This window comes from Ixodes scapularis, unplaced genomic scaffold (assembly GCF_016920785.2).
Source record: "Ixodes scapularis isolate PalLabHiFi unplaced genomic scaffold, ASM1692078v2 PGA_scaffold8__174_contigs__length_109621045, whole genome shotgun sequence".
NCBI lineage: Eukaryota > Metazoa > Arthropoda > Arachnida > Ixodida > Ixodidae > Ixodes > Ixodes scapularis.
In genome coordinates this window covers 59743882-59815970 of record NW_024609883.1, presented here as the reverse complement: position 1 = coordinate 59815970, position 72089 = coordinate 59743882, and the positions used below count along the sequence as shown (strand labels likewise).

The 72089-nt window shown below is 44.2% G+C and overlaps 1 protein-coding gene across 1 annotated transcript; it reads right to left on the bottom strand.

Moving 5' to 3' along the window:
• Window positions 1-28416: 28416 nt before the first annotated feature.
• Window positions 28417-29885, bottom strand: LOC115328891. The gene is given in 3 exon segments (XM_040210707.1): window positions 28417-28745; window positions 28748-29611; window positions 29696-29885. Coding segments are annotated over 3 exon segments (1383 nt in total).
• Window positions 29886-72089: the final 42204 nt, after the last annotated feature.

The window sequence follows — 72089 nt, the reverse complement described above, 5'->3', positions numbered from 1 at the left end:
AAAGTACAAAAACCGACACAACTCGAGGTCGAGGAGCGTTCTACCATACAAGTGGCGTCGGAAGAGGAAAAACGGGGGGAAAGAGGGTAGCGGCGGGGGGGAGGGGGGGGGGAGGCTTCAGCCTCCTTCTCCCCCTTGCAGGTATTTCGGACTGTTAAAGAAAACAATACGGGGAAAGAGGGCGTGATCGAGCTTATTTTAATCTGAAATTATTTATGCATATGTGTAGCAACTGTCGCTCTTCACTGCATGAAAGGTTGCGTAGATGGTGATTGTTAGAAACTCGTTGTCAGAAGGCACTGCTCGTCACATGCTTAGTGGTTCGGAAGTTCAAAGCTGTCTTTTCGACCTAAACACCTGTGCCGATAGTAAAAGAAAAATAAAAAAAATAAAAAAAATTAATGCGGGAATAAAGAGCAGGAGGAAAAAAAAAACTATCAAGAATTCGTCGGAAGTGTTCTATTCTTGCATATTCAGAGGTTCAGAACTTCGAAACAAGTTTCTTTTACCAAAATGTGTACAGGCCCAGAAACGTGAAAACACGTCCCAGAAACGTGAAGCGAAAAAAAAAAAAAAAGTTTTCTTTTAATGACGTGCTGAACTTGAACACTATTAGAAATCTTCTCCCATGAGTTAATTTATTCCTTAACGTGAAAAAGACAATAAATATATTATTTTGTATTCTGCAGATGGCAATTATATGTACTGTCTGTGGTGTTAATTTAAATGCAATACCTCAAACAACTTAGACGAAAATAAATATCAAGTTTAGGTCATAATTGCATGCAGATACATGTTTGGACATTTCTTCGAAACTCACGTTGAATAACAATAATCACATCTTAAGACGGCACTTACCTAGGCTATACATAGATCATTCTTAAAAAAAAAGTATAACATATCTACCATAAATAGCTCCGGCTGCAGCGTGCTTCAAATCTGGCACAAACGATAATCGTCAAAAACCCGTCGTCCTTCCTCGCCCCTTCGGGGATTTATTTCTTTAAACCTAAGCATGCCAGAACATTGAAATAAACGACATTGTCTTTCGTAAGGAACGCAGCACCGCGTGTAAAAGTTCGAGAAAAAAAATTACGAATGTACCCCACTACTTGAAATCAAATGAAACCGTCCGCCGGTCTTTCGAAGTTCGACGAACGTCGAACTTTTACCCTAAAAGTTCGAAATTCGTCGAACTTCTGACTTTTCAGAATTCGAAAGTTCGAAACTTTTCGGATTCTCTTGATAAATAAGTTCGAAAGTTCAAAATACATCGAATTTTTTGGTCAGTCAAGTTCGAAAGTTCGACAAGCATCGAACCTTGCAGCGCAATAAGGTCGAAAGTTCGAAAAAGATCGAATTTTTTAGCGTAATAAGTTCGACGGTTCGAAAAGCGTCGAACTTCTTAGCTTCACAAGTTCGAAAATTCGACCTCCGTCGAATTTTACGATATAGACAATTCGAAAAATCGAAATCTTTCGAACCTTTCGAACCGCTTGATTCGATCATCGAAACTTCGATTCGAAAAAAGTTCGCGGCATCCCTAGTATTTACTGATAAAGCTTGGCAGATCACCACGAGAAGCGGCTGCCGAAATGGAATAGGTCAAGCGGTAACCAATGGATGAGAGGAGAGCCACGTGACTGGCGGCCCGCTGCGGCTAGACGCCGAAACGCACTTCTTCCGAGCGAACAAGTGTGTTTCGGGTCCTCGCCACTGCAAAACCTGTGCGCCGACGTCGAGGTTTCCCGAGAAATGGCTCTTCGATGCTCTGTGCTACCATATCCTCGCGCTCCAAATTTGCGACCAGGCACCCTTGGCCTCCGTCGTCGAACTGCCACGCTTTGTGACGATAGAGGAGGCTATGGGATAACATAACTGATCCTGTGAAGTACTTTTGTACCCCACGACGAAGCAGCGATCGTCAGGCAACCGTAGATTTTCGCAAATTGCTACACGGTTAAAAGAAATATTCGGAACTAACTCGCGCACGGCGACCGTTTCTAAGCCCTTCCGCTCACACTCTTGACGGCTGCATACCTTTTGTCAGTTGGCAAACCAAAAATGCAGCGGGTCGAAGATGCCTCAATTTATTTATTTATATTACCCACAGGGCCAAAGGCATTCCAGAGGAGAGAAGCTTTTTTCTTTCTAAGTTATAAAAGTAGGAAACATACAAATGTTTTCAACAAAGTGAAAGCAAATGATCAATGGTCAACGAAAAGAAAACACAAGATTATTAAGTCATAAGAAAAAAAGAGGGGAATCGACATTTGATGGAAGGTATGCAGGCAGGTGATTCCAGTCATTTGATATTCTAGGAATGAATTATGTGTAAAATATTTTATAAGAAAAAATTTAATGCGAACCTTATGAATCATATAATGAACGATCAGGCTAGGATGAAACAAATGGTGGAGGACTGATTAAATGATTTCTGAGCGCAGAGTTATGGTGGAAGATTTTGTGAAAGTTCGACGATGTGCGAGACTGGGAAGGTGTAGGCTGTCTTGTATTGATGTTATACTAGCGGTGCGGCTATAGTTAGCCAACATGAAGAGTACGGATTTGTTCTGGACGGATTTAAGTGAATCAATAAGGTAAGTAGGACCGCGAATCCAGATGGAGGTGGCCTAGTCAAGTTTCGAACACACTGAAGTTTTTGAAAGAAGAAGCTTTAACGATGGCTTTAAATCAGAGTTACGTTTGATTTAACCAAGCACTCGATTGGCGTTATTATTTTGGTATATAACATGCTCTTCCCAGAAGAGATCAGAGGTCAGTGTCAGGCCCCAATCTTTGCAAGAGTCTACAAGATTAATACTGTGTTGCAAAGGTTATCGGCAGTAGCATAGCCAGGTTTACGAGTTACACGGATTAATTTACATTTACTGATATTTAGTTCCATTAACAACAGTTCACACAATTTAAATATTGAATTTAGATTATTCTGTAATTGGCTTTGAATCAGAATCATTAAAAATTATTCGGTAGACATCACAATCAGCAAATAATTTGATTGGGAAGGAAACAATACTTGTCAAGTCGGTAATATAAACAAGAAAAAATGTAATGGGCCTTAGGCAGACCCCTAAGGCGCTCCAGAAGAAACCGGTGACAAAGACGAGACAATACTGCTGCAGGTGACAAGCTGAGAACGATCCGTCAAAAATGCTGCCAGCAAGTTAATCACGTTATGATCAATTAATATTTAGTTTACTTAGTTTATAGAAAAGTCTGTCCCGATATACCTCGTCAAATGCTTTTGAAAAATCAAGGAATATGCTCTCCAAATTGAATACTTAATCATAAGCAGTATGAAAATTGTTAACAATACTCACCAATTGTGTCTGACGAATATTTTTTTTCTGAAACCATAATAAGCTCTGAAAACAAAATGAGTCGGATTGAAGAAAGCTTACAAGTTCGGAATAAATTATGTGTTCAAAAAGCTTACAAAAAATGCTAGTTAATGAGATTGGCCTGTTATTATTAAGGAAGTGCTTATCGGCAGCTTTGAACAGAAGTATTATGTTTCCAATTTTCCAGTAATGAGGTAAAGCTGCAGAGTCGAGTGATTGTTAAATATATGTGTTTATTAGGGAAGTGTACACAATTGTTGCTTTGGACATTTAGAGTTTATTTTGTCCGTACCAGTGTATGACGACCCCTTAAGTCCGTGTATTATGTTTGAAACACCATTAAGGCTGATCGCAATATGGTCCATTAATTAAAAAGCGTTATTATGATAAAGTAGAGCTGTATCACTGTGGGGATTTGAAAAACACGTGATTAAATCTTCATTAAAGATGAAAGAACGCAAATATTCTTCAATGCGAATTAAACTACAGTTTTGAGTGAAATTAGAGATGACTAATCGTGGCCAAATACAACATTCCAAAACTGACGAGGATTATTTAGCAACAATCGTTGCAAGTCTTGTTAAAGAAAGCTTAGCGTTTTAAATAGCATTTTTAAGCAACAGCAGAGTCGGCGTATTTCTGCCAGCTTACTGGGCAGAGCGTAGCTTCAGTGGCGTTAAATTAGAGCTTCTTATTTTAGAAAGCCTTAGGAGCATTTCGTTAAACCATGATGAAAAGTAATTTGCAATTATGGTATCAAAAAGAATGTACTGCTTAGAAAAATAATAAAGCTTTTCTTTAGAAAGGGTTCTATTTGTTTCTAGGGAGGGCTCCAGAAACTGTTCAGGATCTATGAAGTAACATAATTCAACCATAATATCATCATATTAGGCTCTGCTATAATCACTTACTTTCAGATCATTAGTACTACTCGAAGGTATAGCTAATATCCAATTTAGTAACGAATGATTCCTAAGACCTAGAAGATAGGTTATTTGTGCCACAAGCTTAGGACGGGTAGTCAGAATGAAGTCCGAAATATTCAATTTGGCCGCCGTCGTTCTAGTTGGCAGGCCTACAAGCTGATGCAAATGAAACTCAAAGAGCATATACCTAAACATATTCGGAATATAATGAAAAGGCCTAGTGCAAGGACTACCTGAGCTCCAAACAATGTTGGAGAAATTGAAGTTGCCCATTAAGAATTGAGGTGTATCTGGAAAATACGGTGCAAAAATGTATAACAAACCATGTAGTCTATTAGAGAAGTCAGCGGAGCATAAAGGCGGGTGGTAACAGCATCCTAGAATGAGCGTTTGATGCTGAATGGTGATGCACACAGGTTATTTCAAATGGAGCTGTCAATATTTACAATAAAAGATAGAATACAATCACCAACACCTATTAAACGCCACCGCCGTTAGGTTGATACATGTCCTTCTGAAATGTAGTAAAACATTAAAAAAAAAAAAAAAAAAAACGAATATTTTTCTTTTGCCGTTTTTGTTAACACAACAGTGCTATATACTTCGTTTCAACTTAAAGACCGACGATCAGTTCGCGCTTTCCACTTTTCCCCGCCTCCTCCTGAGGAGGATCTTTTGCCTTATAGAATCTAGAGTATGGCCGTCGGCCTTTAAGTCCAGACCAGACTTGTGAAGTAATCCGTTACTTTTTCAAGTAATTCTTTAATTGCCACGTTACTGTTTTTTCTTAAGTAGTTTGTAATGGTAATTTCCTTTTAAAATATTGGTAACGGATTACTTTAATTACTCGTTACTTCTTTTAAAACTATGAGCATAATACAGTAACTGGAGCAATACGGGCAGAACATTCAGCAGTATAAAAAGAACAAGATCAACAAAATAGAAAAACAACTGAAAGGAAAGAATAGCCTAAAGGAAAACATGTTTTTTTTTTTTTTTTGTATGACCGGTCATTAGAACCACTAGAAAAATCGGCAAGGCAAATACAAATATACGAAAGACAAAGATGAAGTAAGACAACGCCGAATAGGCTCTTCGTCGCCTTCCATCGTGTTTTTCTTCTTTTCCGGGCAGGAAAAGCTCTTCGTGTTTATTTATTTTTGTCTTCCACACCGTTCACGCTTTCCAATTTCTTCGACGTCTATCGCCGCCTGCAGGTACATCAAACGAGGGTCCGTACCCCCTCGATTCGCGGGTTCACAACTCGCATAACCGACGATGTAGCCTCGCGCGAGAGGGTCAAATTCGTTTTGTCTTTGATGTGCGCTACTGTGTTCTAGTATGCTCTTGAGGCACGGCTGAAAAGCGCCCCACGCGAGGCTAAGAGCACCGTTTTCGAGCGTACGGACGATACTTCTCTCGGTTTACTTGCCTAGGCATAGTGGTCGAGCCTACTCCTCACTTTACAGTAAACTGTCGACATAAAGTGTGTGTGTGTGTGTGGGGGGGGGGGGGGGGGTTAGTTAGGCCATCTAAGGAGTGCTGACAGAAAGATATTAAGTGATGGTCATGGAGTGTCCCTCGTCTCCATTGCCATCTCTTAATGAGATATTTAGCATTTAGGGCATTAAGGAGACCGGAAACCGAGAGTTCCACTGCATACTTTGCTTGCAAAAAAAAAAAAAAAACAGATTTTTTTTTTTTAAAAAGAAGAACAAACTCTAATCTACGGAAACACATCAAATTAAGCTGGGACACCTGCAGTCTGCATTGGGATATATATTGTAACGTAAAAACAAAGTTTTTAATTTCTCGTGAATAGCAGGCGAAACACCCCAGTCAAAAGGGAGCTTTCGTAGATGGCTTCTTTTGCTTTGAATCTCGTAGCGGACGTAGACGCTACTACTGAGCATGCGCACCGCTAGCTTTGTCTCCACGATTCGAGGGATCATTTCCGGAGGCCGTAAGGTAGCGGGATGGCGGGTGTTGCAGCAGCTTTCGGTGCCTGGTCAGCTTACAGGTGAACGGAGTGCACCTACACTCTTTGTCTTGAAAGCAATATTTTATTTTTACAAGGGCTGCCATAATACGGGCGTGTGAGACATGAAAAGTAGTGTTGCAGAACATTTTTGAAAAAAAAAGAATCAGAATTTTCTTTATTTTTTTTTTTGGACAAGTGAATGGAAAAAGTAACGAGAAAGTAATTTGTAACGTTACAACCAAAGTAATCCGTTACTTTCCAGTGAAAGTAATTTGCAGCGGTAATCCATTACATTTAAGGCTCGGTAATTTGTAATTGTAATCCATTACAGTTTTCAAGTACCGAGCACAAGTCTGTTTCAGACGCATGCCGATGTTACGATCTAATGGGACCGATCAAGCAGCCGTTAAAAGAGCGAGCAACTAAACATTTTCTTTTTTTGTGTGGTTCAGCGACGATAAAACATCTACAGAAATATGACTAACACCATAAGGGTTCGTTCTTGACGCTGTCTGATAAGTCCCACGTGCTCGTAGCGTCGGTTGCGTCTGGACTTGAAGTGAACCGAAGTATAGCATCGCAAGTATCGATAATGAAACATAACTCGTCACGTTCTTCTTTTTGTCAAACTCCTTATGTTAGTAAAAATAACTGATACAATAGATAAAGAAATACGATGTCCACTACCCCTAACTGACTTCTTATCAGACGCACTTATCGTCAATAAAGAATTCGCTATAATTAAGCTTAAATGTAGAACCGTAAGATTTACCAACTTCAATTTGGTTAGTCCACGCCAAACATGCCGCAGCAGAGAAATCCTCGCTAACACTGGCGTTAGTTAGCTTAAGATTATGCCTTAGCGCTTGTTTTAATTTGTTTTAAAAGATGAAAGTTTAACAACGGCTTGTGTGCATTTGTTGGGGACAAACTATCCTAACCTGTGTGTGCGCTCTGAATTTTAAATAACAGAGCGTTTAAAGCAGTATTCGCACCATTATCGACGTAATTCGACAGTGCCTTTTTAGTATTTATGTTGAATTGAGTCCCCAATTCCAAAGTACCATTAGGGATCCCGTAAAAAAAGATTCATATTACGTCGTGAGTAATCTTCCATTTCGTTGAGCTGAGACTGAAACATGACATTTGCTCTCTTCTGTTTCCCGTTTTCTCGATTTATTGCTTTCTATTCGTTCTCTAGAATCCCTGTCTTGCTCTCGCAGGAAGACAGGGATTCTAGAGAATCCCTGTCTTTCCTTCATTCTTTCATTAACGTAGTCTATCAAAGATGTCTGGAGGATTTCGAAAGGTTGTGACCTAAAATTAAGCTATTTTAAAAGCTGTAAGATTTGTGTGCATTGTGTCGACTGCTTCGTATACACTCGTAGCACCGGGATCTTATTCTATGTCACCGCGACAGAGTAATGAGCGGGAAAAAAAAACAAAAAAAAACAGGAGGTTCAACACAAGATAAAAAACACGTGGGCTTGGCAGCTGCAAAAAAAAAAAAACGATTGTTTGAGCGATTATTATAACTTTCGTCATCATTAAGGCATACCTAGATAGAGAAGAAAAGGAGCCCGTTAGGCATTGTCATTGTGCTGCTGCCGATCTGACCACTGAGGAAGTTCCGGGGACGACGTGCTTTTTATAGCCTCTGATGTGTATTTGCTGACGCCCCACATGCTAGCCCAGCGTGCCACAGCACCTGGTAGTTGAAGGTGGAACTGTCTATCCAGAGTTTCTGCACAAAGGAGATGACGGACACTCCGTCACTGCACCACTTTCTCGTGGTTTGCCGATGATGCATTCGAATTGAAGATCGGCCCCAAAAATGACTCATTACCTTTCATGGCGCAGCAACAAAAGCTGGATAAACAAAAATCACACCCCTTTAGGCACTGTGATCGTGCTGGGGCCGATCTGCCCATCCTGGTTGATATTAAGCAAAAATATTTTTAGTAGCGATCACAGCCACTTTGGTTGAGGTTCGCGAAAAGGTATGCTTAGGCAAAAAAGGTCTACATTAAATATATTTTTTGTCATGCAGATTGGAGGGAAAAGCCTGTAGCCAAGTGTTATATCACAGTAAGGTTTCGTTAATGTTCACAGTTCTTAATTCGCACTTCGGACCTGTCAGTATTCGCAAGATGATTTCTAAATATCTATATTTAAAGAACCGGAAAATGACTTACGCTCTTTCGATGATCATAATGGTTCACCTCAGAAACATTGTTGGGCTCAGATTGTTTTTAAGTTTGACGTAAGTTGTTAAAGTTTAACGTATATTCTTTTAAGTTTAACGTATATTCTACGCTGAAAAAACACAATGCGTGGTAAAAACTCATTAATGAACAACACCGAAACAAAAGATATGTTCGTGCACAGTGTGTGTTTTCGCTAAAACTCGCTCTTCCCCGTACTTTAGCACGAGGCTCTTCCTAACTTGAAGGAGGCAACCAAGTTAGCACGAAGTCAGGCGGTCTCTTTCTCATATTGAACGCGGTACACTGATAAATGTTTCATCCGTGTCCCTTGGTTGAGGTTTGTTTAGACGACAAGCGAGCCACTAGTGTCCCTCCAAAAACACACAAAAAAAAGGGACACGATATACGTACGCAACGACCGTGACGAGACAGCACGCTTGGAGCGAAAACGAAAGCGCCCCCCTCGTGGGGAATCCGCGAAGCTCCCATCGGTTGTTGGGCGTGCGTGCGTGGCTGTGCAAGCATACAGCGAAAACGGTTAATCATCGACGTGCGCAAATATTTTCTTTTTCCGTGGTTGTGTTGTTTTGAAGGGGGGGAGTCCAAGCGGGGGTAGCAACGCTTCTACATCCGGTTTCACCTAGCGATGGGCCGCAGAGCGCTCTACGAGCCACCAAAGCCAATCACAAGCCGCGTGAGAATCACGTGACCTTCGGGAGAGGCGTAGCGACGCGCCCGGGCGGCGTGGTCACGTGCTACGGTCCTAGCGCTGGATTGGCTGGAATTACTGGTTGCGTCCGTTGCTCTGCACCCTCAGATAGAGCGGCGCATCACTCGACAATGTCGGGCTGAGTTGCGGCGAGATCGTAACCGAAGTTAATGAGCGACGGCGCGCCAGGGGCAGTAAACACACGCACGCACACACACACACACACTCTCACACACAGATACACACGCACACACACGCACACGCTGTATATCCGTATTAATAGAAAGTCAGATTAACTTTCGTCGGTATTTTTTTTTTTAGCTTTTCTGACTGGCCGCGCGCAGAGAGCCCTCGTCGAATCTGTGTGCTTAGGAGCAGGCACGGGCGGATGCATCGTATATCATAAGGTATTAATTAAAATAAGAAGCCTTTTTATCGAGATGCAATGGGTTTGAATCGGCGAAAGGGTATGTGCTAATTTAGAAATATTAATTAGAGCTCGTGTTACCCCACTCCTCCCGCGTAATGTCAGTGAACGGGAGTTGGGAAGATGTGGTGGAACGGGGTCGTTAACGACCGGACGAGGAGGGTGGAGGTCAGAAGATGTGACGTAATATCTGTTTCGAACTCGAAAACCTTCGTGAAATAAGTTCGGCTTCTCGCGGAGCGATACAAGCATCCTTTTTTGTTATGAAGAATTAAGGTAAGCGGCGGCGAATTGAAAGGGGCGGTACAACAATTTTAGGACGTTTGCCATTATATGCGGTAATTGATGTATATCAACTATAGAACGGATAAAAAATATTTCTTTTGTGCTCTAGTTTTTTTTTTTTTTTTAAGAAGTTAACTTCTCTTACTTTTAATGTTTATAAAAAAAAGTGAAGCTTAATATACCCCGAGCTCTCACACCATCTTTCGACTGACGTCTCTGGGGACCACCTTGTTTCCCGTTAGGTTCTCTCTTCAGAAACCCTAACTGCTTCTTCTGCAATTGTCAACTTTTCATGGATTAGCATCGCCGAAAGTCGTGGCAAGTGATCGATACAAAAAAAAAAAAAAATGTATAACGGTTGTGTAGCAGCGGAGGGGGACGGGTTTTGTTGCCCTCCACGTCAGCCCCAGTGACGTGCCACCGCGTTCCCGTAATCAGACCTGTACACGCTACTAAAAAATAATAAGGCATTACATTTACCATTACTCAAAGCTAAATTATAATTATTACAATTACAAGTACCCTTTTATATAAGTAAGTGACCAGTAGCCCCAACAGTAATCCGTTACTTTCGTGGCGCCACTTCCAACATTATTGTCCTCAAATAAAGAAGAAAGCTAGGGAAGAGGGTTATTCAGGCGTTTATTGTTCCCACCTGTCCCAGTTATTGCCCTTGAGTGTTTTGAGCAAAGGCTGGCTCTCGAAAATCTCTTAAGATATCTTGCCTCGTATTTCTTCGTGAAGATTCCGACATCAACAGTGAACACCCTTTCAACTGAGGCACAGGATGGGAGTACCATATTGTTCCTCAGCAACGCTTGATGCTGTACATTGTGCTTCTTCAGCGAGGTGATGGAAGGGCTCTTCACCATGAAGAAAATTCAAAGCTTCGTCGTTGCAGCGGTGCCTGAAATTGTCGGAATCGCGAAGCTGTAGAAGTTGTCATACAAGTGGCCAAACCTAGAATAACTAATTTATGTAGATCAAGCTATACCGGCAAATATTTGCCGAACGTTAGAAAACGAGGTTTGTAACACAGGATAGTTACACGGGACAGTTAAATAATGAATAAAGTTTCGATTTACATTCTGCTTTCAGTGACAGTGAACAAGTCGAGCCTTGGTTGAGATATTGGTGAACAATATAATAAAACTTTCTTCATATAAATATGTTAAGAGAAAATAAAAACTCCAAGTACAGTCATAAAAACAAAAAAATTAAGACAATGGTTTAAAAAAAGCAGTGCCAAAGCTCGTTTCCGTACTCGTACCTTTGTTGATGCCGTTCTAAAACGCAGGGCATGGTCCAGCAGAAGTGCACTCCGGTACTCTCCAGAAATATGTCCGCTGAGGCCACGGGCGGCGAAGGGCAGATAACTAAGCCCAACTCGCGAGTTTCACTCCCTCCTGAAGCCCGGAATCGCTCGCCTGCGTTAGCTACATCTTATTTATTAGTAAAAATATGTCTTTGAGATAAGATCCGTCCAGCTAGGATAAATACAGGAAGAAAAAAAAAATTACATAAAGATTCATTGGTAGATTCTTAAGGAAACGCTAGCGTGACCCTCGAAAACGCCACAAACGTCCCCATCTTGGGAAACGCTAACGCCGGACCCCCTTACTTTTCTCGTTTGGCTTTCTCTTTTGTTTCTTCTAAATGTTGTTGCCTCTTTTTGGCCTTGTTACGAGGACACTGTTAGCGTTCTGCAAAGTGGGTACGTATGTGGCGTTTTCTAAGGGTCATGCTAACGGATTCCCTAAACATCCAGCAATTCCACCATTCACCATCCACCATTCCTGTAATTTTTCCACCCCTTTTCTGTACTCTGCCTACCAGAGTACGTCGACGCCCTTGGATATGGTCATCCAATATGATCATCCATGGTCATCCATCGACGCCCTCGAATGTGGTCAGCCATGAAAAGAATCACGTCCATACCACTCGGTGAAGGAACTACACCGATATCCTTCGTGGAGTGAACCGATCCGTCGTTTCAACTACAGACACAGATTACAACCCATGCATCGCAACTACGGAAACCAATAGCGAAGAACAACCTTCGACGGTAGAGCGGGAACTGAGCAGCCCGGTATTCCACCGCACCGCGGCGTACGGGGCGCAGCCTCCTCTTTGGCCACGCGCCAGGGTTGGGCAGAAATACTCAGAAATGTATTTGGAAATGCAAATATTGGTATACATAAAAATAGTAGCTAGAATACTGGTAATAAAATATATATGTAAAAAATGTATCGCGACACGTAACGGAAATACACTTCAAAAAGAGGCACAAAGTCTTTAGAAATACAATTACAGGGACACATTTTAGTGAAGGCAGAAATACAAATACAGAAATACTGTTACGGTTGAAAAAAAAAAAAAAAACGATACGTCGCATCGCTGTTGTGACGGTCCTTCCTGCCGACCTACCGACGCTATGACGCATGCATGAATGGCAGTCCTCAAGTTTCGCCTAGCGTCATCCAAACAGAGGTCCTCGTGGAGTGCGACCTGAGATTGCCGGCGCAGGTGCGAGCTCTCCGAGAAACAGCGCGCTCGAGACGAGTCGCAGGTGTACGAAGACTCGGTTGGCACAGCGAGGTTACGTATAGCCTCCTTCCTGGGTTTCGGTTCTCCAGAGTAGCGGGTCACGTTCACGTTGGCTGATGACGTACCCTTCAGCCGTGCAATATTACGGGCGCAGACGCATTCAGATATGTGTTGAACTTCACGGCGTGAGTCATACTACTATTTCAAGTTAACCCCCGCCAGGCTGGAGCTGCAACGGACTGTGACTCAGCTTTCCCGGATATCTGTACTGTGTATGCTAAGGCAAGAGAGACGGTTAGCAGAGGGCATTTGCTGCCTGCAAATAATGACTCATGAAATCCTTACCTAGGGAACTGCGACAGAAGATGATAAGACTCCACTCCTGGCACGCTACGTGGTTCGAGTTCCGACTACGCAACACTTATCAGGAGAAGAGGACACGTAGAAAAATAGTTTGGATTATCAGAAGGAACTTTGGTCAGCATAGTAACAATGCCCCAGCACCTCTTTAAAACTCAAACCCTCAGAAGTAAAAAAAAAAAAAAGTAATAATATGCGCTGGAACTTTTTTGTTTGGGTGTGGTTGGGGGGGGGGGGGGGGAGGAGTATTTCTGAAGAAATGTAACGAAATACATTTCACGCTGTTTGTAACGTGATCCAAGGAAACATTCCAAATGTATTTCGATACAGGAATACAGATACTGGTGAAAAAGATTTATTGCGATACAGAAATACAGATACGAAATGTATTTCTGAAATACTATCGCGATACATTTGTTTCGCGATACTGCCCAACCCTGTTACGGGAAAGATGTGCGCGTGACTGACAAAAGCGAAGAGGCTCGTTTTGACGAAAACCCGGTGGTATCTGTCAGTTTGTCAGCGCCGGGGAGAGAGGGAGAGGTTGGCGCGTGCTGACGTCAGCGCTTCGGACAAATGGGAGCATCACCCTCTCCCATTCCATCTCCCTCTCTCCGCGCGCATACAAACGAAAGAGACCACCGGGTTTTCGTCAAAACGAGCGTTCTAATGCTAACGCATTAAAAAAAGACCTTTCCCATTCCCAAAAAGCTTGCAAAAAAAAAAAAAAAAGTCGCACAGAAAGGGTGACTGAAATGCACGCTACCTAGCTAAAATTTACAAATAAAGTGGACCAGCCTTAGAGGTTGGACTACAAAGAAAAAGGAGTGGCTTTTAAAACTTGGTCGAATGACGTGAAAAGTAGAAAACCAAACAAAACACATCCTACCCTCTAAGAGGAGCTCTGAAGTGTTCTAATACCTTGAGTGCAGCAACGAACGATAATGCTTGTGGATATAGCGCCTTCAGTTATTATTACATCGATTTTAATGTATTGCAGGATAAACGGAGCGTCCTCTCCTGTTATAACATTTTGAAAATGGTCGTAGTCACTATAACCGAGTGACATTTTTAACTCTTGTCTGTGCACTTACTGCCTCGAGCTTCTCGAAGACGCACAATATGGCCTGGTGTCCTGCTCTCCCCGCCCTCAACTGAAAAGAAAGAAGATTAAAGAAAAACGAATGCAATTTGCTCTAACTTTTTCATATTCTTTTAGAAATTCCTATTTTAATTTCTTGGTCATGTTGTTAGCAGCAAGGTGGCTATTTGGGCCAGTTGGTTCGGGGTCATTAAAGGTATAGAAGTGCCGAAAACAGCAAGGATGAAGACGAAGTGAGACAAACACAGAGCGCACTCGCAAATTAGTTCATTCGGGAAGAACACGTACATATATAAGCCCCATCGGCCATTCTAGCCATCACCACATCGGCGCAAACCGTTTTTAATAAAATCAAACTCTTTGTTTCAAAGGGCGATTGATGAAAAAAAGTCAAAGTCGAATTGGACTTTTTAGTGATTTATACAGCGTAAGGTTGGTCTGCCAGTAGGGGCGACACTGGTTTACACTGTAGATGAGCAATTTTGCCAGTGCAGTACGACTGCTAACCTGGGGTCTTTAACGTGCTCATGCAGTAGTGATACACGATTGATGCCTCACGCAATATTCACCTTTATCCCATATTTTGAATGCATCATGCACTTAGCTTTCTGTTGTTTTGTCTTTATATCTAGCAAGAATCTTAACATCATGGAACACCGGTAAACAGGAGCATCTACGATAGTGAACGGCGAGATGGCCAGACGGACTGCTCACGCGAACGGTCATTAGGGACTTTCATGCCCGAGTCCCACTACAGCGACCAAGAGAAACATCCGACATCCACAAGCCTCGAGCCCGCGAGACTTACGAACAAACGCACTCTTAGAAAATACACAATATTAAATGCCAACAAACTATTACTATAACTTGCGTCAGCTAATGCACAAGGAAAAGCTGCACTAAACCCAATGAGTAGCTCGGATCCACTATTGAGGGAAAACACTTGGAAAACACCAGGAATAAAAACCAACTACGGCAAACAACAATTCCAATACCAAGTTTACTATCCGTTAAATAAAATAGACTTATTTCTTAATTAACCAAGCATCAAGGAGAATGCAGGGAATGGCGTTTTACGTGCCGCACGTGCCGGCGTCTGCAGGTGTAAAGAGTTCTGAAGCAAAAACCTAAAACAAACGGCACCTTGCACTTCGCGTTCGTCACCTCTTCATTTTGGTTATTTACTTCGAATCTTTTATACGGGGAAGGCGTGCGCGTGAGGCGTGTGGAACACCATTCCCTGCATTATCCTTGATGCTTGTGTAATTTAGCAATATGCCTATTGAAGACCTATTAAGCTTTCATTGTTCCTCTCCGATTTTCAGGAAAAATACCAAAGAGTTCCTGGTGGCTAGTGGTATCATTTTGAATAAAAAAGAAAGGTGGCTATTGGAGCGAAAGGTAAAAAAGAAATATAGCGCCCTTATCAGCTGTGTTTAGTGTCTATTTCAGACAGATCTGACGTTATAAAATATAACCAATAATTCTATTGAATTCTGCACTTTAACTTTGACGATTTCCCGTTCCAACGCTCCACCGTAAAGCTGTTACAGCAGCTTTTAATGTTTAACGCTACTCCCCAACCCCACGATGTTGCTCGTTTGTCCATTCGCCTGTCCGTCCGTACGTATATTTTCCACTAAATGTAGTGGGGAAAGTGGCGTCACGCCACGTGACGTGACCAATACACCCTTGGGGAAATGAACGGCACGTGACTTACACGTCAACCCAGTTTCCCCGCTAAATTTAGCGGGAAATCGACGTCGCGTGACCTGCACACCAATTCAGTTATTCGCTAAATTTAGCGGAAAAAAATCGCGTCACGTGACCTATAAAAATATTCAGTCTCCCCTCCAAATTTAGTGGATGAATTGAGGTCACGTGACTCACCAAATTTCTCACCAATTCCCCATAATGCATTTCATGCGTTAGAGGAGTGTGAACATAAAGCTCACTGCAAATTTTGCCTCTACCCTCCTTCAGAGCCGTATATGTAGAAAGTTTGGCCATTCGTTGGGAAGTATAGGAGACAAATAAGGAGGTGCCATTGGCCGAAAGCGGGCTGGGCGTGTTCCAGGGCGTCATCAGAAATTCAAATGTGACCAACCAGAAGCCGGAAATAATACCCTGGTGGTGTTCGCGAGACACAAACCTGATAAGTGCATTGGAGTAACTCTCGGTGACTGAAAATATGGTACACGTGATGTTTCAATCACGCTCACCTAAAATAATGGTGGAAGAGCGCGACTAGCGGAACGATCGACATAATCCTCACGCCAAGCGCCGAGGGCCGGGAATCTGCCGTCCGAGTGGTCACACTCTGTCCGAGCAAAACAGAGTTGACCGGCGCATTCGTTTCGTACATCTTTCTGCATGATCATGGTCGAAACATTGCGTGCACTCTATTTTCAACCGCAAAGAGTTACTACAAGTTCACTCTTACGCGCTTATTAAAACTATTCATGTCGTATTACACATGAGACTGCGGTGGAAGAAATCGGAAGAACCTTCAGTAGAAGGAACAGACACAGAGAACGTCTCAAACTCAGCTAACTGGTTTATTTCTCAAACACCCTTTAAGTACCCACGGAACTTTTTCCCAACCACACGCTACAGATAAACTCCTTTGTTGCAGACATTTCGAACCGGATGGAACACGCGCAAACGATACAAAACAACCCACACATGAGACGAGGACTTAACAATGGGACACTGCGGATCATCGCAGCGACCTTGAGAGAGATATGTCCCGAATTATCCTAACAGCAGTGTCCACTGTTAAGTCCTCGTCTCATGTGTGGGTTGTTTTGTATCTTTTGCGCGTGTTCCATCCGGTTCGAAATGTCTGCAACAAAGGAGTTTATCTGTAGAGTGTGGTTGGGAAAAAAGTTCCGAGGGTACTTAAAGGCTGTTTGAGAAATAAACCAGTTAGCTAAGTTTGAGACGTTCTCTGTGTCTGTTCCTTCTACTGAAAGTTCTTCCGATTTCTTCCACCGCAGTCTCAGGTGTAATACGACATGATTAGCTACCATCAGCTCGCCTGCACTCTCGCCGTCTTTTCATTAAAACTATATACGAACATAAACCTTTGATCAGAACTGTTTGCCGCTACCACCGCTAGGGGATTGGGTTGGGTTCTGGTTGGTGAAGAGAGCATGCCAAGCCCTCTTTCCGAGTCTGGCGCACGCCCTGGCTCTGCCCGCACCTCCCATTGCCCAAACTCTCTATATAGACCTTTTCTGCAAGTGCGCCGCCATCTTGAATTTACGTCATTCCAGTATGGGCGAAACCATTGTTTTGCCTTTGCCACGCTAATAGAAGGCATTTAGGATATAACCGTAAACGTCACACTTTCTTGTTTTGCCTCCCCTTTATTTTCTTACTTTTTACACGTTGAAACGTTTCATTATTTTTTCGTCGCCCACACCGGATACGCCTATTAGGTGGCTGGGGACGAGAGTACACAGAAAATGTCTATAAACGGCTCTGCCCTCCTTTATCCCCCCGCCCTCTTCTCCCTTCTTTTTTGGTGGAAATAAAGTTAAAAAAAGAGTATGCGTGCCTCTACTTTCCTCTGTCTTTTTCAGAAAACTAATCACCTCGATTCATACGAAGAAAGCACGATCAATGAAGGTCTTACTTCTTAACGTCTCATAACATTTAAAGTGGCTCTGACAGCTAAAGAAATACGGAGCGTGGCTGATCTTGTTCACGTCTCTTGATTCCTGATCGCTTCTTCAACGTTCTCTTGGTTAATGTCGTATTCTTAGTGGCTGCTGGGCAATGGATTTGGATTCGCCTTGTCTAAACATTTTAAAGTTTCGAAATAGAACAATACCATGGGCGATGCGACTCTGAACACCAAATTAGCACATAAGACGTCGTGATCATTGGCACACTGCATACCTATAATTGTCGGTTCTCTTTACAGATTAGAGTAATTATTTCTCTCTAATGCTCTGAAAAAAGCAAAACACGGGGTTTGGTTTTTGCACATTTTTTCTGTATTTTTGGCACAAACTCATTTTCAGAAACCTGTATCCAAGGCTCACCATTTCGACGCATCTTAGAAAAATGATCGAAAAAATGTGATGAAGGTTGAATACTTGAGTTTACTTTTTCTTTAACGCTAAAGCATTAGCAGTCTTATGGAGCGAAGCCGGCGTTGTATGTAACAGCGAAACGAGCAATAAATTCTCATTGACTGCGATGCGTCATATCAGATGCTTCGTCACGGGAGCCGGCGAGGCGTTCTAGGTCAAAGTGGACGTGCCTCAGAAATAAAACACACAAAAAAGCACAGCAACGCAGATGCATCGTCACGGAAGCCGTGGAGCCGGCGGAGTTCGCCGCGCCTGCGCAGTGGGGGAGCGTGATGTCACCGCCGAAGCGCCGTGCGAAAAATGAACACGTGGCCCCCTGCCTGTAGGAATGCTTCCGCATTCACACATGTAAGCAGTCTTGATTGACTTTAACGAGTTTTTTTTATCTATATAATGTCTCAGAAATTTGTACTGCGCTGCAGCCTCACTAATTTTTGCATTTTCAAGTATAGTCAGTCTCGCCAGATTGTTGTTTTCGCGCTGGTCATTTACATAGGCGTTTTACAAAGAGTCAAGCTTCAAAATCTTGTCTGGACACAATGGATGCAAAATGCTTCGTTTGGGCGGCAGTCTGGCAACCGCGGGAAGACGGTAACAGAACCGACAGAAATAAAAAGAGGACTCAGGCAGGGTTGTCCTCTATTACGTCTACTTTTTATGATATACCTGAGTAGAATGTAAAATAAATGAGAAGAGTGCAGTTTAGGTTTTGATGTGTCAGATATAAAGAGAGGGAGGGTAAATTAAGGTTTACCAGGAATACTCTACGCAGACGATATTGTACTGTTAGCAGATAGTCGGGATATGTGACAGGAGCTGATAAAGATCTTTGGAGGGGAAGAAGACTTTCTGGGCGTCAAATTCAGTAGCGACAAGTAGGGGGATAATAGTTTAAACAATGAGAAGCGGGACTCGCTGAAAATTCAAGATGTTTTAATAGAATACGTAGAGGAGTATAAATACCTAGGAGCATGACTGAATGAGGGAAAACAATACTAAAAAAAAATAGGAAGAAAACATACTAAAGAAAGGAAAAAGGAATGCAGCTGTAGTGGACAAGCCAACTGGGGTGGGAAAGAAAGAAGAAGAGACATGGGTACAAGGGGGCTCGAGACAGTAAAAGCGACGGGACAAGTCTGCGATGTATACTGATGTACATGTTTCATACAATAAATAGTCTGCGTGGTAAATAAAATTGAAGAGACCTGGTTACTTCACAGCTATTACGAAGCATAAGGCACTTTGGAACTACAATAGATATGAAGCTGTTAGGGGAATATAGAATTGAGTTATGGTGCCGGGGCTGTGTTTTGGCAGTGCGGAATAATGCATGAAATCCGAGGTCCAGCCGACCTTATGGTGAATTCCACTCATAGATCCGGAACGCTTTCCAAAATTCTCGAGGGAGGCAAAATTTCGCTCCGTGGGACCCGCTGCGAATTGACGAGGGGAAAATAAACTCCAATTTTTGGAGCGACCTCCCTCATAGCTCCCCTCCCCCTCCCCCCCCCCCCCCCCCCTCGGCCGTTCAAAATGGCCGCTGCTCGAACCTGGACAAGCCTACCTCCTTCCCACCAACGCCTCGGCCGACTGATCTTTCCGACGACCAGTGACAACTGTCATTGCTTCACTGCAGAAGTAACACGCGACACAGGCCGGGCGAAATTATACGTACCATGGAGCTTAAGTCACAAATAATAAGGAAGACGTCCGCATTCGCCACCGTCGCATGCCTTTCGGCCGCCTCGAAGCGGCGGGGCTCGCACAGCGATATTGCCATCGGTGTAGTTTAGGTTTCCGGTACGACTTTAATAAACGCATAGGTAACAAATCATCACTTGCACGGTCGTTGCCTGATCTATTCTTGCTTTATTGCACGGGAAAAGCACCGGTGGCATGCAGTGTAAAAAGGTAAACAATCATTGACTCCAGAATGAACAGGCCTAACATTGCGTCTGTCTCCAGATTTTTTGTCGTTCTTTTTCTCGTTCTTCCTATCACGATCACGGATGTCAGCGCTTACGGTTTACCACGCTCCAGTCCCAGCTTTCTATCACTAATATACGCCAGGTAGAAGCGTTCCAGCCGTCACAATCCTGCGTAAACAACCAACCCATCCAACAGATCTAACTCGACGACCCGACCATGGCCAGACCGGCCCGCCAGCCCGGCGATCTCGCCAACCTCGCCGCGCATGCGAACTGCCAATTTATAAGGATGGATGTCGTGCGCTCTGTCAGCTTCCGGAAAAATCTGCAAAAACCCCGCAGAGCGAGTTCGGCGGAGTTGGAGGCGCTCCGTGGAGCGTCCACTGCCAGATATCTACGAGCGGAAGATGACCAACTCGAGCCAAATCTGCGAGCGGAATGTGCGCGCTCCACATGAAATGCTCTTGGAGCGCTCGAAATCTGCAAGCGGATTCACCATTAGAGACCCGGCGGAGGAGCGTGGGTAGAAGACTGGCACTGGGGCCACATGGGAACACATTGAATAAAGGATTGCGGGGAGACATGGGCTGGAAATATTTCGAAGCTAGAGAGGCGATCAGCAAGTTGAAATTTGAACAAAGTCTAGACATAGATGAGCTTAAACCATCGGCGAGAAGGCTATATATAATAAGCATTTATACATAAAAAGTCTAAACAGCAAATTAAACAACCGAACCCGAAAGCTGAAATTCAAATATCAACAGTCAAGGGCTAGTGCAGAGCAAACTACCTCTGTGAAGAAAGAAGTAAAAAAAGCCGAGAGAAATATGTGGGAGAAAAGAATGCACGGCAAATCAGCTTTAACTGTGCACAGGGGACGAAAACGGGAAATAAGGAAGGAATATTGGTTATGATAATTCACGGCGGAGCTCGTTGTTATTCTAAGCTAGAACCGGAGTATTGAGGACGAGGATATATAGGACAAAGTATGAGTAAATAAATATGCACTGTGCCGTATGCCAAAAGGAAGACGAGACAATTGAACATGTGGTGTTAAGGTGCACAGGGCTTGCTTCCGCCCTCCCGGATGGGGTGACGGCCTTAGCCAGAGCGCTGGGGTTTGCAGACGAGAATGGAAGAATGGATAGGCGCATTTTAATGACAAAGAGGAGATTGGAAGCCCGGTGGAAATTATCTAAGGAGAATTGAATAACGTACAACTAACTAACACAGCTGGGGTCAGGCGACTCCCTCGCCGGAGGGAAAAGGTAGGGCCATGACGTTTTAGTAGTTTTGCCTGCTCCCCCTAAGCTCATCCCGGTGACATCCCACACCGCTCGGTGATAGCTACGAAATTGTAGACGGTAAGCAAATTGGCGAAGTAAAGATATCATATTTTTAGTTTTCAAGTTCTAGGCTAGGTGGCGCAGGCTACCGTTCGTTATAAAGGGTACAGCCGTCAGCATTCGCTCATCCATCTGAACGCGAAAGAACCTGGGCGCTGACATCGGCGGTCCCGAGAAAATGAACGAGAATGAGAGCGACAGTAGAGCGGAGAAAGGAAGCGAACAAAAGCTGAGCCGTGTATACAGAGAGTTTGGTCAATGGGAGGCGCGGGCAGAGCCAGGGCGTGCACCAGACGCAGAAAGTGGGCTTGGCATGCTCTCTTGGCCAATCAGCAGCCTAAAAGAACCCTTAGCGGTGGTAACGAGCAACTGCTTCAATGGGGGGATCGGTGGCCGAGTGGTCTAGCGCACACCAGCTCGGAGCACGTGGAGCGAAAGCTCGCGCTGCAGAACCCAGGGATCCTGGGTTCGAGCCCCACCCCTGCCCGTTTCGATCTGGATGAGCATCGTACCGGCGTGCGGTCGTGTATCACTACTGCGTGGTGCACGTTAAAGACCCCAGGCTAGCGGCTGTACCGCACTGGCTAAATTTCTCATCTACAGCTGGGAGACTCGTCGCCCCTGTGAGGCAGACCAAGTTCTAGGCTGTATAAACACACACACAACCCAACTGCTTCAATTAAAGGTATATTTTCGTATGTAGTTTTTCATAAGCGCGTAAAAGTGAAGTGTAAAAACTGTTTGTGATTGAAAATAGGGTGCATGTGATGTTTCGATCATGATCATGCAGAAAAAAAATGGTGAGTTGGGCCAGTTGGAAAGATGTAAGAAACGAATGCGCCGCTCGAACTCTGTTTTGCTCGGACAGAGTGCAACCGCTAGCACAGCAGATTCCCGGCTGTTTGCGCTTGGTGTACGGATTATGTCGATCGTCCCGCTAGTTGCATTTTTCCACCATGATTTTGTATGACCGTGATTGAAACATCACGTCCACACCATTCTCAGTTACCGAGAGTTACTCTGACGCACTTATCAAGTTTGTTTCTCGCGACCTGCGCCAGGGTATTATTTCCGGCTTCTGGTTGGACACAATCTAATTTCTGAAGACGCCCTTGAACACGCCCAGCCCTCTTTCGCCCAAAGGCGCCTCCTCATTTGTCTTCTATTCTTCCCAGAGTTGTACGGAACGGCGTTCCAAGGAACGGCGTTCCGGGAACGCGTTCCTTTTAGGAGGAACGAAGGAACGCCGCCGTTCCATTTTGCATCGGTGGAACTGGAACGGGAACGCGTTACATTTTTACTGGAACGGAAAGAGTAACGGCGTTCCTTTTTTTCGTTCAGTGGGGTAAATTTTATTTTGTTTCGAACCGGGAATTTTGAAAGTACCAAAACAATATCTCTACGAAGTGCAGGATCTCGTTACCTTTTTGGCTACTAATATTGTGGATTCTTTTGTGTGGTCCTCGCTTGCTAACACTTTCGGGTACAGGAGAGATGGTGAAGGTTGGTTCTTTTTTTGAGTGTCCGAAACGGCGGTACAAAAAGCAAGGCTTTTAGTCGTAGGACAAGACAAAGAAAGAGGGTTGTTTCAAGCTCAGCTACTTTCTTTGGTTCCACGAATCATCATGCACCCAGAAAGCTAAGGCCGACTACAGCCACTTGTGAGCTTCCATAACGAGACCTACAGTTAAAACAAGATCACAGACTGCCAGACATCGAACGCACCCTTGTGTCCCGAACATTGGTCACATAAAAGATACAAAAAAAATATTTCTTCTCTTGTCCCCCTCACCTCCAAAATGAACAACAAAGCCAACCTTACAAAGAAGTATTTGTAGTTTCTAAGACTGACCTTCCAAAACGCTTCTGGTCAAGAGATCCAACGAGTCAAAAGACCCAACGAGTCAAAAGATCCAACGAGTCAAAAGGTCCAATACTAGATCTTTTGACTCGTTGGACCTCTTGACTCGGAATCCTTCCAAAAGCCCTACCGTCTCCTCGACTCGCTCGTCTTGGGGACAACAACATCGAGAAGCACATGTTTTTAAGTTCGAACAAGGGACTTCGCTCAATTGAAACGTGTGAGGTTGCTGTAAAACTCTCGTACAATGTTGGGTAAAAGCACATTCGGCTCGTCTGAATCGTCCACTACAAACGTGAATTTGGTTAAAAGCTGAGATTTTTAACTTGAATATATCAACAAATGAAACCCTGCTTCCGTTTGTTTTCTTCTCCTGTTGCCCTTCCATAACGACATACAAACTCGTATGTTGACTACTAATGGGACCAATAAAAAAACAAACAAAAAAACTCTGCTTGAAGAAACTAAATATAGTAATTAGCAAAATACAAATGTAACGTATATGTAACGATACGTTCCATTTTTGAAAATGTAACGGGAACGAGTTCCTTTTTCCCATATGGAACTTGTAACGGGAACGCGTTCCAAAAATCAGAAGGAACGAGGAACGAGCTTTCGTTCCTTTTTTTGAGGAACGCGTACAACACTGATTCTTCCCAACGAATGGCAAACTCTCTACATTACGGCTCTGGACAAAAGGTTAGGCGTGTCCCTTTTGCCGCGACGAGCTAAAGCTTCTAGAGCGCTTTTCAACTTTTCTCAGTTTCATTCAATCCTCTATTCCAATGTTTTCCGGCAAAATAATCTAGAAAAATACAGGGTACAGACTTTAAAGGCGGTCTATTGCTTCGTCTTTGTGGATTTTAAGGCGTCGACCGTGATGTGCGCCCATCAGAACAGCCAACTGGAACCACAGATGTCCCGTTTACGCCTCGCCGTTCCCAAGTCATGTATCGGTACGATGCATCATAGATTTTCCTCTAGATTATTATATAAACTTTATACCTTAGCAAGGCTTCAGTATCAGACGATATTCTCAATTAAGGCCCAGAGGCTCTAATTGTAAACATGAATCGGGGAAGAGATCAAGCTACACGGCGAGCAAGTCTTCCAAAATGCATCTTTGGCGCGTCCGAACGCAAGGAGGGGCGCTTGTGAATGACAGGGTTTTTTTTAACCCTAGAAATAAACACCGCATCGCCTAACACTCAGTCTTCGCCCAATTTTTTATCTCTTTTAATTGAGCCAACGGTTAGTTCTGAAAATTTGGCATCTGGTTCGAAGTGCTATGGATACATTTTGGCGGAGAAAAAAGCGTAAAGCTGCGCGTAATTTATTTTTGCAAAAAAAAAAAAAAAAGAGCCTTGTTTTTATTGGGGGGCACCCTGAAAACGGGCAGGGAACGCGCGATAGCGAGGCATATATTCGAGCGCCGTAATTGGTTGAGTTCGGGGGGGGGGGGGGGGGGAAGGCACGTAGGAGCATGTGGAGGGTAAATACATGCACGAGGAGGAGGAGGAGGAGGAGGAATAAACTTTATTATGTCTGTATATTGGTCTCTGGGTGGTTCCCTTAGTCCAGGGCCCCAACGCTGTCGGCTGTCAGCCTCGCCCGCCCTATCAACTTTAGTTGGTCAGCAGCAGACGAGCTCAGCAGTGCGGCTTCCCAGTTTTCAGGAGTGGGACCAGGGTGGGAGGGGGGATGTTACGGTGAGCGGTGCGAAACCACGCGGTGTGTGATAAGGAACCATATTGCCCGCAATGCGGACATTCGGCTTTGTAGCTTTTTAGGGTAGAATTTGTGCAAGAGCGCTAGGTTGCGGAACGCTCCTGTCTGGGGCTGGCGCCAAGCGACCACGTCCTCTCTGTTGAGATTTTTGTGTGGCGGGGGGTATTCACGCCTCTGGCCACGATGGTAGGCCCTGACTTCGGAGTACGTGTTTGGCACCGGAAAAAAGTATGCACCTAGCCCTAGTCGCAACACGGCGACAGGAGCGGCCCGGAGAGTGCATGCCCGGGCCTCGCTGTCAGCACACCGATTGCCTTTCACCTCGTCGTGTCCTGGGATCCATATGAGTTTCACTGTGGGGAAGTCCTGTCGGTCTCTCTGGGTGAAGACCTTGAGTGCCTTCGGCGAGACAGGGCCTGCTAGGAAGCGACGCAGTGCTGCTTGTGAGTCGCTTATGATGGTGACGTGATCTTCTCCGAGCCCATTGGCCATGGCGATGGCGAATTCCTCTGCAATCTTCATATTAGAGGTGCACAGCGACGCCGTGATTCGGGTGCTCCCAGTTCCGTCCACGACGCATATTGCCGCTGCATTCGTTTGATAGGCATATGTGGCCGCCTCTGTGTACAGGACATCAGCCAGTTTGCCATACGCCTTTTGGTAGAATCTTGCCCGAGCCTTGCGGTGTTCCGCGTGGAGCGTCGGGTCCATGTTGCGGGGGATCGCGTGCACCTTGATTTGGCTCGAGATGTGTCTTGGGAGGGGTGCCGTGGTGTCTTCTCTGTCCCATTGGAAGGGAATCTTGAGCGACTCTAGGACATTTCTGCCCGCAGGGGTTTGGGCGAGTCGGTCTCGTTGAGAGGCGAGGTGGCTGTCCACCGGCTCCCTAAAAGTGTTGTGGACGCCGAGCTTGAGTAGCTTCTCTGTGGAGGTGTACGGGGGAAGTCCGAGGGCCGTCTTGTACGCTTTGCGTATGAGGACATCTAGCTTGTCCTCGTCTCCCTTGGTGAGATTCAGATAGGGTGTGGCGTAGATGGTGCGCGAAACCACCAGGGCGTTAACCAATTTGATCGTGTCGTCTTCCCTGAGGCCGTGCCGCCGGCTGGCGACCCGGTGCATGATGCGTAGAATCTGGGTGACTTGGTTCTGGAGGAGTGTGAGGGTAGGGGTCGCCTTTCCGTCCTCCCGGAGGTGAAGCCCTAGGATTCTGGCACGCGGCACCACGGGGATTTGAGAGCCGTCGTCCAGGAAGACTTGTATCTCGTTTCTGGACTCCGAGTTGCGGCGGGACCTTGGGGTCTTGCAGCCTAGGATCAATTCGGATTTGGCTGCCGAGATATGCAGGTGACCCTGGCGTAGGTCCCGTTGACCTTCGTCGACTGCCGCCTGAAGCGCGTCCTGCTTCTCTCCGTCAGACCCGGACATGGTCCAGATTGTGAGATCGTCCGCGCACAGAGAGTGTTTAATGTGCGGGATGCGCTCCAGAATCGGGGGCAGCCCGCTTATTGCCAGGTTGAATAAGGTTGGCGAGAGCACCGCCCCCTGCGGCGTGCCCCTGTTGGGGGTGTTGATGACGTCCGTGCGGAGGTCACCTGCACCAATGGTGGCAGTCCTGTTCCGTAGAAAGTCCCGCAGGTAGCTGTACATTCTGGAACCGGAATTGGTGACTGTCAGGTTTCGGAGGATTAGCTGGTGGCCTACATTATCAAAAGCTCTATTGACGTCCAGGACGAGCACCGCTTGGGTCGTCGTCCTGGAGATGGGGCCGAGGATGTCCTCTTTTAGCTGTAGCATGACGTCCTGGGTTGACAAGTGCCCTCTAAAACCAAACATGGTGTGCGAAAACACGCCCGTTTCCTCCATGTGCGGCTGCAGCCGTTTGAGGACGACCCGTTCCATCAGCTTTCCCACGCAGAACGTGAGGGCGATCGGTCGCAGGTTGTCGAGGCAGAGCTCCTTCCCAGGTTTGGGGATGAGGATAATTTCCGAGTGTTTCCACTCCTTGGGGAGCTCGCCGTTCTACCATACCTGGTTGATATGTTTCAAGAGGGTCTGAACCGAACCCGCGTCTAGCTTACGAAGCAGCGTGTTTTGGACGCGGTCCTCGCCAGGTGCCGTATTACGGCCCAGGTCTTGGAACGCGCTCCATACCTCTTCAAAGCTGAAGGGGACGTTGAGTTGGGGGTTTGGCTCGTCTTCGTAGTCATGATACTCCTCGTCCGAAGACGAGCCGATGTACCGTAGTTTGAGCTGTTCGAGGAGGTCCTGGTTGGTGCCAGGGAAGTCACGCACAATTTTCTGGAGGTTCTGGCTGGTATCGCGCTTACTTTTGGTAGGGTCCAGGAGGTGTCGCAAGAACTGCCACGCGTTCTTGGTCCCCAGTTTTCCCTGGAGATCGGTGCACTTCTTGTTCCAGTTGGAAAGCGGCGGTTGGGTTGCGTACTCGAGTGCTTCCGCCGTGATTGCCGCGATCCGTTTCTTGAGCTTGCGGTTTAGCTTCTGGCGCTTCCAGCGCTTGATCAGATCGTGCCTTGCCTACCACAAGTGGAGCAGGTGCCTGTCCACCTCTGGGGTCTCTGTTGTCAGGTTGATAGTTCCCGTATAGGTGTCCTTGTCGCACATCACGCGCTCGGTCCAGCTGGCAAGGGAAGCATCCTCGTGCTCTCGCTCGCTGTGTGTGGCCGTGCGTGCTGCACGAAACCTGTCCCAGTCTGTCAGGGTTTGTTTCCGGAGGAACTTTTTTCCTGGCGAGACGGCGATGTCCACTTGGGCTATGGCGTGATCGCTTCCCAGGTTCACCTCGAGGTTTGACCATTCCGACCACCTTCCGCATCTCGTCAGCGCCAGGTCCGGGCACGTGTCGCGGGTAACACTGTTGCCCGTCCTCGTGGGCTGCTCCGGGTCGGTCAGGATAGAGAAGCGTTGTTGGCAGATTAAATGGTAAAGTCGGGTGCCCTTGGCCATAGAGAGAGTGTATCCCCAGGCCGAGTGCGGCGCGTTAAAGTCGTCTGCTATGAGGAGTTGGTTCCGTGCAAGTTTAAGCGCGCGCGCAAACAGTTTGCTAAAATCCTCGTGCCTGTTGCATGGCGGACTGTATACGTTGAGAATAAAGAACGAGGGCCAGTGGCGCTTCTCGGGAATGATTTTTATAAGCACGTGGTCTATGCTCTCGTCGCTGAGTTCGTGCATGAGGGCATTTACGTGGTTTGCTGCTAGGACTGCCACGCGCTGGCATATGCGTGGGATAACCACCTTGTAGCCCGAAAGTGAGGGTGTCTCGGTTCCAGTTTCCTGGGGTGCTATTATGTCGGGGGGTTTGTCAAGTCCGGCAATGTATTGCGCTAGGGCCCCACGTTTGTTGCGGTACTCCCGGCAGTTCCACTGCCAGACTCTAGTTATGGCCGCCCGGCGTTGCTCTGCCATAAGCGAGCTCTGCCATTTCTACTGAGGGTGTCTATTCGACTGGGCGTGTCGGGTATGGTAGCTCTTGCGGACACCACTGAGGTTCTGGTGGTAAAACCCTTAGTTTGAGTAGAAGATGACCCTAGCATCCCTCAAGAACAGGGAGTACTGCTTGGGTTATGGTGGTAAGTGTCTTTGCCCAGGTTGATTCGATGCTTTTAGGTACGCTGAGAGCGCTCTTGACTGCGGCCTTGACAAAAGACATCCATTGAGGTGAACTGTCTCCAAAGGAAGTTGTTGGTTGCGCATTTGTGTCCTTCGAATGGCAGGGTTGCGGCTGAGTGGTGGGTGCAGAAAAGGTCTGGGATTCCTGAAGTGCTGATGCAGCCGGCATATTGCTTTTTTGTTTGTCGTGTGGACTTGAACCCCGGCAATCTTCTTTAGTTGCTTGACTTTTAGGTTTTGTTTGCTGACGACCGTCGTCTATAGTGATGATGTAGTCAGATCTTTCGAAGTTTCTTCCATGTCTTTCTCTCCTGAATTCTCGAGTTCAGTGACAGTCGGATCTTTCGTGGCATTGCTGCCTGCTCGAGTAGATTCCATCTCCGGGAAGTGCTTATCGTACTCCAAGGCGTATTTGGCGATATGAAAGCCCACCGAGTTGGATTTTGAGTACACCTGGATCTCCCCTAGTTTCTTTCGCTTCGAGCAGAAGCGTGCTGTAGCTTCGTGTTCTTGGCCGCAGTTGACACATTTCGCAGGCATTGATTGACATGTTATGTATGTTGATGCATGTGGTTTGCCACAATGTTCACACTTTTTGGGGCGTTTGCAGGCCACTCGCTTGTGTCCGAATCCAAAACAGTTAAGGCACTGGATAGGCCTTTTTTGAAAAGGATGGACGGGATGGCGCACATGCCTCAAAAGAACATGTGTTGGCAAAATCTTGCCCCGGAAGGTGACTTTGACTGTGCTAGACTTCCTTAGGCGTCGGACGGCACCAACGTTAATATTGGACCTGAGATGCGAGGTGATCTCCTCATTAGAAAGCTCTTTTTCGACGTCCTGAATCATTCCGTTCACCGTTGCTCCAGCCAGTGGAGAGTATGACATCACCCGAATTCCACAGAGAGCATTCAAGTTGAGCAATGTTTTTGTAGCTTCACCATTTCTGGTGTCCACTGCGATGACATTCAATCTGCAGTTAAAGCGAACCTCGTGAATGCCGTCAGGACAGGAGCTTTCTAGAGCTCTTGAGAGTTTCACGCTACTGAGGGATGTTATTAACGTCTCAGTATCCGCAGGGGCGAACACAACAGTGAGCCCTTCTTCGATGGCTATTGATTGGATTATTGTCTCCGAGCTGGAGGTGCAGTTGTTGCGCCGAGTTCACTTTCGTGATCTGACTTCTTGATACGGACCTCCGGTATCGTCGTCTTGTTTCATACAGTTGATGTCTGTAGTCGACGATGCAGTGGAACCATCGGAACAAATAGAGTGCCCATCATGTGGTTGCGACGTTTCGGGTGCTTCGTTCCTTTGACGTTGCTCAGGAGTTATGCTCAGTGCTGTATTAGCCGCGCCAGGGACGCCCGCTTGGGCCGCTTCCATGTTCGTTCACATGGAACGATAGCAGTGGCAAAAGCTGCAGTTTTCTCTAAAAGAGATTTCGGCGGTCTGCTTGATTTCTTTGTCAGGCACACTGAGTTTAGAAATACTGCCCATTAATATTTGATCGAGATTTTCGCAATAGAAGGTAAAAAAATACGAAAAATTACCAGGTATGGAAGATTTGACGTCTTTGGTTATAGCACTTCGTCGTCGTCGCCCGCACGAGGTGCGCCAAAGAAGACAAACTTGCACGCCGTTTTAGGTGTAGAGCGTTCTTCATTCAGAACAGAAGAGATGGTGCAACCGACTTTCAGCTTAGGTGAAAACATTATGTTTAATCCACTTGTCGCCGGGCTCGGGACAACGAGTAGCATCGTCTTCTTTGTGGGTGGCGACGCTGGACGAATTGACTGCTACAGATACCCCCCCCCCCCCCCCCCCCCCCCCCCCCCGTCCGCCCTAGAGACGTGGCTTGTAGGCCTGCAGCAAGCCACGTTCATGTGTTCGGGTAATACGACGATGCCAATATAACACTTTTTTTGAGCCATATTTGTTACAAGGATGACTTTTCATCATTGCTTGAAGGCATGGAACGAGCACTATTCGTGCCAAACAGGCATGTTTGGTGTTCAAATATCGCAGTTTCCGGATGGTGGTATGCTGTTCGCTACGACAGTACGGAAGCTCTAAATACTAAGAAAAGAATAGTTAGCGTTTTACCCCAGTACAACACCTACCGCATGAACAGGCTGTAATTTTCGAAAGTATTACAACGAGGAAAAAGTGAGAAAGTAATGGTTAATCGAGTGAAAAAATAGGCAAGCCAAATTTGAGAACTTCTCGCGTGTTTAGTAAACGCTTCAATGAAAGCGACTTTGTGCGCTGTATCGGTTCCACTGCTTTCCTTCAGTGCGGGTTTCTATTAAACACAAGTTTATTTATTTTTGCATTTTGTTAACCAGTAAACAAATGTTTCCCCAAAACAACTGGCTGGAAGACGTAATGAATGGCTTCCGGAGTTGCTTTATTTAGTGCCTCCTTAATCGCCCGGTCGTCGAGAAACGTGCGAAAGCACCTCCGCGATCGATGCCTGATAAGTCGGTCACACATCGGCGTCCAAAATGTGAGTTGGACACCTGGTGGGGATTACGAACGTTTGCGTTGTTTTTTATGGACCCGAATATTTCTGGAAAATGCAAGGTTCGCTTCGTGTAAAAAGCAATCTGGCGATCTGGCGAATTGCTTTGCCACGAATTTGATGGGGGGGGGGGGGGGGGGGGGGAGGGAGGGGGAGGGGGGGGGCATGAAAAACACTACTTCAAAAGAACAACAAAAGCTTAAAACTTGGTCTGCAGGCTGCGGTGCGAGTGCTAGCCAGCAACTGTCGTATTCCACTTACACGCTAGCGTGGGGTTCGGCAAGCTTTCTTAGCTTAAAACCAGTGTACCGCGCCACGCAACAGAACAGCGCGCGAGTGTGTTCGTGCTAATAGACAGTTTTAGTGGACCGTACGCTATAGCTTTGCGTACGCAAGGAAATTGCGAGTCGTGAGTGCGCATGCGCAGAACGCAATAAAAGGGCTGGCGTATTGCGTACGCACGCAACGCTGGGGATTTTGCGAGGCGGGCTAGCGCGCTTTGCGGGACGCTCTCAAGAGATCTCGGACCCAACGAGAGCGCCAGTTTCAAGATGGCGATTACCCTTACTGGCGCAGCAAGGACGACGTAGTGTTTTCGAAGTTCCTGTGTTACGTGAAATTGCGTGGTGTTCAGCTCGGCAATTCTTTCTGGGACCTACCGCGATCGGATCAGATCGCCGTGCAGCTGAAGGAGTGCACAGCGAAAATGTTCGCCGCTCGGAATGTGCGTTAACGCTGCGATCTGCTCAATGCTAAGCCTATTCGCACAGTTCATCGCCGACGGACGAACTACTCTAAAAGAAATCGCCGAAGTTCTCACTATGCGCTGGACATCAGTAGGGCATGAATTTCATTCCGCGATAGCATTGATAAAAGGTGCCGTTTCCACGGGACGACTGACGGAGGCTCCGTGATCGAATTTGGCTACGCCCTCGTACTCGTAGCCTCTATATACCCGCAGAAAAGCGCGCTTGACGAGGCAGCTGCGGCTTGGCTTAATTTGAAATAAAATGATTGGACATGTTTTCATTTTCAATATTTCTTTCCAGGAGCATGGTTGTGCTATAAAACGCGGAATTCTACGACTCTAGCAAATTTAACCAAGATCATGCGCGGTGTTCACTCGAAAACGTAACGCACAGCTAAATTCGGTCCGAGCAGGTCATTTTTAGCGTACGCTATACTATTGCGTATTGCGTACGTAAGAGCCAGCAACGCTATACTAAAACTGTCTAATATGACGTCCTACACTTTCGCGACAGCAAAACAAAATATTCTATAAAATCCTTCAAAGATAAAAAAAAAAAAAAGAAACCTGAGGCGCCGAAAAAACCCGTGACGTACAAGGCTCAACCTGTCGTGTCAAGGCCCGTTCCCACACTTGCAACCGCGTAGGACCGAGAGATACAAGCTCGGTTTTCATGCCTCTTGCGACGACGTAGGAGGAGATGCGCTGTTGCGCAATAGGTCCTAAGCCGTCCCATGAGGCTTAAAAACTGGCCTCGTCTGAGCCAGTCCTACTCGGTTGCGAGTTTGTCAACGAACCTTCAAGCTCCAGGTTTCTTCTTTAACATTTTAAAGATTGTATCAAACAAAGCGAGACACTAGGCTGCATTAGAAAAGAAAACTTACAAATACTTCATACACCCCCCCCCCCCCCCCATTATAAGCATAAATAAATAAACCGTCTTCAATCGTCATAGAAGCTAGCGAGCATAACCAGTCCGTGCGTTTACTTAACGCGTTGTCTGTTGGAATCCTATTCGCTACGTCAGAGGAGTGCACCCGCCAGGTGGCGCCACCGGAAGATCTCGTCCCCAATAGTATGGACGTCTTAGCATCTACTTCCCCTTTTCTTTTTCATCTCCCTCCCCCCCCCCCCCCTTCCCCCCGCTCCTCACCCAACCCCAAAACAAAAAAAGAAAAACAAAAACTAACTACCGGCGCAACATTGCCGGCTTGGTGTATACACTCCGACGGTTCGTCAACCCGGCCGAACAAATCAGTCGATACATCCCCGCGGCTACCTTGCTGCTTTCTTTTCTTCTTTATTTCTCCCCTGAAGCTACCCGCCTTAGGAATCCCGACGGATACTCGCTTTACGCCCAACACTGAAAGCGGTGACTCGTTCTCGTGTTTTTTCTGTTGTTGTTGTGTTTCTGTTTTTGGCTCGCCGTCCTCGGGGTATACGTTAGGTGCCGGGACACGTCCATTGGACCGTTTCTATGACTCGTTTTGCTGGTAGCCCTGGGCGTGCAAACTACTAGTATCCCCTGTAGACTATCGAGTGGGTTTCCCTGTCATCCCGAGTTGTTTTGTTGTTTTGTCTTTTTTTCAAATGTCGCTTTTCCCTTTTTTATTTGGCGCAATTTACGAGCTAAAGGCAGCCGGTTCACGACAGTTAGAAGGCTTCAATATATATACTTGGCGATTCTTAAGCCGCTGTCCCACTGCCAATGCGTCACACAAAAGACAGTCTGCTGACGGTGTCTGATGCGTCTGTATTCCTGGTACGACATTCCTGCCCAATTGGCTTACAGAACTCTCTGCAGGAATGTCCGGACTATGTGCGAGTCAAACACTGCTTAGATCAAGCTTGGGACGTGTTCGCATGTAATGGACCTTTTTTTTTGTTTTTCCAGTAGTCCGTGAGCATGCGCAAACTTTCGCTCATATTGCGCCGCCGCCATTACTGAAGGGTAACCACGCTGTGGTAGGAGTAGGATGCTCAGTAACCAGGGTTAGTTTAAGTCGTGGTGTGATCATGTTCCTCGTGTTTCTTGTTTTTCTTTTTCAGTTTGTCGAGGCTGCGAGGCTGACTCGTTTCTGTCCACATCGTCCTTCATATCACGGCGGGTGATCCGGTGAAACATCGGCATACTGATATATTTTTTTGTTCGATGGCCTTCGAGAAACCCCAAGTAGTGATACCATGTGGTAAAAACTTTGTTTTTTGTGTGTGTTTGTTTTGCAGTTGGTTCTTTAAATCGAAGGAGGAAAAAGCGCGGTAATCGTTTGTTTTTGCGTCTCCAATCACTCAAGATACACGTCAATCAACGAGAGGAGATAGATCGCGGCTTTTTGTCCAGTCGATCCCGAGGTTCGACCGGGCAGCCGAAGAACAATGTTCAAATAGGCAACGCGCGTGGATAACTAAACGATAATCTCTTTAGCCTTTGAGATACACTTTGCAGAGAAGAAAGCGCGAGGAAACAGTTCGGGTGTGGTTTACCCTAGAAATATACTTCATCGACCATTGTTGTTGCTTTCAAAAGTTGTTATTTATTTTTTGGTGTCCATCGATACCTTTCTTCTTTTTTTTCTTTCAGAGTGTGGTGTCAACAGGTGCTTGAAGAAGTCGAAAAAAAAGTACCAACAATGTAAGGACTACTAAATAAATGCTTCGCTTATGACAAGACGATTTATTTATTTATTTTACCTCAGGGCCAAAGGTGTTACAAAAGGGAGTGGGTTTAAAAAAAAAAAAAAAAAACATAGAAAAAATACACAACAGCGAAACGGCAGAAGGACTATAGTTCTGTGAAGCAATACATGTTAGTTAAGGCCTTTCTAAAACTTTTAAAACTCTTAATGTAAAAGTTATGCATAGAATTAGAAAACTTGTTATAAAAATCGCGTTGCTTAGGCAGCAGGAGTTTAGTGTGCCAGAGCAGACTTGTACACGTTACTCAAAAATAGTAAGGAACCACATTGACAATTACTCAAGGCTAAATTGTAATTTATTACAATTACAATTACCCTCCATGAAAGTAACTGACCACTATCCCCCCAAAAATAATAATTTCATAGCAGACGAATCTTTCGTAAACTCTTCGACCTTCTTTGAAACTTTAACTATCTGACACCTATTTATTATTTACACCAGGTTCCTTCCTATTAGTTTGAGGTTAATCAAACAATGCTCCAACCGTTCCTCTCGACTTCTCTTGAACGTTGGACACTGGCAGAAGAGAAACTTCGCGAGCTTGTCCGTCTGAAGGGACGTTTCCGGTTTTTCGAAAGTGCGTAACATGAACCAGCTCGCTTGTCTACTCACTTTATCTTCTTATACCGTTTGAGTTGATCTACATCAGTCTCTTTCTGCGTCGAAGGGCAGGACTACGTTTACTTCCTGCATTGTTTCTGTCTTTTTTTAGGTAAAACTTGAGAGCTTGTTTGGTTATGTGGTTGCTTAAAAGCCTGCACGAAGAAACAACAACGATACAAAAGCACTCACATGTTAAGAAACGTAGCTATAGGGGATAGCTTTATAATGTTAACGTATCTTGCTTATTTCTTCGCTCTGCGTTCGTGGCGTCCAGGGTTGCTATCTCAGTGGATACGGAACGACATTATGAGTGTGATTCGGGAATTCTCCGCACTCTGGCTGTTTATTTTCTTTAAAAGCCCTTTCAAACCCAAATCCTAATATGAATTATTGCATAGGAGAAATCTTTACTGATTTGCAAATGATTTGTCACGTTATCTGTTGTTCCTTGCCTATCGGACAGAAGCAGTTCGCACACTCAACGATCGTCAGCCGTCGTGGACGTGGACGGACGTCCTGCCGCCTCTTTCCGGTTGACACGTGGGCGTCTTTCCTTGAACTTTTGTATTAGTTCAAACACTTATTTGCAACAAAATCCGCAGTTCTGGGTTGTAATATTCTTCTAAGAATTTAAAGACTGTAACTGAACCTTTCAGGGTAGTGGCAAATGCTTTTTCTGGAGCATTGTCCTAAGTGATAAAATTTTAATGCCTGTCAATGTTCCTTCGAAGTAAAAATGCAACAAAAAGGGTCAGTGCCGTGTTCGTTGTAACAGTGTCTCTCAGTCTACACATGCACTCTGTTTCTTGCCGTTACGCATTTTTCTGCGCCATATCGATATTTTAAATGCGTCTCCTACCTAATATCAAAATAAAAAAAAAATAAAAAAAAACGCATTAGACCGACGCCCAATGCCGTCATTCTGGAGATGCCACGCATACCTCGCCCACACACGTGACCCCTTATTCACGATCTTTTATCCTACACCCTTTCTAGATATTTCCCACTTTCCTTTATATTCATTTTTTTTTTGTAAGTTTTATTCCGAGTAGCTGCTATGCCGTGACTGCTTCTATAAATGCATGTAATCTTGCTGTGATTTCGAAGTTCTCTCGTTCCCTTCCATGTCGAAACTCGGAGAATTTTCTTCGGCCATCATCCCCATCTGATATCTTTTTTTTTTTCTCCCGAACCGTGTCCTGATCTCCCGCCCTCCCGATTCTGCGGTCCTTTCGCAGTCGCCGAGCGAGAACGGTGGTCCGAGAATCTACGCGAGTGGTCACTTCGGGATTCGGGAAAATAAATTACTTCTTCCCTCTGTCGGGCGTATTTGAGACCTTTCCTACCGCCCTTTCTTACGCCTGTATTTTGTTTGGCGGTGCAGTTCTTTCCTTTTCCCCGTCGTGTTGCTACGAGTGTGCGGCGTCGATTACTTTGCTCGACTCTATTTCTATCCCTCCGTTCTTCTCTCTTCGTTCTGTCTATATTTTGTATAGGTAATCAGGCTTTCAAGCTAGGCGTCACTTTGTGCATCTCAAACTCTCCAGCACAGTGATTACATAAAAAAAGTCGCGCGAAGGACGCCGGAGAAGAGAGAACGAGATAGAATAAGCTCTACAAGAAACAAATGTTTTAATGCAAACAAGAAGGAAATTAATGATGCTACAACAAACACAAAGAGAGATGAAGGCTACAATTGAACGAGCTTGGTTCTCTCTCCCTTCCACTCGTTCTTAGCTCTTAGATAGAAATGTGAAATAACCTTGGATTTATTTTATACTAATTTCTGGCAGAGTAAATATACATCAAGCAAACGAAAAATCACCGGGAATAAAGAAAAATTATGCCTTTTAGTTTTCAAGCAAAACTCAATTTCAAATATCATACAGAACTTGTAGAAATAGGGAGTTCTAGCGGTACACCCATTGTCCTATATGTAACGCCCCAAAACTGCATTTCGACGTTCAGCCCACTGACGTCGAGCTGGCAATACCAACTTTTATGAGCGGCTTAATAGCTGTTTTTATAACGTACTAAATGTCTTCTGTGCGCACTAAAGACTAGAGAAAAAAACACTGAAGTCTGCGGCAGTGCCAAAAAAAATCTTGAGTTTCTTACCGTAGCTTTTAAAGGATAACTGCAAAGAAAAAAAAAGATTTTTTAAACAGCCTAGTTTAGACAAGCATGTCAAAAAACAATTTGTTCCGCTAGGAAAAAAAGTTTTACGGCAATATTTATTGTGTGAGACCGATTTTAGATTGCGGCTATTTCGTCCGTTTTAAATCGCGCCCCACAAAGTTGGTGTTCCGTGACGTTTAGCCCCCGATTGGCTGCTATACTTCTCATTGGCTAAGAGATTGATTGAAAGCTTAGATCTTGGTTGTTCAACCTTTGTTATATGTTGGAGTTTCCTTTTCAGCCGCGTATCTTTACGTTTAAAGAATGACCCGTGTGATGAGAGTTATTATTCTTTACAAAAGGTTTACAAAACGGGCACTTCCATTTGGATTCATACCATAACAAACAAAAGCTTCGCCGTTCTTTGATGGCCGCCGAAGTCTCAGCTCCCGCCTGTCTCGCCTACCTCGACTAATCGTTTCGCCGAAGTGATCAGTGTTTCGTGCTGACCCAGGTGCTTGAGTGAGACTTCTTGAAGTGAAGTAGTGTGTGTTTAGCAGCTGTCGCAGGTGTTAGTGACAAGAAGCGACACGGGGTTTTTCCTTTCATAACGCGGTTCTTTCGTTTTCCTCTTTGCTTGCCTAGCGTGCTTTTTTTTTTTTTTTTTTGCTTGCGCGTGCAAATGCCGACTTTTTGGAGATGTCAGATGAGTGATCCCGACAGTGAGCCTTCCAGCAGCCATGTCGCCCCGAAAGGAATGCTATTTGGCTGGAGGCAATCGGGCGTTCGCGTAGCGACACACGTGTCCCGTTACGTTCTCGTCATGTCGCTCCGGAGGTCGTCGAGATTCGTACCGGGTGCACCGAACGTCCGCGACCTGACACGGCTCTTACGTAGAAAACCTGACACAGCCATGTTATCACGTAAGAGCTGTCCGCAGAAGCCTTCGGACGTCCCAATTCTGCGTTAGCTGACAGATTTTTTTTCTCGGCTTCCGAACCATCTTACGTAAAGTGGTTTGAATGAATGTGTACTGTTGTCGTAAATCTTGGCCTGTGATTGCGGCTTTGTCGATTATCTTATTCGTTTTCCTGGAGAGACGGAAACGACGGGCATAACAAAATCGGTTCCATATTCCGCATACCTTGCAAAAACACTTTCCCAGTCGCCTTGCGAAAAGCACGAAACACGGATCCGCACCGTCCCGAGTTCCCAGTCTTTTACCTGCATTAGAGCAGTTTGTACCTGCTAGTAGGTATGTCTACTGAAACTGCAACTTGAAACTAAGGGCAGTGCCAGAGAGAAAAGAGTTCGGTTCGGAAACTTGCTCGTCCTTCCCCATTTCTGAACTCTCAAGTAATTGTCCCGTAATAAATGCCCCCCCCCCCCCCAACGCCTCTTCCCAAAATAAAAAAGCACTATGATTACTACGTAAAAAATGGTCTCAGTTCATGCATCTGTGGGCAGGTAGGAAATCTGGGAACGCGACAGAACAGCACACGACAAAACAGCACGCGACAAAACAGCACGGTCAAAACAGCACGCGTCAAAACAGCACAGCGTCAAAACAGCACAGCGTCAAAATGGCAAAGCGACAGAAGAGCACATGCCAAAACAGCACGGCGTCAAGACAGCACAGCGACAAGACAGCACGTATGTAGCAACTTCGAGCACATGCTTCACCTCCCTCTGCGCGAATATTTTCGAACCTCCTTAAACCTTTCGTTTATTGTCGCTAGGTTATAAAGGAATTTATTGCCTATTTCATTGCTAAGTCAGTGTCCCGACTGGTGCTGCTGTGTGATTGCTAAAAACAAACGAAGTTAGCAGTAGTTACTACTACTTAACTGCGCTGATCTTTGAAGAGATTGGGTAGTTAGAGGTGATATCTTCGCCTCGATGTCGGCCGCGTTGTCAGGTCTTTTTTTTTTTTTAGTCCCAGCGAAGGAGAAAAAGTTATTGGGAAAAAGAAATCCATAAGTTCAAGTTATGAACCGTCCGGTTTTCGGCGGTCCGGTAAGGGTACTCGTCGTTTCGTAATTACCACCTAAGTGTCAAACGTCCCCCCAAAAAAGCGGGAGATGCGTTGATTACAGATGCATTGATAGAAGCGGGAAGATAAGGCAACTTAATGTCGAGCGAGTTCATGATGTACCATGAGCACGGATTCTGTGGGGTTCATTCGTCGTGAACAAAATTTCCCGGAAACACGCAGCTGCAGCTTGCAGGCGAGAAGTTGTTTTGAGTTAAATTCTCAGATTATTGCCGACGAAGGCCTCGGTCGAGTGGAAAACGGGGAAGCAGAAACATGCCATAGCCTTAATGCTGTTGCCGGCACAGCATGGGCTAACACTAAGCACACCGTTGCCACACACACTTCTTTTTTTCTTTTTTTTTTTTAACAACTAACAACAACATGGTGCCGTGCGATTGATTCATTTATTGTAGACGACATCACCAGCAAACTTGCGCGTCAACGTTAGCAGAACTGCTCGAGAAATAGCCATAATACGCACCAGCGGGGGCTTCGGTACTGCCCACGGAGCCTTCATGTGCGCATTCGAGTCTACTCCCCACTCCCAACTTGCTCCCATCAGAACGGATTCGACATATTGGCCGTCGACGAGTTGACCTTGGAGGAATTGGCCTAGACCCTCCACTCCTTTACAGTGCCTACTTTGAGACGTGAATTTTTTTTAACTCCATACGCTCTATCTAGGGTTCAGCGTTTTCGCCTTAAACTGATAAAACCGGTAAAAGTACGACGAAATATTTTTTTACAAATTCGGTTTTAACTGAAAAAGGTCAGTATTTTTTAGCGCGTTTGGATGGGTGGGTGAAGAAATGTGCTTCATTAGTGAACGTATGACCACTTCCTTTCGCAGTTTTCGGCTTGTGTCCAAGATCGGTTCAACTTTCAACAAAAGTTAAACCGACGCAATGGTCTTCAGGACGAAATCTGGGTTTTTCACCTGATAGGGATTTGTGTGCCGCATTCTTTATTCAAAGAAGAGAGTTTAATCGTGGACTGTACAATGAAATTAAAGGGCATCCGTAAATTCCGCACATTTTTTAACACCCCTAGCTTCCGTTTACTAGAGGAGGGCATAAATACGCTTGCATTATTGTCGTTTCTTGGTCTGCGCGAATTAACTACCTCTCGTAGTCGTGAAAATGGGGGAACAACGCACTGAGTACAATGCTTGGAAAAATTTGGATTTTGATATTTGCCTCTCCGACCGAAGTGTTAGTAAAGCTCGTGTTGGTCCTGCGTACAAATACGAGCTCACGACGATGATGTCAGATCACGATAGAGCCCCATAGCGTCTTGCAGAACAGGTCGCGTCGGCTGCCACAGACATCAACAAATAAGAAATCCAGTACCTGGTTTACTTACTATTCATTTTAAACAAACGCCTTTAAATATTGCATTTTCGTCAGTATACTGGTTTTCGTCAATAAACCGAAAAGAACTGAAAAGTTTATGCGTCTACAAATATTCTCAGCAATCAACCGAAAACTTCTGCTTGTAATAAAAACCGAAAAATGTACGCCCAGTTTCAAAATAATAAAAACCGAATACGCCAAACCCTAGTTGTATTGTCAATGTCCTATTTTGACGCTGTGCTGTTCTGACACTGTGCTGTTTTACCGCCGTGCTGTTTTGGCACGTGCTCTTCTGTCGCTTTGCCGTTTTGACGCCGTGCTGTTTTGTCGCGTGCTGTTTTGACCGTGCTGTTTTGTCGCCTGCTGTTTTGTCGTGTGGTGTTCTGTCATGGTGCCAGGAAATCTTGCCCAAATTCATTCACACTGTACGATGAGCGCAACACGTCGCTGTGCAAATGCAGTCCAACACGAAGCGTAAAAACGGCAGATTTAGGACAATTCGAAGTACATTGTTCAATTAAAACGACGTAATTTTGTTGAAAGCGCCCGCAGCTTTTTACTCATGGTATGGGTCGGGAATCTTCCACATTTTGACAGGGAACGAAGGAAGATTTACTTTTAAAAACACTCGCTGCGTCCTCCCGGACCAGTTTAACTGGATCAGCTGACGACGACGGGACTCAACCCCACAACAACCAATTTGCGCTCCGTGTTAGTGTGGGTGTTTACTTCCAAGCACCGCATCACACACACCACGAACGTTTCAGTTCTTTGTCGCATCGCCGTGTTGCACCAAACAGAACGAGATCGCCGAAGTCAACGCAGCGCTGTTGTGAATTTTGGCTTGTGGTTGCGCACTCGTGGACCCTGTGACTCCCTTCGCTTTCAAAGCACACACGACGATTACGATTGATACTTCCCGTCCCCTGGGAACATCACAGGGGCACTTCCCAGGTCAAGTCTTAGCTATGTGCTCGCAAACCGGGCAGCTTTTCGGGTCCCGTCAAACCAAAACGATTCCGGCGCCATGTTTAACGTGCGTTGTTGCCAGAACTTACCGGAAGTCGAGACGCTGCGTCGTTCAACTCCGCAGTCAAGTCAACCCAAGAGCAAATCCAAGGGTGAGTTGCGGAGCGTACTTCTCCTCCGTGGTGGTCGAAAGAGCGGGAGGTTAAAATGTGGAGAGGCTCTGACTCCGACTAAATTACGTCCTGTGGCGTAAATATTGCTGAAAAAAATATTGTTTTTCGCGGAACATTTGTTTTGTGGCACGCTTGTCCCAATTAGGCTGTTTAAAAAAACACTTTTTTTCTTTGCAGTTACCTTTTTAAGCGTATATTATCTATTTTAATAAATGGTATCGGTCGGCTATAAAGGCATTTACAAGTTGATATCGTCGGTTCGACGTCTGTGGACTGAACGTTGAATTGTCGTCTTGGGGCGTTGCAAATGGGGCAAGAGGTGTACTCCTATACACACCCTATTTCTCAGAGTGAGGTATAAAAAACACTGTTGTTTTTGCCGCCTTTCTTAGATATTGCCACTGACTTGAGTTCTCGCTTTTAGGAACTGTTATTTATCCGTTTGATTTTTTTTTTTTGTAGATTCCACTAACGTTTTGTTCTGCCTTGTCACTTTCATGACCGGCTATCTTGCTGGGCGATACCGTGTAATATATTTTTTCAAGGAAATATCAAAGTTATAATTTATTTGCATTCTATAATACCCACGGAATTACAGTCCTCAGGGACAGTACGATATTCTGTCAAGAAAAACAGAAATTAATAGTTTAGTAAATTTTTCTATTAAAATTCAATGCAAAAAAAAGTACAGCCGTTGAATAATAACTATGCTGATCGCAAGTTCGTCTGCTTCTTACACAAGAGTAGCGAGGATGTCTAAATGCCGAGGGTCTTATTGGCTGACTGAAAAACAAATAGTGGGTAGACCTCAAGGCATGTAGCATTAAGGTCTACCCACTATCCTTTTTATCAAGGCCTATCAGAACTCGGAGTCGTTCTGACGTCACCGCAACAGGAGCAGACGACTTGTTCTGCGCATAAGCGTCCAAAAGTTTATATACTGCTTATGGATATTCTATTATTGTCAAATAAAATATTTCCGGGGAACACTCGCGATGTTTGTTATTGTTCCGCTGAAATTCTCGTTTTGGTGCACGCGCCGAGGCGTTGAAGTCCCGAAAGTTGGCGATGGCCGTTTTTCCTCGAACACTCTCCTGCATCCCTGGCATATATTTTCGCGTTCCTTGTCGGCAAGTGCGACGCGGCCGTTCCTGCAATAGTGACCGAGTTATCGTGGGCCGCGTTTCCACATCCGTTAAAGACCTCCGCAACGAATAAGCTGCTTCTACTGCGCCTGCGCGCCGATGGCCTTGACTGTAGAGTTCTGGGTACCGTGGCGGGTTGAGGGAGAGTTCCGGGACAGCAAAAACGATCAACAAAAACACCCTAATCTATGGCCCGGGCAGAATTGTACTTAGTTCAACTACTCTACCCCAAGTTACTGTAGTTCAACTACCTTTCTGAGTAGTTTAGTAGCTTCAATTACATTTTTATTTCTGTAATTAGTAGTTTACCTTAATTACTTTTTCGAGTAACATCTCCTGAAATTACAGATTACTTTCAAATGTTAGTGGTAGGTTTGCTTCTCAACATACATTCGTGGACAAGAAGAGGTAAGATGGTGTATGATCAGATGATGTTTGCAAAGAGGGGGAAGGATGTGCTATAAGCAGTGGGGGGGGGGGGGGGGGGGGGGAGGGGGAGTGGTTTGGAGCTTTCGAAACCCCATACAAGTTTCACGAGCCCTCCACTACAAAAACACTGCTGCGAGGCGCGGGGAGCGGACAGTCAAGTCGCAAAGTGTGACCTAGTAACTGCGGGATTAGTGCTGGCTTTTATTTGTGTCCCGAAGTTCAGGGATACTTGATGCATTTAAAGAAAGGGCTTGTCCCCGCTCCTCTCCAACGTAGGAACTCTCGCCTACTACGCACTGCATGCTTACTCAAACGAGGCAACAAAATGCAGCGCTTGCTCTGAACCTCATCAGATGCTCCCGTTGTTTGTGCTGTACTTAAAGCATGGCGTGCTCCAGGGCAACACAAAGGTGACCTCATTGCCGTTGCCTTTTCTTTAAAAACTCAAAATATGCAGTTCGTCCAAGATTCGAAGATCGTTCGAGAAAACGTTTTATTTACCCTAACTTTTGTACATTAAAGTATAATAAACAAGCACTGCTGGGAAGTACTTTAAGTACTACTTTGAAGTAGTACAAACTGAAGCACAAGTATTGAAGTAGTGCTTCAAGTACTACTTCAAGTAGGTTTAAAGAACATGTTTTTACTTGAAGTACATTCTCTGAGTATGCACTTGTCTTTACTCAATTATTTTTTCTAGCTCTTTCCGAGGAACGTGCCACTCTTGACTTCAAAGGACATTCCCTGAATTTGAAAAGAGAAAAATGTCGAATCGCCATGTGAAAAAGAACTGTCGTCTATCGAGACGTCATCTGGTCATTTCCCTGAGTGAAGTTATAGAGGCTATAAGACCGATAGAAATAAGTGTCTTATAGGTTGATCGTGTTAAATAGTTCCTCAGCAAGAGTGAAACAGCTACTCTCTGGCAACTTGACATCATACAATATTGGCCGCCATTCCCGAAAAAAAAAAAAAAGTGATGTACCTCCGATTACACCTGAAGCAATGCGTATAAGTTAAAAACAAAAACAATGTAAATGAGACAAAAGGGCATCATAAAATATTCTCTTAAAAAGTACTTCTACCTTAATCTGAGAGAACGTTGTATTTATATTACTTTACTTCAACTAAATTGCCACCGCTGTACTTGCTACCTTGCTCAGTTCAGTTTGTGTATTTTTTTCCAAAAAAGGACAAGAAGGGAGAAGAAATATGAAAGATTGTGTACTTGAAGTACATAACCTTTCATATACTTTGTAATTCGGTTCAAGTACTTTTTAGATGTGCATCAAGCAACACTGTAAACAAGGAAGCACTGTCTGCAAAATCAAGCTCAGGCGGCGTTAAACCTGTAAGTAGAAATTATATATACGCAGTACATCATTGAAAAAAAAGGCAAAAAAAGGTACAAAGCAATCAGGCGCGCAGAAGCAGAACCAGCTTTTAAAGCATTTCTGTGAAAACACAAGCCGCTTTATATTTGGCTAGCAGAATTTCGCTAACGGATCAAAACCTATGTACTTTCTTCTTACCATAAAGATATATATGTATAAAAATAACTTCAAACGTTATTTGCTACTTTGTTACCGGTAGTTAGTAATTTATTCAATTACTCTCAGTTTGAGTAATTTTTACTCTACTCAAATTACTTTTGAGGTTAATACTCAGTAACTTAACTTAATTACTTTTTTTTAGTAACTTGTACATATCTGTCTCTGGGGAGAACCTCTCCGTTCCCGGTCTCGTAGCCCAGACATTCGGGGATAGTGTGACCAGACATCAGAGTGTTTGCAATTACGCGTTCGGGGTCACGTGGTTTAATGGGCGCAGCGTTCGCGGTACGAGCTGCGGAAATATGAAGAAGGTGTCGATCGTACGGGAGCATCTCCGCCCACTTTTCTCCACACCGCACGACAACGCAACGCACGCGCATTTGCGACCCATATGCGCAGTATGCGTTCGACGCTAAGTTCCAGTCGATATCGGTGGTTTTCGTTGCTCCCTCCGTTCAATCTAAGCTTTCTATGCGGGGGCCACCTCCACCGCCTTCTTCTCTCGGCTGTTGCCAGCAAAACGCTCCAAGAATAAATGCCTGCCGAACAACGGCAGAAATCGTTAGGCTCTCCGGAAAAATTATAGATGTAATCATAAAATAAAACAGTAATAATATTAATTATGTAGGATCTTACAAGCGTGCGCTTTTTCATTTTATTCCCACACCCCCAGCACTCATTCTGGCATTGCACGCTATCCTGCTACGTCTTTAATTTGTGTTGACCCTAATGGAGAAACATTCCCGCGGATTGTAGGAAGGTCGAAGTTGTTTCACTCATCTCAATTAGAATTTAATGATTTCCGTAAATGTAGTTTATTACACACACACACACACACACACACGCACACGCGCACGCGCACGCGCACGCACACGCACACGCACACGCACACGCACACGCACACGCACACACACACACACACACACACACACACACACACACACAAAACGAAATGTTTTTTTTTTTTAATTTTGCCCGTTTTCTGGTCTGCGTTCAAGAGGCGCTTGCCTTCAGTGACTTTTCTTTTCTTTTTTGGTCGTAATAACCCCCCTTTCCGAAGTGCTTGTTAATCTTCTCTTTTTTCACCGTCACTTGCAAGCATTTACGGTGGACCCGTGTATGTTTTAAGTACGTAAGTCGCAGTCCGCTAAATTCAACGGAAATATTTTCCCTGCTAAATTTCGCGGAGACTCAAAGTGTAGTGACTTGGAACGTCGCACTGTCACGTGACGTGTTTTCACGTAACATCACAGTTGTGTCCGCTATATAAGCGGATAACGTTTGGCCGCTGAGTTCGGCGGAAATATTTCTCAGCTATATTTAGCGGGAATGTTGTGACGTTGCGTGACATGACGTGACCTGACACTGTGGCATCGTATAATTTTCTCGCTATATTTAATAGAGAAATTTCGCTATATTTGGGTGAAAGTTTTCATCCAGATTTCGCGGGAACTTAGTGTCGCTAGACGTCATGATGCCCGGTGACGTCACAGTGTTACGTGAACACCGACCGCTACATTTCGCGAGAGGTAAGTCCTCTATATTTAAACGCGGCGGTGTAATGGCCTGTTCACACACTTTTGTTCGGAGCTACCACTACGCTTACGAACGAATGCAAGCGGTTGGAACGACGAGTTACCATAGCAACGAAGCGCCAAACGGTCATTTCGTTCGTGTTCGTTCGTAACGCAGGAAGTGGAGCCACGCTGAACTTTTTCGCTACGTTCAGGAACGACGGGAGCGACCACACCGACAGACCAATCACAGGTCGAGGAGAGCTAGGCCGCGCGCGTTGCATGCCGGTCGTGGCGGTCGCGGTTCCTTCTATCTGCGAACATGGCGTAGGTGGTGATCGTCGACGTGGTCGTCATGGTGGAAGCTCATCGTTCCGCGTAAAAGCGCTATCCTTGACTGGGAATTCTCGTCGTGTGTCGGTATGGTAACCCAGCACGTCCGAGAAGGGAAGATCCACCTACTCGTGCGGTGATGTCGTGGCGGTGCTCTCAAGACAGCAGAAACGCCCGTGCCGCCGTGTTCGTTTACTTCGACTACAGTGGTGCTTTCTTGGCGTTTCTGCCCTCGAACATAGCCCGGATTTCTTATTTTGCGCATTTCACGCGTGTGCTCAAGTTCAAGGTATCACTGGTGCGTACCGTATGAGGAATCCGAATTATCACGAGCTTTTATTACCCGAAAAAACGTGATTAGTGACAGCAATCCTGAATGCTCGAAACGTCTATGAAATCACGAAATCGTATTTCTACGCTGCTTTATCGATGCTAAGATTACATCGGCTTTTGTAATCGTAGAAATGGCGTGTGGGGAGATTTTTACTATTGGCAAAGCTGTGTATTAAAGTCGTGATCGTCCAAGACAGCGTACTGCATCTTTTAGGGGGGAAGCTCCTTAGGGTCTAACCTTGTCCATCCGTCCGGCGTCCATGCTGACATCGATTGCCATCCCATCTGCCTGTCATGGATGAAACGTTGCATTTAGCCGCTCAATGTCTATACAGGAAAGCGCGCTGCGGTCAAATGCGTATATAATCGCGTTAAACTTTGCATGCATTGGTTCAACGTTTATAGACGAGTGGGTGTTGCGGTCAAATGCTCAAATGCGTATATAGCCACGTTTCATACCACACATTCTCTTTCTGACTTTAGCGGTGGAGATGCGTTCCCACGGCTTCTAGCGGATCCACGCTGATCCGCTAGAAGAACCACTGGCTCTGCATTTGACCGACCATAAAGCAGTAATAATGAAGTCGAAACGCAACCCAGAACTCACCACTACGTATGAGCAATTAAAAGAATCAGCACCATCAGCACTACTTATGAACAATAATATCAGTATCATCACCACCACCTGAGTTTCGCCCCAATCAACATCATTCACCGCGTGGAAATGTTGTGATTTTTTTCTTTTCTTTTTTTCATCCAGTCTACCCTGCAAGCGTATTAAAAAAAAAAAAAAGGAATAAAGCATGAGGCTATAGAAAACTGTCTGCCTATTTTCTGTTACTCCAGTGAGTGGCAGCGCGTCCCCTTCTTTTTAGAGGCACCGCTGAAACAGCTGACGGCGGCGTAGAAGCGGTCGCCGTGCTGACGACTCGCTGCGCTAGTTGCAGTGGTTGCAGGTGCGCGTACGCGCGGCGCAGAGCGGTCGTTCCGGTCGCTCCGGTCACAACGAACGCAGTCGTGAATAACGCGCTCGTTGCAGGTGTCTGAACTAGCTTTAACTGCTTGTGGTGAGCGTGCCGCTTCTTGGTTGTGATTCCCAGCGCATTCGCGGGACATGGGGAACCGGGAATTTTTCTATTCTAATACTCTGAGTATCTAAGTTTTTTTTCCGCTATCCAATAAATAATCCCCATATTCCGTTGCAACCCAAGAACGAAGGGCAAAGGTAAGACGGGCCGGGGAGGAGGAAGCAGACGGAACGCTAAAAAGAGAAGGAGGTTTCCCCCTCTCTTCTCCAGCTTTTCGTCTGCTTCCTCCTCCCCGGCCTTTTTTTTCCTCGTCCTTCGTTCTTCAGTTGCAACGGACAATAGTCAATAGACAAGTTGTCCTAGCAACAATACGATTCTCCCATTCGTGGAACAATGAACTCGATATCCACCGTCGATGTTCCCATCACCATTGAACGATTAACTGAGGAACATTTTCTAAACGTTTTCTGGGTTTTTATAACCTGCTGATTTTCACCTGCGTATACAATCGAGTCGTCCCTAAGGATTTTCTCCGAAAGTGTAGTTTTTTTAGTCTTCCAACGGTTTGTATTCTGTCGTTGTTCCATATATTCTGGGCTCTTTAACGACCAATAATTACTTTTTCTCGTGCATCGGGAGGGGTTGTAGCTGAATAAAGTGTATATTTTTGACTCTCAGACAGTTTATAAATTGTTGATAACTTTCTTTACATTTGATGATCTTAAAGGAAAGTAAAATTTTGTCGAAAAATGCCTTTTGCACTTTAACCTAATGAAACAAACTACTTCGACTTGACTCAAAAGAACAAAAACAAAAATTTGGGACGTCTTGCTTCTTATATAGAGGAGATATGATTTCGTGGTGGCAGAAATGGCACCTCTAGTTATGCATCCTGCATAAAAGCGAAATGTCAAATTAAATTAGTGTTTTTGTTAAGTCAACTAGGCGTAGTTTGCATTATTATAAGTCTGGGCTTTTGGAATCGTTTTTTTTTAAATATTATTTGTTCTAACTTTTGCTCCTAAAGAAATATTTTGCGCGGTAGCTTTTTTCTTGCGGCTGTGGCCATGTAGCATTAGTGATTTTGATATCGAGTTTTTAATTTGTGTATTGTTTTATTTATTCTTTCTATACCTTTTTTAAAGTATAGAGTTCCCGGCCTCATTTTGATGTTTTCGAATTTTCAACAAATAACAACAGCATTTCTCTCTTGCTGTCTTTCTTCTATGGCTTAGCCCTAAACAAAAAGTATGGAATGATTCCAATTTCCTCCAGTCACACGCAGGTTTGTTATCCCTCAAATTTTGCAAATTTTTGTTACCCTAAACTCGTACTTCCAGAAGTGTTTATTTATGCTCATCATCCCATGAATATTAATGTTAGTTTCGTCAAACTGGCATTCTCCGTTTGTTTATTTATGAAGCAAAATATTTCATGTTAAATTTTTCCTGTCACAGTAATAGCCACCACATAGATCAGAATTATTCCGACAAAACATAAAGTAATCCTTAATTTACTTTTGCCTTCATGTTTAAAAAGTGCCCCATTCATTGGAATTTTATTTCACTTAATTTTTCGGTGTTTTTGTGCTATACTTGCTGCGGAAATGTTTTGATGTCACATCTCTTCATTGGTTACCGAACTTTCGACGCCTTTCTAATGATGATCATTGACTAAGAAATGATGCACAAAAAAGGTGAGCCAAGTGCAATCAATTTTTGCTTGCTGAACCATGAAAGAACTTCAGAATCTGTTTTCGGAATTGATCGCGAAGCATCTTTCTTAGGGCTTTTCATTCCCAACCAAAAGGATTTTCTTCAAAAAGTAGAATTGAGGGTAAGATTTTTTGTTTTGTTTTGTTTTTGCTCTAAATGACTTGCTTTGCTTATCTGCTTTCAGTGCTGTCTTCCTAGAAGCTTTTCCGAAATTTCGAGGATTATAACTTTGAGGTCTCTCTAGCCCTTTTCTCTACTTTGGAAGCAACGTTTAAAAAAGTAAATATACCAAGTAATAAGCTGTTGCTCGAACGGATATTTATTTCTGTTTTTCTTGCTTTGTGGCTTCACTCTCCTACCTATGAGCCCTGATAGAAGGTCTATAATAATCGAAATGCTTCAAGGATGGTTAATCTTGCAATAGTTTCGTCTTTGTAACGACGTAATTGTAAGCAAACAAGCGCACCATAAATGAGTGCATGCCTGCTTGATTTCTAGGTACACGTTAATCTTTGCATATAGACAATGTATTATCAACCGCGAAACGTCCGTGGAAGATAAAAACTTGAAAGACCGCTTTAGGTAAACCCTGCATGTAATGAGTATATCCAAGAATAATTGATTTCGAACCTTCTTTTGCTGAATTCCTTAAGGGCAGTGTAAATGTAAAAAAGACTACGATATCTTCCGAGCAAACATAGCATGGAAGACGATACGCGTTAAACAGCCAAAAATACCCCCCCCCTTTTTTTTTTAAAAGAACTCTAGGCTCCTTTTATCTATCAAGACAAATAATGAAACTTTCAAGATCACAGGTACTAAAAAGAAAGTCAACGCAAGCATAGCTAAAAAAGCATAAAGCAGGCACGAATTATACGATTAATGTTAATTATACAGAAAGGACCACAGAGTTTTTGCAGAACGTGACCACCTTGTGCAAAAAGTAAAAAAAGAGAAGGGAATAAAAGCTAGAGTTTTAAAGCCTAGTTCCTTAGTTTGAGAAATTATCTGAGAATGCATAGTCAGAATAGATGCCATAAACTATCGCCTGACGATTTCGTTAAACTCCTTAAATCGCCAACAGTAGCAATCAACGAATATGGGCATGAAATGCTATGGTAGTAAGCATCTAATTCGGCCAAAATAATTTTGTGAATCGGTAGCACAAAACTTCTCACGTATCAAGATTTTTTTTTTTTGCATTCTCATTTTTTTGTGGTAGATTGACAGGATTACGCATAGAGTTTCCGAATTCGTGCTGCTGTTGGTCGTACTTTAGGAAAAAAGCAACTGAGCGACTTGGAAAAAAAAAAAAAGCTGAATTAGGTCTTAGCTTGTTTTAGACTCAAAGAAAGTATTTGACCCGTTCCTTGGTGTTTAATTTGTTTCTGGCATTTGGTCTTTGATTCTTGAGGAAAGTCTGGTTTTTAAACTGCTTTAAGGGACAACAGACATTTTTGCTTGTCTATACTGTTAATATTTACAGAGAATATACAGGTTTGCTGGCGTACTTTCAACAACTAAGAAATTTATCTTTTGTTCTTGTCTCAGGTTTCCAAGGTACCTATATCGTTAATTTTTGTGCAAAAATTGATGGTAGAATCACGCGAAACTTCTTGTATTTTTTTATTTGATTGAGCTGGACGTATATTAGTCATTCAAGCGTTTGCAACTGAAGCAAATCTGAGAACATGTGTCCGCACTATTGCAATGCTGAAGGCGCTTCTGAGCAGAGAGAGTGTAAATAAAATTTGAAATGTATGTAGTACATTTCTTGCGTTCAGGAGTCTCGCTCAAACTTTTTTTGTTGCATTTTGATTTTAAAACCTATTGATTCGTGTCCTTAGCGCTTGCGACCATGATCTGAAGAAAGAAAGCAGGAGTTCCAGATTGTGCAGTCGAAGTGTTTTTAGAGACCAGTCGTTTTTTATTTCTTCATTGAAGCTCGGGTACTTTATACCATATTCTTCTATCGCTTCTTTACTTTAAGATAGGATGCACAGCATTTCCACGACAGTTGCATTTCACTACACGATCGCTGATCTTGCGTTGTGCAGGGTTCTCAAAAATGCGTGGAAGACAACATTTAAATGAGACTAGATTTGCTAAAAGAAACACTGACCCCTCCCCCTCAAATGTCTTTTTGTTTAGACTACCAAATCAATATTTTGCTGCAGCGTCGCGTATATATTTAATAAAGTAAAAAAAAAAGAAGAAAAAAAGCGCAACAGCTTGAGACCGAAACCGAAGCTGGACTGGGGAGGAAGAAGAAATATGGAGGAGAAAGTTACCAAGGATCACGTAACTATGCAACTTCTTTTTTCTTGAGTCAACGTATTTGCTTTTTTTTAGAAGGCACAACAAATGGGTATTATATTTGTTTTCTCTTTTTAATATTTAGTGTGTGTCTTAAACGACACAGCAGTTTGATTATCTTTGGAGGTGGTGTATAAACTATAGAAAACGGCACGTGCACCATGGGGAAGGAAGTGAACGCGACTGGTACCACCCGGTTTTCGGGGGGAAAGAAAACGAATTTCGTGCTGCAAATCGTGCGGTAAATAAGCTCCCATATGTCATGTAAAAAAAAAAGCACCTTGCCGAGTCTTGTCAGTGTCCTTTTAAATCCCCATTTTTGCCCAGTGTTGCACTTGGGTACGCTCATGCTTCCAACTTTCGACCGAGCGCGCACCTATATACACTCTAACCAATACAGTGTGATCACTTTCCCGGAAAAATACTTAGGAAATTCGTCAATCGCATCAATGTACTGAGATTTCGGCGAGCGGTGTGTCTGAAAATGCGTTTTGGACTTTTTATAAGTCTGCTATCTGAAACTGAACATGACCTTTGTCATCTTAGCAGTTGGCTTTCTTAAGTGTTTTGCATAATAATGGGGCCAATATGAAATTTCTATCGTCCGTAGCGCAAGAAAACCCACAGAAATAAAAAAAGATCGAAATTTAGGAAGCGTATTTAAGACATTTCTTTTTTCCGCCTTATATATATATACATTTATAAATATAATCAGCGCAATATTTACGCCGTTAGGTGCAATTTAGGTGGATGTAGCCTGCTCTAGGCCCCGCATAGGTGCGTGGCTAGCTAGGCTCAATTTCTCGGCTTTCATTGGTATGACAGACGTGTGGAATGTTCGTTGTAAAATTGTTTCTGCGTTCCGCGGTTGTCTCTTATTCGACAAATTTGTTTATGTATGAAAAGTATACTATATAAATTGAGTCGTTATTGTTTTTGAAAATATCACGAGATCGTCTTTTCTGCTTTGGTTATTGGTTACGAGCGACAAGAAACATGGTTGCCGACGTCTGCGGCGAGCGGTTTCATACTCGGCGTAACTCGCTGAGCTCGCCTGTTTTTAGGAGTGCGAGTCGTTTCGCGTTCACCGAAGTGTTTAGAGAAAGATATTCTCAACCAACGTTACTAGAACACTCAATCGGAAAACTAACCGTTGAAACCTGGGCCTCTCGCGTTCACCGAGACCGAGCTAGATACGATAACAGCGCCACCCTTCAGCTACGAGTTGAAACATGAAAGTGGCCTTATATCGTATGGCTACTGCAAAAGCCACTGAGTGTTCCCATAATAGCGAAACTTCCAGGCTCAGGGTGCCAAGATGGCGGCTCAATCTTTTTTTTTTTTTTTTTTTTACTGTGGTCACCTTGAATTTTTAAAAAGCATGTTCTCGCGTAAAAACAAACGGAAAAGAACTCGTATTGTGTGAACGTTTATTGGAGTTTAGTCCAAAATGACAGGCGCGTGGTGTTTTCTAAAATCTTTAGTTTAGAAGGTTTTGCGGCACAATTAATATTGAATTTATACAACCACGTCTCACCGTTAATTTCAGGTAGCGCATCCCAAGCTGGGCGCATCCTAACTTCCGTAGTAATTCGCGGCGCCTCCGCTTGGGAGCCGGGGGTCGGCATCCTTCAAACCCCTTCCACCTTAAATGTTTTGATACCAAAATGGCCGATTGAAATTAAAATAGAACAGTCACAGCAGACACCGTCGAATGCGATACTCCCGAATCACTGCAAGCAACCGTGCAGTCCCCCGAGTTGCCGCAGCGGGAGAAATGGCGGCGCTGCGATCGCCACTTGCTCGGTTGTCGAGTACGGATTGGCTCCAATTTTTCAGAGCAGGCTCTATGGCAGTTTCCCAGCTGTGTTGTTCCAGTAACGTTGTCTTAACCGACGTAATTTGTAGCAAACTGCCGTAAGTGCACACATTCGAAAGAGCTGTGCAGGTGCTTGTTTTCTTAGCGGGGCTGGGGTAAGCCAAAGGAATCGATGGCTGTTTGAAGAGACAGCATAAATCAGTCTTTGAACGGATTGAGCCAAAATTTTGTAGAGATGTGACCGAAGAACCTGAATTAAGATAATCAAAACTTCACTGAACAATAAGACCTGAGTAAAAAGTTAGAAATCACAAGATTAAAGACGTTTACAACTCTCTGGAAAGCCGAATTGGAGCGCCTCTCTTGAGGAGGAGGAGGAGAGGGAACGGTGGGGAGCGTATGCCCCTCCTCCCCCTCTGTGACGTCTGACGTCACCTGACACGTGACGTGACAAATTCACGTGAGACGTCCGGTGACGTAATTATGGGAAACGTCCCGGTAAATTTAGCGGAAGCATTTCCCGCCGAATTTTGCGAAACATTTCCCGCAAAATTTAGCGGAAAATTTTACCCTCGTGATGTCAAGTGAAATTAACGTGTGACGTCATGTGACGCGTGAGGTGATAATTCTCGTGTGACTTCACGTGACCTCACGTGTCAGGTCGTTATGAGTAACGTCCCGTTAAATTTAGCGGAAACATTTCCCGCCAAATTCGTCGAACAGTTTTATTGTAAAATTTGGCGGAAAAATTTTACCCTCGTGACGTCACGTGTGACGTTATTATGAGAAACGTCCCATAATGCAACGGGCGGTTAGGCCGACGCCGCTCAACCTGAAAACGGGCGCCTAAGAGCTGAGCTCTAAAACTAGAAATCCCTACCCACGGCTCCCGCCTGCTAAGGAAAAGCGGCTGCTTGTCGCCGCTGTCGACAGACGCCGGCATATACCACGTCAGGTGGCCATGACGGGCGCTTCACTCGATCTCGGCAATAGCAGAAGCTTTTAACAGCACCACATTCTTGCCAGAAACAAGAATCCTCATGCACGCGAAGTGCTCGACGCGCTCGCCATCGAGGAGCACGGGAAGGATTGTGTCAGCACCCCATCAACCACACAAAAGAAGGACAGTACCTGCGAAGTGTCACGCCCCAAACAACAACAGCACGCGCTTGTCGCGGGTTAGTTAAAAAACAATAATTTTCCAGGGATTCTGTGTAAACGCTTTGTATATTTTTGTATAAGTGTTAAATATTGGGAGTGATCTTTATTAGTGGAATAGGGTAATTTATATAATAGGTTCATCGTGCTTTACTTGGGACTCTAAATGAAGGAGCAAACGCGCAAGGAAGAAGTTAGACTAAAACATCGTTGGTAGTCAGCTGTGTGTCCTATCCTGTCCTTTCTTTCTTTGTGTTCTAGTTTAATTCTAAACTTCAAGCTGATATATTTACAGGCTTAGAGGCGATGGCAAACTCCCCCTAAATTGCGCCTAACATAATAAATATCGAGCAAATATTATTTTGAAAATTAAAAAAAAAACGCGTCTTATTTGGAAGGGTACAAAAATGAACTGACGTGACCCCACGCTTCAAAGTCGGCCAGTCAGAAGCGCAATGTGTATCGCGCTCGTAGCGTGAATCGTTCGTGCACAGCCAAGTGTACTGTAATTTCGACCTTTGCCGGTTGGTGGTGTCAAAGCGCGACAATCTCGCCTAGTAGTGATATCCGAGGACAGTCACGCCTCTAGCGGCATGCTTCAGCTGTGCGGGCAACAAACCGAATTTACTTGTTTGTTGTTGATCTGAGAAACCGAAGATGACGATTGTAAAGCCGCTCCTCCTGCATCCAAAACACTGGTGAAAGCGAAGCGCCGTTCCAGACCATGCTAGGCGATGTTCAATTTCTTTGTTTTTCTTTGTTAGTAAACGCCGGGCTGTAAGGACAACAAGCTCGATAAAGCGGCCCCTATAGTTCGATCTCTTGTTTAATACATAAAGCTTTACCGTAACGTAATTCGCGGCCGTGCCGGTATTTTATGTGCCTCAACCGTTAGTTTCGCACCACAGAAATAGTAGCTCGAGGAAACCTTTAACTCTGTTGGATAGTGGCCACTACAGTGGACAAAGTTAATATTTTTTTAATCAATTTCCCGACGCCGGTACGCATGGGGTCCACTTCAGTGGAGGTATGTGTTTTCGATTGCCACTCATAGATGGCGCCACAATTTCACTGGTGTTGACATATTCAGCATCCAAGATGGCAGCTTCCACAATTTCCCGGTAAAGCACGAGCATCCTCGCAAAAGCGTCGTAAACTGTTGCAAAAACTTAGTACTCCTCTGTTAATCGTTTTCATGCCTTTGAGTGAATCTTGAAATGTGTAATCTTTATAAATATGAGGTTCCGATAAGTCTCCGTTTTTCTGTACGTGACCTATTTGTAGCTTGTCCACTCTGGTGGATACCATGAACAGCAGCATTACGGGGCCAGGAGCTATGCACACATTGTATTTGGCGAGCGGCGCTGTAAATATACTGGAGTGGTCCAATTTTCTGTTGAAATGAATAATGCGCCTTAAAGGGCCCATGAAACGATTTTTGGGTTGGGATAAATCATTTTAGATTGGGATTTTACTAATAGCAAATCGTTCAGTGGGCCAAAAGAAAAAAGGTAGAAAGACAAAAGCCTGACTTTCAGTGCGAAAATTTGAAAACACAGCGGACTATTTCGTACCTCCTCCCCTTCGTAACCTCTCTGCCTTTTCACTGTGATACATCCGCGGTCCCAAAAGCGCGTCGTCGGGTCCAAACTGACGTCACGCGAAACCGGACCTCATTTAGTCCTTTCACCCCTAAGCTGACATTGTGGTGGAAGCTACGCGCTTGCCGGACTAATCAGCCGCCTCCGTTTCATCACCTGACCTCATTCTCTGCAGCCACGTTTGCCACGCTCACGTGGCAAAAGTGTGGCTAGCCCAAGGAGCACGTAGCTTCTACAGCACTGTCAGCTTAGGGGTGAACGGGGTAGGGAAAGAAACTTTTGTCTGAATTTTGAGCGACGGGCTAATCTTCTAGGGGAACAATGGCTCTCTCCGGGTACACAAACCAGGTTCCGAGCGAGAGGGGCCTCCCTTATTTTCGTCTTCTTGAACGGTTTGGCGGAATGCGCGATTTATAAGTTGAGGAGGAAAGCGAAACAGGAAAAAGTTGGAAAAGCGTTTCATGACCCCTTTAGTTCTACATATTCCAAGAAAAAATATTTTGTTATTTTTTGTATTCGATACAAATGATCTGCTACCAAATCACCTTTGAGAGAAGCAGACATCGATGCTTTATAGGCTATTCCACTGACTCAGAAATCCGTGTCCTACTTGAAGACGGACTGTCGTCTGAAGGTGATGATGATCATTTAGAGAGCAAGGATGATGACATCGATTATGTCATAGAGGATGATGAAGGGACGTGTGATGATTGCTGGGAAGATGCCAGCCAAACTGGTGATTTTATTTATTTATTTATTTATTTATTTAGGAATACTGCAGGCCAATTGCGACCCAGGCAGGATTGGGGTTACAAAAGTGGAGTAAAAAAAACGCAACACCAGGTAATCCGTAAAATGGGAGAGGGGAACAGGGGAAAATTATGCAAAAATTGTAATAAAGCACATGCAATAGCTCACAACAAAGTTGGGAGGAGTGGCGGTAGTGGGGAACAGGAAAATAAAACACAATGCAAAGAGTTACACATCAAACAGACGCTCAATCGACTCCAAAACATTGTCAGATATAAATATGTGATGAGGTAGGTTGTTCTATTCTGTTATGGTTCTGGGAAAGAAGGAGTATTTAAATGCATTTGTTCGGGCGAATACTAGAGTTATTTTATGCGGATGGTCATGCCTTGTGCGCCTAGTCGAGGATGGACGAAGAAAGGACGACGATTCAAGTCGGAGTATTTTAAACCAGAGTTGATAAAGAAATTTTAGTCTAGCTAGCTTCCTTCGTGATTCAAGAGAGATGATGTTGTTACTTTGAATTAAGGTAGCAGGTGAGTCATGCGGGTGGTAGCGATTAAATATAAAACGAGCTGCTTGCTTTTGAACATCTTCCAGTATCTTGATATCTTTTTTTGTGAATGTATCCCAGACTGTACAGGCGTATTCTAACTTCGTTCTTATCAATGTGTTATAGGCTAAAAGTTTCACATGAGAAGGCACGTGCTTAAGCTTGTGCCTTATCATACCTAGTTTTCGACGGGCAGCTGCACAAACGTGTTCAATGTGTGAGGACCAAGATAAGTTGCTAGAAATTGTTATACCATGATATTTAAAGCTCATCGTCCGAGAGATGTAGTTGTCACCAATAAAGTATTCATACTGATGAGAGGACTTTTTGTTAGTGATGCGCATGTACAAGTACTTTTCTTGGTTAAGCTTCATCTCCCAACGATTGCACCAGCTAGAAACTGCATTAAGACTTTCGTTCAGAACAACTTGGTCCCTAGTAGAGTTAATATCCTTGAACAATAGACAGTCGTCCGCAAATAAACGAACACTCACGCTTTTATCTATACAAAAAGTGAGGTCATTAATAAAAATTGAAAAAAGTGATGAAGAGGATCGCGACACGGGACCCCAGGCTCCACCACCAAGAAAAAGACGTAGAAAAAAAAAAAAAGAAGTCAAAGCTATGGTCATGAAACGAAAGGGATCTTGTGCCCCCAGTGAATGATTTCCACTGTAGTGGACGTTCTGTGATTAATAAGCTACATTCCTGAAAGCTAAAAACAAATCCTGCGTCTTAATTCAATACCAATAGTTGCAAAAACGCAAAATTTTATGATTTTCATGGATGCTTTTGAAGTATGCAACAAAGGGTTAAGTAGCAGTAATCGTCAGCAATGGCGACGCATGCAAGCTATGTACAGTGCACCCCAAACTTAATGCCGCCACTGGGTTCCAAAACATTAAGGTCGTGTCGGCTACCTACTGTTAAATTTGTCACCAAAACGTTTCGGATGCCTTCTCAGGATGGGATAGAAATCGGGAACCCAAACATTATTCAGATAGTTCAATCGGCCGCCGCAGGGTCTGTCAGAAACGGTAAATGTCGTGGCGGCGTTAAGTTTGAGGCGCACTGTACATAAGGTATTCACTGGGCCATATTTTAGTGTGCTATTTACAGCCCACCCGGGGGCACCGTATTCGAGGGGGAAGGGGGGGGGGGAGGGGCAGGGGCACGAGCTGTATGGTTGGCCTGGCAGACGTCCCCGGCTTCATCAGTTCCAGTTTCTAACTAACGTCGACAAAAATGGCCATCTTGATAGTGCGGAATGCACGTTGCGGAAGCTTTCTGGAAGCTTCAACATATACACGTAGTACACGCGTTAGTTAGGGTTCTCCGCCAAGTCACATTCAGGACTAAGGAACTCCACGAGCGAGCCGTACTGCCGTGAAATGGCGCTGGTTCTAAGAAACTCGTGACGTGGCGAAATTCCAATGGAGCTTCGCAGACAGCCACCAGACGCAATTTTGAAATCTGTTTATTCGTCTCTAAATGAGTTTTCCTGACTTTTCTGCCGGCAGCCCAGAAACACTAGTCCGGGCTAGTGTTGCTGGGCTGCCCGCACAACGAAACCCACATCTAAGCAAAAGAATTAGTGCAAACATTTCGTTTCCGTACACTTTGAAGCTTTTCAAATTTATTTTGTTTTTCATTTCAGTGTTTCTTTAGGAAACGGGTCGTGGCTTATTCGTGTTCACGCTTCTTGCTTCTTGATTCCTTCGTCTACGTTCTTTCATCATCTGATACCGGAATCCAATTGGTTCCGAACCAATAATCATACGCCTGGAAGTCGTAGCGTCCTTCCTTTATTGATTTGTCAGCGACTAATACAGCCTGTATACAAACGCTTCAAACCTACTTTAAGCGGCCAGCGACAATCGCTTTCTCAATGTATCGCGCTACCATTTAGTACAAAGCTTAGTGGACATGTCATCAAATAAACTTAGCTCACCCGAAAAAAAAAAAGAAAAAAAGCAGAAGCTCGTATTGGGCGATCTATGAGAATATTCGCAGACGATAAAATGACCGTGCTCGCCTAGCTGTATCTGCTTCTGACAGGTGGCATAATAAGATGACTGAAGCCGAGTAGGCACAACAACAACAGCAAAACAACAACAAACTATAAAAATGATAATAATATTAATAATTATTATTACTAATGTTTACTTTCCACTTTAAAACAAATGGTGGAGCGGAAGGGAAAAAGCTTTAAATACGAAGCTTGACGAGCCCTGAACCATATCGGCAGTTGTACAAATCATTTTGTGCAGGCAGTACACAATACACGCAAAAACACATTATGGAAGGATTAAAACTAGCCATAATTAAGTATGAAATTCACATTATATATTTAAACACCAAAAAACAAAAAAGAGCAACACTGTTTATCTGAAAGTAACTCAAGGCTTACATTTCTTTCTATACAGCTGTTGAGAAACTTAGGAACTATATACCTAACCATTTGTCGCCAATAAGTTGGTCTGAACTTAAGAACCTTCCAATATGCATTGTGGCGGGTGACGTAAATTACAGTATGTGTTGGAATAAAGCTAGTTCTGTTGGAACAGGTGCTGCATTTCTTTTCTCGTTTCTGATAGTGATGCATAGTCTATGATCAAGTAAGTCAGGCCTTTTTATTATCTGCAAATTATTGAACACGTTATAAGTGTGAGAATCATAAGGGACATTGTAGATAGCTCTCACATTTTTTTTTTTCAGAAGAAGGTAATTTTGACCAAGACTGGTTTCCAGGGTTGTACCCCAGACAAGCCGCAATAACCCAAGTGAGAAAAAAAATAGCGGATTCTAAATAAATAGTTTAACAGCGATTAGAACTTTTGGGCTGTGGCGGTGCGTCAAACCTAAAACACGTGACAGTTTTAAGATCAAATATTTAATACCACTGTGCCATGACATATTCGCAAAAAAAAAATAATAAAAGACTACGCCGAGCATTTCTAGATTATTTACAATTTTTGTGGGACTTGAATGAGATTTTTGTGGTCGTATAAACTGTTTATTTGTATGCCGAAAAATATCATCCTTTGTTTTATCAGTAAATAAATAACTGTATAGCTTTTTTTATTGACAAATCAAAAATACGCAAAAGAAATAATCACTATTTCCATCTCGTGACCTATAAGACACACACATTATTCTACTACCTTTCCGCAATGTTAATAAAACGTAGTCAGGTGTAGCACGGGAGTGGTCCGTCAACAGTTCACGTTTCACATAATCCTTGACTAGCAAACACACACGATTTGAAAATAGCTTGACCCTTGGGAAAACACCACACACGTCCCCTTTAGGAAACGCCAACGCTGACCCCTTCTCGTTAATTTTTCGGCTTTCTCTTTCGGCTTACCCTTTTGCTTCCACCACTATTTTTCGCTGCCTCTTTTTGGCATCGTTACGAGGTCAGTGTTAGCGTTTCCCAAAGGGGGGCGCTAGTGGCGTTTCCCAGGGGTCATGATAACGGATTTTCTAAACATCTGCCGATGAATCTTTCTGTATTTTTTTTCATCTCTTTTCTCTACTCAGCCTGTCAGTACATCGACGGCCTTGGAAACGGTCATCCGTATCACTCGCGTAAAGAAACACATCCATTCAACTCGAAGAAGGAACCGCATCCAAATTACTCGTAGAAAGAATCGCATTTCTCCAAGAGTTTCGGTTACACATTTTTGAGACTATTGTGCAGGCATCGTTTTTAATCGTCAAAGATAATAATAAAAAAAAAAGATTTTGAACCTCTCAGTGTTCCTTTAAAGGGATTGTCCGGTCGAAACCGGAAGTACTTAAGTTCTTGCAATCGTTACGTTGAGGGAGCCTTCACGTACACAAATGTCGTTTTTACTTTGATATATGATCTCCCGTTATTAATTAGACCTTTCATGAGCCTATGTACGAAACTGCACCCCGAATTTCGCCAGTGTCAATGGCTGACATTCGTAGGCGATGCGTGACGTCACAAAACGCAGAGGTTTGTCGGATGGTCGGGATAACAAGCGTTGGTCGATGGATGTCTTGTATTCTGTCTCGAATTATATAGTCTCGTAGGCTGTACCCTACTTAATTTCGGTTCTTTTAATGCAGTTCCCAAGCATGTGCAAAAAAAAGTCACGCCTTTTAGCAGGAAATCACTCGCAGACAGCCATAAGCTTCGAGCAAACGTATGTCGTTTTGAGCAAACACAACTGCCACGGCCACCAATCGAACTAGGTGCGCTTGCAAAGCAAAGGATGCAGATTTCGCCTCTGAAGCGGCACCTAAGTACACGAAGTCGTATCTGGGCACACATGTGAGCGGGTACACTGGATCGGTGATGAGGCTGCGGGTCGTTCCGCGGTTTGAAGAAAAACGGCGAATCGTTCAAATGCATCTCGTCACTTGACTTGGACTAACTTGGTGAATCGTAGTCACGCTAGCTCATTTTCACTTGCGGGTCAAATAGAATGGGGCTGCACGCGTGCTAAATACAACTTCTGGTATCCTTTCCAGATGGCCTAGCTGTTGGTTTCGGTTTCGCTGCATAATAAAATTGATTGATCTGATTTGGGCGACGCGTGGATGGACGAAGTTTAATATCGTTGGCACAGCATCACACCTCAGCTTACGAGCCTTCTGTCCGCTTAGAGCTTAGCTTGTAGCTCTCTTCTGTTAGATGACTCCCGCATAAGCGGGATCTCGATCTCGACGGGAACCTAGTCCCTACACACGACGACGATTCACTTCACTCGACACTACACGTCTTGCAGAAAAGTGTGGAACGTCATGTCTTGGCTAGCACGTGCTGCCCCTTGGTTGTGGCACCCAACCGCGCAACAAAGATCTCACGCAACTACGAAACAAGTCGGGCACAACAACAAAAGCGAAGCACGCTGAGGCAGACAAAAATACTCGCTTTGTGTTTTGTGACGTCAGAGCTTCAATGTTGCCAACGAAAGCAGCGTTTACGCCAGAATGCGATTGGGGCAGCATAAATTGATTTACTCACGCAGAGGGGCATATAAAATTCAGATATTGCACGTACGATCCGTCTCGAGGCAATAACAGTGATATTCAATTGTTTTCTCGAATACGAAATTTGGTCAGACAATCCCTTTAAGCATTTGGAAGCCATAGTTTGTTCGCTAAGTGAGCATTCCCCAGCTCACTGTGTGACTAACGGGACAAGACGGGAAATGCCTTCTCAACAACGCCAAGTCTTCTTAAAATCATGTACCCCTTACTTTTTCTCTCTTAAAACGGGTGCACAGACGATATTCATATAGTTGTTAAACAATAAATATCATAAATTTTTCAATTAGTTTAGCAGTGTAGGTATCAGAAGACACAAAAAATGCCATTAAAACCTTTTCTTGTAAAAGGGGAAGTTTTCAGTATTTGTTAATGTTGTATACCCAACAAGGTGGCAGCACGTTAAATGTGAGAAAAATAAAGAATTATAAATAAAAAAAAATTCATTCGCCGGCAAAACAGAACGGCATCGATTTATAAGGCTTTCCACAAGAGCTAGTTTCGGAATAAGATAGATTCTATAGTTATCCCACGACATGCCATCATTAAAAACACTCCGAGAGTTTTAAAAGATATATCTATTGCAATTAGAAACGAATCTATACTTAACGATTCGGGTGATGCGATGTGCCTATTTTTGGGTAAAATTGACAGATGTTGCTTTGCTGTTGTTGATTTTTAATGAGTTGCTACCGCCCCATGATCTTATTTTGTCTAAAGTCTGGTTGCCAAATCAATTACTTAATCACAGTTTTCAGAAGGAAGAACTATGCTGGTATCGTCGGCGTAGAAACAAGCTTAGCCTGAACGTTAACGTCTACCATATCGTTTAGGTACCATTAAAAATAAATGGTTCTAATATACTACCACTCGGAACACTTGAAGTGATGGGTTTCGTAGTAGAAGAGTAACCGACAATGTGTGCATTTTTTTGCGGTAATGCAGTCACGAATGTAAAAGTATTAGTACCTAACCACGGATGGCTTAAATTTCAAGCTTCTTAAAATGAATATCACGACTAATACAGTCAAGGGCCTTAGGCATAATCTAAAATACACCTAAAGCGATTCATCTAGCTTCAATGCATTTTAAAATAAATACTGCTTGATTAAGTATCGCTGTTTCAGTCGAAACGTTCTTCCTAAAACAAAATAGCGATAGATAAATTAGCTGGTATTTATTTGAAAGTCTACCAAACAACGGTGAAGTAGCTTTTCTAGAACTTTAAGAAAAACGGGCAGTATAGAAATTGGCCTCGAGTTACCCAAAACCTTTGTGTCTCCCTTCTCATAAAGAACAGATACGCTCCCCACTTAATCCTTCTAGGAAATACACACGTTTCAAAGGAAATATTGTAAGTTAAGACGGGGCAACTATGTCTATGAAATATTAAATTGGACGAATTTGCATGTCATCGGCGCCACAGCTACAGTTAATATTTAAGCACGTAATGAGATTAACGACTTCCAGGCTTGTGTTTCGTGCTAAGAGAATCGAACCGCTGTTGTTATGCCGGATGTACCTGGAAAAGTCAGTGTCATCGACCCTGTCAGCTAAGTTTACGAAATGTTCATTAAACACATTCACTAGTTCTCTCCTCATTAATTTCATCCTTTTATATTCTAAACCTAAAGTATCGACGGAAGTTGACACTGGTGAACCTCCGCCTAGCGAATCCAGATGATTCCATATTAACTAAGTATGAACATTTACCGAAAAAAAGAAGATGTGGGGTATCTCTTTTTTGCATGTCTGAGTTCAGTAGTAAGAATTTTGGGGTATGCTTTATATTCTTTTAGAATCATAGGAATAACAAATAGTGACAAAATTTTGAAAACATAATATCTTTCACGCGCATTTTACTTATGAAATTGAGAGTTAACGACGGTTTCCGATCCCAAATTGTAGCTGTAAAGTCCCGCCTTAGGCACCGAAGGTATTTATTTGTATATTTTGGTAAACTATAGGTGGGTGTTTACATGCCTTTTCATATATATGGAGATTCACACACAAAATATTGGAAGATGGTTGCCCAGGTCACAACTAACTACTCCGCTGTTTACTTGATCGTTGCGAAACTTGATAATAAATGAATCTAAGACAGTTGCATAATGTAGCGTAAACTTTGTGGGATTGTAAATCGTATCAATACACCCGTTCGTGCTGATAAGCCTTTCCATTCTTCTTCTTGAAGTACTGTCAGAAAACAATTATTTTCATATCTCCGCAAACGATGCTATATCTGTTTTTGTTTATGAACAAGTTCAAAAGCTCCAAGAAAAGCCGGAATGCTACTACCCAATAGGCGGTAAAAAACATTTTTATTATTGCGTAATTGCATTATTTATACATATTTTATAATAAAGAGGTAATCACCAATCAAATTTGATTTTATTCCTTTCTTGTCAGCAAAACAAATCACCCTCCACGTTACAAAATACGATTTAAACAATATCTATAGTATGACGGCACGCGGAGCATGTCCGAATTATCAGTATACCATGTCTTGGTAAACATGACGACATCCAAAACAGCACCAAGCTAATAAAAAAAAATTCAAGGTCGTTTTTTTTTTTAACTCATTGCTGACTGCGCGTTCGGATGAAAGCACTTTAAATGGGAACTACATTTTTGCTCAATGTGGCATTTTAATTCGTGGGGAAGCAATGGAGAATTATTCTTTATGTAGAAAAACAAACACACAAAAAGAGAAGAAGAAAAAAAAAGGAAATGCTACACAATCTACTTGAGCTTGGAGGAATCGTCATCATTTCTTACGATGTTCGCTCGTTTATAATTTCTTCTATGCTCGAGAATAACGCCATTTCGGGTGACGTACATAATGATATCCAGTCCTTTTGAACCACTCTTTTGCCATCAAAAAGTGTCTCGTGTTTTTCCGGTCACGTTTTTAGCAATGAAAACTTCAGACTTCGAGCCTCACAACTTTTTTTAGCCAAAAACAACTGTTGCCTAATTTCTTGCCTGGCAAAACGAATAATGATAGCCGGAAATTTGTCTGGTATTGCGGGTAATCTGTGAATGCGCGCGACATCATTTCCCCATAGGGAACATGTAACTTGGACGCAACCTTATTGACCTTGTCATATGAGTTTTCATTTTTTGTTGTAGCAATTTCATGAATGTCCATATTTTGCTCCCTCGTTTGCCACTCGACATTGTTTTTTTCGCCACGTAGTTGCTCGATTTCAAGGGTCCGTTTTTTTTGTTTTTTTTTTTAGAACTCTGCCCTTGTACGATTCTCCAATATCTTTCTCGTGCTGATGTTTTTTTAGGGCGTCGTCATACTAATAAACTTTTGTACATTTTTCTCAATGCTGTCTACTAATACTTTTAGGAGTGCCAGGGCATCTAGCTCAGCGGTGGACAGGCTGACCCGGCCCACGAGCCGCAAACAAAATCACGAAACCTCCAAGAGCCGCGGGAGGGGGGGGGGGGGGGGGGGGGGGGCAAACTTTTTTTCAGAGCAATATGCGAAACTCGAACTACTTTCAATCTATCCAAATCAAAAGCAGTACAACTATACGTAAGGTAGCAGTAGCACAAGACTACCAAACCGCAACCTGTCTTTCGATTTAAGTCGCGTTCCATTTCTCTTTTTGGGGAAGTGCTCGTGTGACCGGGAGGGTGGCGTGGGAGGGCGTGGAGGGTAGGGGAGGGAGCCTCGAGCCGCACTTTAACACGCAAAGAGCCGCATGCGGCTCGCGAGCCTCATCTTGGCCACCCCTGATCTAGCTTATGGTTGATCTACGCAATCAGGCTCGCTACGTCAAACTCGGATTTCGGTTTGCTTGCCGGACCTGCCTTCAATTTTCCACGTTTACAAGCAGGGCATTGTGAAAATTCTTTTGTAGCCGTGAGTTTTTGTTTTAAACATATACTCAGATACACCGGAGCACTCGCCAAGCTGACAGGACAGCCCGCCATTCGAGCACGGTAAAGCATCCTCATAATTACGTAGCGCTTGTCACATTGCGAACAGCACACTTTAGTCGTCCGACATCGCCCAGGACGAGACAGACCAGGCAAAGGTAAACGATACACTTTGCCTGGCAACAGCAGCAGCAGTAACAACGGATACTAGTTATTGTAAATTCAAATTCAAGACGGACCTGAAAATAGTCCTACAGGAAAAAGTCAGCGGTGTGTGCTAGCGCCGCCGCTGCTGCCGCCAAAGCGATGCCTCGTGCTTAATGGCTCTTATAGAGTAGAAATTGGGGCGGTGCCGCCACAGTTCAACCGCTGACCGAACGTACAGGCGGAGATGACGACGATCAAGGTTTCTTGGGCTGTCTTTCCACGTTGATTTATTGAAGCAGGTCCTAAGACCCACAGCTTCCGGGCAGTAATTCGAGCAATGGCCCATTTTGTGAAAACTCAAAATACTACAGGAAGAAGTCAGCTGTGTGTACTGGCGCCGCCTTTGTTGCCAAAGGTGTCAAAGACAAAATGGATAGTTCACCATAATGTGATTATATTCCAATATTAGACAGTACGAAAGGCCTGTTCTTAAACCGGGAGGAATTTCTGCTTTTTGAAGATCTGAAGTAGCCAGAAAATTAGCGGTTACTTTCTGAAGTAAATACGACTTACTTTTTCTCTCAAGCAATTAAGCAACCTTAAGCAATGAAGCAATACCAGGAGCAATGGTAATTACAATTGCTCTTGGTATTTGTAACCAAGAGCAATTGTAATTACCCTAGGTTACAAATACTTTGTAACCAAGAGTAAATACAATTACAAGCGATTACTTTTTGAGTAACGTGGATAAAACTGGGCGCGTGTGAGGCGTGCAAACTCCGATTCAACTTCGGCGTCAAAGCGCGCGAACATGACGCATCTTTTGCGATAGTCGTTAACAGTGAAACGTGAGTGCGTGTGGAAACTTTATGAGATTGTATTCACTAAAACGGCTCTCCGGAGATTCGAAAAAAAAAACGGATTGTTTGCTTGAATACATGACAGATGCAGGTCTACAGGAGCAAGCAAATCAAACATATCTGCTCCAAGTATAGATACCTCCAACTACTTCATTATCACCAACTTATATATATATATATATATATACCTCCGTTAAAAACAGTTAGCTACACCCCCTTACTTGATGCTTAGTGGCAGGAATGTCATTCCATTTTTTTCCCGCAATAAACACGTTTTCATTCAATCGCCAAAACAAATGGGCGAATTTTTCAATAAATAACTAAGTGTTCTCCCCCCTCCCCCCCCCCCCCCCCCTTCCAAAAAAAAAAAAAATTACGGGGTTGTTTTCGCCGCAAAATTAAACTATGCATCACCGAATGATCATTCTCCGCATAAAACCTACCGGTCAAAACGATACCAAAGTTTCAGAAATAGCGGTTACCTTATAAATATGTATAAGCGATGTTTTTCCTATCTTTAGTGGAAAAATGGCGGCCGACAGTGTTCTCGAATACAGAGACCTGAATGGCGCCAGTTAGCAAAAACGGGAAAAAGCAGAGCCCATTTTCCCATTGAAATTTTCAGAAAATTACTTACAACTTTTGTTTTGAACGAGCCGACGGTTAATTCTGAAACTTTGGCATCTGGTTGAGACCGCTAGCGCTACATTCGGGCGGAGAAATAGCGTTCGACGACGCCTAGTTTATTTGGCTAAGAAAGAAAAAAGCTTTTTTTTTTTTTTTTTTTTTTTTTTTTTAAGGTGTCGGGGGGGGGGGGGGGGGGGGGAGAATGCGTTTTAGATAAAATAACTATTTCATTAGCACCTACTAGATACAAGAGCCGATATTGACATTCAGCCAAACCGCTTGACTGGATGATTAGTGACAAGACTTTTATAGTATTTTTTGTTATTTTTCACTGTGAACATAACTTCCTTTATTTATTGAGTCGCCGATAAAGTGGGCGAATTCTTCCGTAAAGTACGTAGCGGCCAAATATACGGGGAGTAGGAAGCCACCCGGCGTTGTTGTACAGCGCTATTCATCCGAGCAAAAAATGACGAGTCACTCTGCAGTGCGGTGCTGATATTCCGTAGGAGAAAGCTAGTGCGCATGCTCAGAATACATTCCACAGCCAGTTAACAAAGATGGCGGTGCGCAGAAGGCCAACATTAGAATAAATTATAGAGTAAAAAAACAAATTGAGGTTTACTCGTTGCAATTTGATGCGAGGATCAAGCGATTCATCACATCTCACACTACGTGCAGCTTCGTGATATCACATTAGCGGCTTCAGTTCCGCCGACGTCTGTCGCAACATCGCCGAGCTTTTTTGTCGCAACGAGTTATTTATTGGGCGAGCTCGGCTTTCTTCGCTGGCAAACACCATTAAGTGAGTGGACACTCCGGAAAAGCTTTCCGTTTGCGTTTGTGGTCCAGAAGTGCAACGAGGACAAAAACTGGCGGTGACAAAGATGTATAGTTCTTTATACGAAAGGGAAGAGTCTGGAGGAACCGCACCTTTTACCCCTGTAAAGCATTCGCTTCAACTGTCGAGTTACCAGCGACGTGTGTTGAATGAATGCGATTCCTTTTATCCTTCTCCCCAACGTCATCATTAGTGCCATGCCTTCTACATGGTGTTGCTTGAACACGAACAATTGTCGAGCAGAGGTGCCACAAGTGAGGACATCGCGAGACTGCCGAGATTCGAGCTCGACCAGGTCTGACGTTTTTTCGTAAATCTAGCGTAAAGTTCGACAAAATTTCTACAATAGTTAAGTTCGACTGTCGTACGCATGAGCGAGGTAACAACGGCCTGAAACCATGTAGCCGATAAGAAATGCAATATATGTTGGGCATTTCCTCGTTTTAATTGCCGTTTATAAACTACCTAAAGCATTCAAAGTAGTTACGCATATAATCCAATTGAATGCAATTCACCTAGCTGTGTTTGGAGATTTGAGTTTGTCCTTCGTCCCTCTTGTTCCCTTCTTCCGGGATTATTGTCGTCGTACTTACGCTTGCTTTTATAATGTGTAAGTAGTCAGTACTAGTTCTATGATATATAAATTAAAATACTTTCTAAATTATTTGCTTTCCGAAGTTTGAAAAGTTAGCTTGGATTTCAGGCAGTCCATTAGTCCAACTTTGTCGAACTTAGCTGACTGTCGCAGCTTCGCCGAACCAGGCGAATCTCAGGTTCGTCAAGAGTTCGCGAGATCACTAGCTACATTCAATAAGTGTATTGATCGCTTCCAACTCCCCCCCCCCCCCCCCCCCCCCGCCCCTTTACAAAAAAAAATAAAAAAATACGGTCGGGAAAAGAGACGACTTTGTCGGAGGTGGTTGTGGTGGCGTTCTTTTGTGACGTCATCGCGTGACGATTGCGCGGGCGGAGGAGAGAGAGGAGGCTGTGCAAGAGGATGGAAAGGAGGTAACTGGAAAGGGTTGCTGGGTCGCGCATGCGCGTTTGGCGCGGTCGCTCCGCCTCCTTTCCCTCGGAGCTTTTCGGGAGATGTTCGGGTCGGGTGCGTGAGTTTCGCGGGCCCGTTAGTTTGCCGGCGAGTTCGGTGCGCTTCGGACTGTCCTAACTCTGGGAAAATTCTACGCGGCGCGTCCAACGGTGAGTCTGGCCATCTTCGCTCGTGTTCGCGCAGTTGTTTCTTGAACTTTGTAAGTTTTTCCGGGGGCGAAAATGGCTACTGGAAACGGGCAAGCCGATGATGTTTATAATATGTTGTAAGCTGTTCTTTTTGCTTGTTTTTTACCGTCATTGAAGCCGAACAGAGAAAATGGCAACGCAGAAAATAATTGCCTATGACACGAGTTGAGCTTTCTAGCTTGCTATTTCATTTACCCTTGCAATTTTTTTTTGCATAGCGTCAATATGTCCAGTTCTTACGAGAAAAAAAAATATTGGTAGCGCGTTCTTTCTGTTATTCCATCGATATATATGCGATGAGACTCAAACGTGAGACCGGAAAAGGTAGGCGATTCGGTGCGACAAGGACACATTGGAAGTAGGACGTCGAGAGAATGTCAGCCGTAGGAATTCATACACGTACTAATAACGGCAACTACATATAATGTTATACTTGTCGAAACAAAAATAGGTACGGTAGTCGAAATGTTTTAGTCACACTGATGCTACATTATACAGAAAGACAAATTGATGACAAAATTTATCTGGGGGCACGCGTATAAATATGTTGAAAACTTGCTCTTTTTTTTTTTTTTTAATACGTATGTATGTTTGGAAGCATGGAAAACTCAAACAACTGAAAACAGACTGACTCCTTTTTTATACGTATATATGGATGTAAGCATGGAAGACTCATACAAGTGAAAAAGACTGTCTCTTTTTTATAACGTATTAACAGTGTGACCGCGACGCACGGATGGTGACTCTACGGGTAGAGGAAGTCAAGCATTCGCTCCCGACTTGCCTGTTTCTTGCCTAAACATAAAAAAAAAGGAAGAGGACTTCACAAAGTGCAATGTTGATCCCGATACTTCCGTCGACCTTGCACTTAGCTACTCTGAAGCCACGTTGGCACTGCCAGTAGACGTCGTGCAATAGGCAGTGTGCAGACACTGTCTGGGCCGTTTCTATCGAACTTCAAACACGCGCTTGAAAAGAGCGTGTTCGCGAGTAATTGTATCATCGTGCCTGCAGCCAACGCAGCGTCCTTTTTGTACGATGTAGAGGAGCGGGGCGGCGACTGCGGCTTCTTTAAACTCTCGGTAGATCGCACGCCGATGTGTGGTGTTTGACGCTACGGTTCCCGCGTCTCGGCGAGTTTGTGACACGTCGTTCAACCACACGTCCGGCCCAACTGCGTTACGTCGTGAAGGGTCGAATCGTTCATCCTCCCTTCGCGCCTGTGGTCAAGTGGAGTTTTTGAGCGCGGGCGGGTTAAGCTATAATCGCGGCAGCCTTTATACGAAACGCGGGTCGGGGTTGATTATCGTCGCGAAATATCTGGGTTCATGATCCGTCCTTATCGGCAAAAATATGCCGCAATTTTATCGGCTTGGAAGTAGTAATGAGATATTGGGGACTTGCCACGCGCGCCGCATTTCTCAACAGGGCAGTGAGCAGTATCGGATTTTAGGATCTTTCAAAATGAAACGATGGCGGCGGATTTTCAGGGTTCAC